Genomic DNA, 72,089 nt, shown 5'->3' with positions numbered 1-72,089 from the left:
ACGCAACCTTACCTAACCTATCCTAGTATATCTAAACCTAGATTTGGTTAAAGTCGGCGAAATTTAAGTTATCCCATATAAATTCAACCTAATTTAAGGCAATTCCCACCAAATATCCCCAAATGTTGCGTATCACTGCACTGCCAAAGCCTATTTTCACCTACATTTTCTCCTATTCCATCCTACCCTACGCAACCTTACCTAACCTATCCTAGCATATCCAAACCTAGATTTGGTTAAAGTCGGGGAAATTTAAGTTGTCCCATATAAATTTGACCTAATTTAAGACAATTTCCACCAAATATACCCAAAAATGTTTTTGGAACATAGCACGGCCAAAGCTCATTTTAGCTGAGTTTTCACCTGTTCCAACCTGCCCTAGACAACCCTATCCAGCCTCTCCTGGCATATCCAAAGTCAGATTTGCTTATAGTTGGCAAAATTTATGCCTTTCCCACCTAAATTTAACCTAATTTAAGCCAATTTCCACCGTATATACCCAAATGTTTTGTATCTTAGCATAGCCAAAGTTCATTTCACCCAAGTTTTCACCTATTCCATCTTACCTTACACAGCCTTACCTAACCTAACCTAGCATATCCCAAGCTAGATTTGATTAGAGTTCGTGAAATTTATGCTTACTCACCTAAATTCAGCCTAATTTAAGACAATTTCTACCCAATATACCCAAAATGTTTTGTTACATAGCTCAGCCAAAGACCATTTTAGCCGAGTTTTCACATATTCCAACCTACCCTACATAGCCTTACCTATCCCTGACCTAGCAGATTTGATTAAAGTTGGGGAAATTTAAGCTATCGCCATCAAATTGGAGACAATTTCCACCAAATATGCCTAAATGTTGTGTATCATAGCACAGCCAAAACCCATTTTACCCACATTTTCACCCATTCCATCTAAACCTGGACCTAGCCTCTGATACTACATATACTCAGAGAAGTGATGTTTTTGGATATGAACCTAAATGCCCGTGCCTAACCTGCAAGAGTCTTGGAGCTTTGTTGAATATTTCTTCAAAAACTGAAGTTTTGGATATGAACCTATCCGCACTGTGCCTAACCTGCTAGGATCTTTGTTGAACATTGTACCCATATTCATAGAAAAGTGATGTTTTGGATATGGACCTAACAGCCCCTCTCCTTTAAAACTTGGAACTGTGTTCAATATTGTAGATATAGTGTTGGGTATGTGTTTTGTTTTTACACATCAACCCAACCGTCCTGGACCTAACCTCCCTTCATCTAACTTCAAATTTATCGTAAATATGGAAGGACGTGTTGTTTGTTGGTTCAACATTGCATCATACTCGTAGCATATTTTTTTTTCACATAATTCAACCATCCTCAACCTAACCTCTATTACCTGGGGGAGGGAGGTTAATGGAAAATATGATAATAATGGGAATTTTCTCTACATCAGTTCAACTTAACCATCCTTAACCTAACCTTAGTTAGAAAGGGATATAACTCACCAAAACTATTTAATTACCATTTACCTTATTTTCCTTATCCTAACCCATAACCAGAGGGTTTAGACCCCCCTTTACCTCGAAATTAGAGTACAGGGTTAAATTAGGGAATGTTAGGTTTATGTGTGAAAATATATTCCTACCTTAAATATATAGTATAATTTTGAAGTTAAGGTGGGTCTAAACCCTCTGGTTATGGGTTAGGATAAGGAAAATAAGGTAAATGGTAATTAAATAGTTTTGGTGAGTTATATCCCTTTCTAACTAAGGTTAGGTTAAGGATGGTTAAGTTGAACTGATGTAGAGAAAACTCCCATTATTATCATATTTTCCATTAACCTCCCTCCCCCAGGTAATAGAGGTTAGGTTGAGGATGGTTGAATTATGTGAAAAAAAATATGCTACGAGTATGATGCAATGTTGAACCAACAAACAACACGTCCTTCCATATTTACGATAAATTTCAAGTTAGATGAAGGGAGGTTAGGTCCAGGTCGGTTGGGTTGATGTGTAAAAACAAAACACACCCAACACTATATCTACAATATTGAACACAGTTCCAAGTTTTAAAGGAGAGGGGCTGTTAGGTCCATATCCAAAACATCACTTTTCTATGAATATGGTTACAATGTTCAACAAAGATCCTAGCAGGTTAGGCACAGTGCGGATAGGTTCATATCCAAAACTTCAGTTTTTGAAGAAATATTCAACAAAGCTCCAAGACTCTTGCAGGTTAGGCACGGGCATTTAGGTTCATATCCAAAAACATCACTTCTCTGAGTATATGTAGTATCAGAGGCTAGGTCCAGGTTTAGATGGAATGGGTGAAAATGTGGGTAAAATGGTCTTTGGCTGAGCTATGTAACAAAACATTTTGGGTATATTGGGTAGAAATTGTCTTAAATTAGGCTGAATTTAGGTGAGTAAGCATAAATTTCACGAACTCTAATCAAATCTAGCTTGGGATATGCTAGGTTAGGTTAGGTAAGGCTGTGTAAGGTAAGATGGAATAGGTGAAAACTTGGGTGAAATGAACTTTGGCTATGCTAAGATACAAAACATTTGGGTATATACGGTGGAAATTGGCTTAAATTAGGTTAAATTTAGGTGGGAAAGGCAAAAATTTTGCCAACTATAAGCAAATCTGACTTTGGATATGCCAGGAGAGGCTGGGTAGGGTTGTCTAGGGCAGGTTGGAACAGGTGAAAACTCAGCTAAAATGAGCTTTGGCTGTGCTATGTTCCAAAAACATTTTTGGGTATATTTGGTGGAAATTGTCTTAAATTAGGTCAAATTTATATGGGATAACTTAAATTTCCCCGACTTTAACCAAATCTAGGTTTGGATATGCTAGGATAGGTTAGGTAAGGTTGCGTAGGGTAGGATGGAATAGGAGAAAATGTAGGTGAAAATAGACTTTGGCAGTGCTGTGATACGCAACATTTGGGGATATTTGGTGGGAATTGCCTTAAATTAGGTTGAATTTATATGGGATAACTTAAATTTCGCCGACTTTAACCAAATCTAGGTTTAGATATACTAGGATAGGTTAGGTAAGGTTGCGTAGGGTAGGATGGAATAGGAGAAAATGTAGGTAAAAATGGGCTTTGGCAGTGCTGTGATACGCAACATTTGGGGATATTTGGCGGGAATTGTCTTAAATTAGGTCGAATTTATGTGGAATAGCTTAAATTTCGCAGACTTTAACCAAATCCAGGTTTGGATATGCTAGGATATGTTAGATGAGGTTGTGTAGGGTAGGATGGAATAGGAGAAAATGTAGGTAAAATGGGCTTTGGTGATGGTATGATACACAACATTTGGGTATATTTGGTGGAAATTGCCTTAAATTAGGTCATATTTAGGTGGCATAGCATAAATTTCGCCAACTTTAACTAAATCCAGGTTTGGATATGCTAGGTCAGGTTAGATGAGGTCGTGTAGGGAAGGACATATACATATAATATCTTAGGGGTCATGACCTAGCATGTTTATGAAATACTGTAAATTTTCCTATTTGGGGTTCGAGCTATATGACCAACTCGTGTAATGTATGGACAGAGGTGTTATAGGCTTGTATGTGAGGATATGGGATGCTCATATTTTGTTAGTTTAGATTTTACTAGGTTGAATTTAGGTAAATTTGTGAAGTATAAGTATATTTTTTTTTTATAGATTTTGATGAATTTAGGTTTTGATCACATGCATTTTTGATAAGATTTAGCAAATTTTCTTAAAATTATCATATACAATACTGACTTCACCAAACCTAACATAACTAAGGCTAGAATAAATAAGACTGTTAGATGGTTTGCATAAATGTATATGGGTGGCCTGATTGGAGAGGATGTAACAAGGAATGTATTACAAACAATGGACATGTGTTAGATGAATAGTTTAGCACTGATAATGTTGAAATATTAATGGAAAATGAATGTGTTAATAATAGCGCTCATCGGAAGTCATATGTACCTTTTTAATATGTGAAATTCTGATTTTTGGGGAGTTGGTTAAACTCAGCATATTGTAATTAATGTCCTAAATATACATAGAAAAATATCTTGCAAATTGTGTATTGTTTGACCCAGTTGGTTGTGTTTGTATTTGTACATATATAGCACAATTAATATACTTGTGTATTGATTGTGTAGATTATATATTTTGCATAAGTCGTATGATTATTGCAATTATGTATTGATTATATTTCTATAAATTGTGTATTGTTTTGTGCAAGTTGTATGTATTAATTGTATATGTATTTGTGGAAATTTTCTAGTTGTGTATTTAATGAATATGTGCTAGTTATGTATTGTTCAGTTGTGTATTGATTTTATTTTTGAGCAAGTTGTGTAAATGTCGCAATTGTATTTGTGTAAATCGTGTTTTATGCCAGTTGTGTATTTTCATATTTGGGGTAGTTATGTATTGTACGTATTTGAGCTAGATATGTATTTGTGAAAGTTGTGTAATAATTATGAAAGATGTGTAATATTTGTGAAAGTTGTTTATTAATTGCGCATGTTGTGTAATTGCATATGGACGAATTGTTTATTTATACCTTTGTGTAATTATTGTCATTGTGCAAGTCGAGAAATTATATAGCAAGTTTTCTTGTATTAATTGTGCAAAGATGTACAATAATTACACAAATTGTGCAATAATTGTATGTGTTTTATAATAATTTTGTACTAATACTGCATTTATGCAAGTTGTGTTTTTAATTTCGTGACGTGGAACTGGTGCAACTGTATTTTTGTGTGCAAATTGTGTATTTTGTGTAAGCTCTGTAATCTGATAAAATAGATCTTCATGGTGTAAGTGTATTTTGGTTTATGAGACAATGTGTCGGTATTTTGTGAAATTATGTTTGTGAAATTGTGTAATTTTAGTGAAAGCGCATTTTTGATTGTCTAAATGCATAAGCATTTTGATATATTTGTGCACAATACTGTACTTTGTGTAAATGTCATACTCTAGAGTGTCCATGCAATATTGTGTAAATGCTACATTTTCATGTCCAACTGACATATTTTTGCATGTAAATGTTATATTTTTGTCTATAAATGACATATTTTGGTGTGATGGCATATTTTGAGTGTAAATAATATATTTTGTGCATAAATGGCATATTTGGTGTGTAGATGCTGTATTTTCTGTGTGCATGGCATAAATTACATCTGATTAATGGGGAAATGGTGGCAAAAAACTAGGCTATTCCCTATGAATGTATAGGTTGTGGAGTATGAGTAGGTTTGTATGCTTGTACTTGCGACTGATGGTTTAGAAACAAGTTACCTGATTTGCGTAGCAAGACTAGGATTTTTTGAGGTGTAGAAATGATTAGCTTATGAATATAGTGGCTAGCATCCAGCTGAGTTGCTAGATGGATGAATTGAGGTGCGACATTTGGATAGCTATTTGATGGATGTGAGGACAGTTGACTAGCCTATGAACACAGCTACTAATCCGCTGTGCTGTCAGATGTGTGGTGGCTACTTGTGGATTATAGTAGAATATCTAGCTATAGGGTTTCATAATTGCTGTTGTGTATAAAACTAGAATGACAGCTATTTATTAAAACTATTATTGTACACTAATACTTTAAGTGGGTTCCCTTGGTTGCTTTAAGCATAGGGTGGACATGAATATGAATGAGATTGGGTGGAAATATATAGGAGCTGCCTCGTATGGGCCAATAGGACTTTTGCAGTTACCTTTATTCTTATGTTCAGCTCACCTGCTATGCTGCCAGATGTACGATTCTGCTTAAATTGCAGTACGACATTTGGGCTTCTGTTATACTTTTGAACGTATCACTGAATAATGATTACAGTTGTGGATGACTAAAATGTATATTCTTAGTCCTCTGATTAGGTTAGGTGGGGATGGTTAGTCTAGTCATTTTTGAATAATAACATTAAATACACATGCCAGTAGGACGCCAAAGGTCGCATTGGTTGTCTGGTGACGTCATACATAGTTGACCAGTAAGGTACTGTAATACCTTCACACCTATATGCTAATGACCATCAATACCTTATCCCTATACCTGAGGTCGCTTTTCACGATGTCACTAAACAACAACAATAACTGGTCTGTAGAATGTATTTGTTTGTTATATATAATAAGTTAGGATAGGTTAGGTTAGGATGGTTTGATCGGGTTTATGAATAACAGAAAATATAAGCAATGACCGAAAATACGAGCTATTGTAGCTGAACATCAACTTTGATGAAGCACAGAGTATAGGTGAGGTATTAAGCTAGATTAAGAGTTCACACTTATGTGTGAACCTCCTGGGATCCACATTTAGCGCGCCTCGCGCCGCAGAAGGCCTTATTTTAAAACATGAGAGGCTTGCTTTACTGAATGAGATTTTTTTATTTGTTATATGCAACAGCAAGGTGTGGGAGGTATGTTTTGAGCGAATGTGAGACGTGTATGTGGTTAAGGTCAATATTGGTTTACTACTGAACACGCATTGAAATCGCCAATGCCCAGGGCTCTGTTTTTCATATAAACGACTGATAGCAGTTTTTTCATATTATTTTTTGCCCTATACATAAACGATCCTTCAAGAAAGATTGTCAAAGCTTAAATTACATTCTCTAGAACGATGACGAAGAAGAAATAGGGGTGACATGATCGAGCTGTGAATGAATGGACATGATAAAGGGGGAATATTAATAGACTATTAAAATTATCAACACTAGACAGAACATGAAACAATGGACATAAATTGGAATAAGTTTTAGATTTAGATTTAGGAAAAAGACCTGGGTAAATACTGGTTCTGTAAACAGGGTTTGAAGTCATTTCTTATGTTATTATTATGTAATCTTAGCTATAAAATGATCTTAGACAATGGGAAACAGTATGGCAATACCTTATTGAGAAAAACAAGCTTATAATGGTTAATGCCATGGCACATTAGGCTTGACAGAAGGTAGCATTTGAATCCCCCTTTGCTATAAATATTGAAAATGGGAATAATTACACTGTAACAGAAAACGGACTTATACAGGGAAAATGAAGACGGGGGTGACGTCATTGACCATTAGAGATGCCTGTGCATGGGTTGCTCAGGTAACGAAATATGATGGGGCCAGGAGCCAGCCTTTTAATCCCCAGGTAAGTTGATGACGTCATTGACCATTGGCTATGCCTGTGCATGGGACCGGCCATGAAATAAAATTTGAGAAAACCCAGGGGCCATAGACCGTGCTTGGGAAAATATTCAAGAAAACCCAGGGGCCATAGACAGTGCGTGGGAAAATATTTGAGAAAACCCAGGGGCCATAGACCGTGCCATAGAGGGACCTTTTAATCCCATTGGGCGAAAATTTCAGGAGAGTAGAAGCAATCACTCGCCGGGGCAACGAAAATTAACCGGGCCTACGAGGGGCCAAAGCCTAATGTAACGAAAAACACCCGAGCCATAGAGGGGCCAAAGCCTAATGTAACGAAAAACACCCGGGCCTACGAGGGGCCAAAGCCTAATGTAACGAAAAACACCCGGGCCTACGAGGGGCCAAAGCCTAATGTAACGAAAAACACCCGGGCCTACGAGGGGCCAAAGCCTAATGTTACGAAAAACACCCGGGCCTACGAGGGGCCAAAGCCTAATGTAACGAAAAACACCCGGGCCTACGAGGGGCCAAAGCCTAATGTAACGAAAAACACCCGGGCCTACGAGGGGCCAAAGCCTAATGTAACGAAAAACACCCGGGCCTACGAGGGGCCGTCGAAAAAAGCAAAACGGCCCCTCGTAGGCCCAGTTTACACTACTCACAACGGGTACACACACACAGGACCACAACGGGTACACACACACAGGACCACCACGGGTACACACAGGACCACCACGGGTACACACAGGACCACCACGGGTACACACACACAGGACCACCACGGGTACACACACACAGGACCCACCACGGGTACACACACACAGGACCACCACGGGTACACACACACAGGACCACCACGGGTACACACACACAGGACCACCACGGGTACACACACACAGGACCCACCACGGGTACACACACACAGGACCACCACGGGTACACACACACAGGACCACCACGGGTACACACACACAGGACCACCACGGGTACACACACACAGGACCACCACGGGTACACACAAACAGGACCACCACGGGTACACACAAACAGGACCACCACGGGTACACACACACAGGACCACCACGGGTAACAACACAGGACCACACGGGTACACACACACAGGACCACCACGGGTACACACACACAGGACCACCACGGGTACACACACACAGGACCACCACGGGTACACACACACAGGACCACCACGGGTACACACACACAGACCACCACGGGTTACACACACACAGGACCACCACGGGTACACACACACAGGACCACCACGGGTACACACACACAGGACCACCACGGGTACACACACACAGGACCACACGGGTACACACACACAGGACCACCACGGGTACACACACACAGGACCACCACGGGTACACACACACAGGACCACCACGGGTACACACACACAGGACCACCACGGGTACACACACACAGGACCACCACGGGTACACACACACAGGACCACCACGGGTACACACACACAGGACCACCACGGGTACACACACACAGGACCACCACGGGTACACACACAGGACCACCACGGGTACACACACACACAGGACCACCACGGGTACACACACACAGGACCACCACGGGTACACACACACAGGACCACCACGGGTACACACACACAGGACCACCACGGGTACACACACACAGGACCACCACGGGTACACACAGGACCACAACGGGTACACACACACAGGACCACCACGGGTACACACACACAGGACCACCACGGGTACACACAGGACCACCACGGGTACACACACACAGGACCACAACGGGTACACACAGGACCACAACGGGTACACACAGGACCACCACGGGTACACACACAGGACCACCACGGGTACACACACACAGGACCACCACGGGTACACACACACAGGACCACCACGGGTACACACACACAGGACCACCACGGGTACACACACAGGACCACCACGGGTACACACACAGGACCACCACGGGTACACACACACAGGACCACCACGGGTACACACACACAGGACCACCACGGGTACACACACACAGGACCACCACGGGTACACACACACAGGACCACCACGGGTACACACACACAGGACCACCACGGGTACACACACACAGGACCACCACGGGTACACACACACAGGACCACCACGGGTACACACACACAGGACCACCACGGGTACACACACACAGGACCACCACGGGTACACACACACAGGACCACCACGGGTACACACACACAGGACCACCACGGGTACACACACACAGGACCACCACGGGTACACACACACAGGACCACCACGGGTACACACACACAGGACCACCACGGGTACACACACACAGGACCACCACGGGTACACACACACAGGACCACCACGGGTACACACACACAGGACCACCACGGGTACACACACACAGGACCACCACGGGTACACACACACAGGACCACAACGGGTACACACACACAGGACCACAACGGGTACACACAGGACCACCACGGGTACACACACAGGACCACCACGGGTACACACACAGGACCACCACGGGTACACACAGGACCACCACGGGTACACACACACAGGACCACCACGGGTACACACAGGACCACCACGGGTACACACACACAGGGCCACCACGGGTACACACACACAGGACCACCACGGGTACACACAGGACCACCACGGGTACACACACACAGGACCACCACGGGTACACACACACAGGACCACCACGGGTACACACAGGACCACCACGGGTACACACACACAGGACCACCACGGGTACACACACACAGGACCACCACGGGTACACACACACAGGACCACCACGGGTACACACACACAGGACCACCACGGGTACACACACACAGGACCACCACGGGTACACACACAGGACCACCACGGGTACACACACAGGACCACCACGGGTACACACACACAGGACCACCACGGGTACACACAGGACCACCACGGGTACACACACACAGGACCACCACGGGTACACACACAGGACCACCACGGGTACACAACCCACGGTACACACACAGGACCACCACGGGTACACACACACAGGACCACCACGGGTACACACACAGGACCAGGACCACCACGGGTACACACACACAGGACCACCACGGGTACACACACACAGGACCACCACGGGTACACACACACAGGACCACCACGGGTACACACACACAGGACCACCACGGGTACACACACACAGGACCACCACGGGTACACACACACAGGACCACCACGGGTACACACACACAGGACCACCACGGGTACACACACAGGACCACCACGGGTACACACACACAGGACCACCACGGGTACACACACAACACAGGACCACCACGGGTACACACACACAGGACCACCACGGGTACACACACACAGGACCACCACGGGTACACACACACAGGACCACCACGGGTACACACACACAGGACCACCACGGGTACACACAGGACCACAACGGGTACACACACACAGGACCACCACGGGTACACACACACAGGACCACCACGGGTACACACAGGACCACCACGGGTACACACACACAGGACCACAACGGGTACACACAGGACCACAACGGGTACACACAGGACCACCACGGGTACACACACAGGACCACCACGGGTACACACACAGGACCACCACGGGTACACACACAGGACCACCACGGGTACACACACAGGACCACCACGGGTACACACACAGGACCACCACGGGTACACACAAGACCACCACGGGTACACACACACAGGACCACAACGGGTACACACACACAGGACCACAACGGGTACACACAGGACCACCACGGGTACACACACAGGACCACCACGGGTACACACACAGGACCACCACGGGTACACACAGGACCACCACGGGTACACACACACAGGACCACCACGGGTACACACAGGACCACCACGGGTACACACACACAGGGCCACCACGGGTACACACACACAGGACCACCACGGGTACACACAGGACCACCACGGGTACACACACACAGGACCACCACGGGTACACACACATAGGACCACCACGGGTACACACAGGACCACCACGGGTACACACACAGGACCACCACGGGTACACACACACAGGACCACCACGGGTACACACACACAGGACCACCACGGGTACACACACACAGGACCATCACGGGTACACACACACAAGACCACCACGGGTACACACAGGACCACCACGGGTACACACACAGGACCACCACGGGTACACACACACAGGACCACCACGGGTACACACAGGGCCACCACGGGTACACACACACAGGACCACCACGGGTACACACAGGACCACCACGGGTACACACACACAGGACCACCACGGGTACACACACACAGGACCACCACGGGTACACACACACAGGACCACCACGGGTACACACACACAGGACCACCACGGGTACACACACACAGGACCACCACGGGTACACACACACAGGACCACCACGGGTACACACACACAGGACCACCACGGGTACACACACACAAGACCACCACGGGTACACACACACAGGACCACCACGGGTACACACACACACAGGACCACCACGGGTACACACACACAGGACCACCACGGGTACACACAGGACCATCACGGGTACACACACACACAAGACCACCACGGGTACACACAGGACCACCACGGGTACACACACAGGACCACCACGGGTACACACACAGGACCACCACGGGTACACACACACAGGAGCACCACGGGTACACACACACAGGAGCACCACGGGTACACACACACAGGAGCACCACGGGTACACACACACAGGACCACCACGGGTACACACACACAGGACCACCACGGGTACACACACACAGGACCACCACGGGTACACACACACAGGACCATCACGGGTACACACACACAGGACCACCACGGGTACACACACACAGGACCACCACGGGTACACACACACAGGACCACCACGGGTACACACACACACAGGACCACCACGGGTACACACACACAGGACCACCACGGGTACACACACACAGGACCACCACGGGTACACACACACAGGACCACCACGGGTACACACACACAGGACCACCACGGGTACACACACACAGGACCACCACGGGTACACACACACAGGACCACCACGGGTACACACACACAGGACCACCACGGGTACACACACACAGGATCACCACGGGTACACACACAGGACCACCACGGGTACACACACAGGACCACCACGGGTACACACACACAGGATCACCACGGGTACACACACAGGACCACCACGGGTACACACAGGACCACCACGGGTACACACACACAGGACCACCACGGGTACACACAGGACCACCACGGGTACACACAGGACCACCACGGGTACACACACACAGGACCACCACGGGTACACACACACAGGACCACCACGGGTACACACACAGGACCACCACGGGTACACACAGGACCACCACGGGTACACACAGGACCACCACGGGTACACACAGGACCACCACGGGTACACACAGGACCACCACGGGTACACACAGGACCACTACGGGTACACACACACAAGACCACCACGGGTACACACACAGGACCACCACGGGTACACACACAGGACCACCACGGGTACACACACACAGGACCACCACGGGTACACACACACAGGACCACCACGGGTACACACACACAGGACCACCACGGGTACACACACAGGACCACCACGGGTACACACACACAGGACCACCACGGGTACACACACAGGACCACCACGGGTACACACAAGTAGTGTAAACCGGGCCAATGACCGGCAATTTTAATTTTTTCCCATGCCGGTCATTGGCCCCGGGCCAATGACCGGCAATTTTGATTTTTTCCCATGCCGGTCATTGGCCCCGGGCCAATGACCGGCAATTTTGATTTTTTCCCATGCCGGTCATTGGCCCCGGGCCAATGACCGGCAATTTTGATTTTTTCCCATACCGGTCATTGGCCCCTGGGTTTTTCGAACTTTTTTTCCCATGCCGGTCATTGGCCCCTAGGTTTTACGAACTTTTTTTCTCCATGCCAGTCATTGGCCCCTGGGTTTTTCGAACTTTTTTTCCCATGCCGGTCATTGGCCCCTGGGTTTTTCGAACTGTTTTCACCATGCCCCTGGGTTTTACGAACTTTTTTTCTCCATGCCGGTCATTGGCCCCTGGGTTTTACGAACTGTTTTCACCATGCCGGTCATTGGCCCCTGGGTTTTACGAACTGTTTTCACCATGCCGGTCATTGGCCCCTGGGTTTTACGAACTGTTTTCACCATGCCGGTCATTGGCCCCTGGGTTTTACGAACTGTTTTCACCATGCCGGTCATTGGCCCCTGGGTTTTACGAACTGTGTTCACCATGCCGGTCTATGGCCCCTGGGTTTTACGAACTTTTTTTCTCCATGCCGGTCATTGGCCCCTGTCATTTTCGCTCAAGGGGATTAAACGGCCGCCTTCAGTCATCCCCAAATTTCGTTAGCTTAGTGACCCTGCACAGGCATGTTAAAGGGGATTAAAAAGCCGGTCATTGGCCCCAGGGTTTTCTCGAATTTTCTTTCATGGCCTAACCCATGCACAGGCATAGCCAATGGTCAATGACGTCATCAACTTACCTCGGGATTAAAAGGCCGGCTCCTGGCCCCATCATATTTCGTTACCTGAGCAACCCTGCACAGGCATCGCTAATGGATAATGACGTCACCCCCGTCTTCATTTTCCCTGTATAAGCCCGTTTTCTGTTACAGTGTAATTATTCCCATTTTCGATATTTATAGCAAAGGGGGATTCAAATGCTGCCTTCTGTCAAGCCTAATGTGCAATGGCGTTAATCATTATAAGCTCGTTTTTCTCAATAAGGTATTGCCGTACTGTTTCCCATTGTCTAAGATTACATAATAATAACATAAGAAATGACTTCAAACCCTGTTTACACAACCAGTATTTACCCAGGTCTTTTTCCTAAATCTAAAACTTATTCCAATTTATGTCCATTGTTTCATGTTCTGTCTAGTGTTGATAATTTTAATAGTCTATTAATATTCCCCCTTTATCATGTCCATTCATTCACAGCTCTATCATGTCACCACTATTTCTTTTCCTTTCTAGAGAATGTAATTTAAGCTTTGTCAATCTTTCTTCAGAAATTGCTTATTGAGCATAGGGCAAAATAAAAATGAAAACTTACTATCTTTCATTTGTATGAAAACAATCCCCTGCCGGGCGTAGTAACTTCAATGCCATTTCAGTACTAATCCAATATTACTGTATAAACTAACAGTACCCTGCCAGGCATGGTGACTTCAATGCGATTTCAGTACTAATCCAACATTACTGTATAAACTAACAGTCCCCTGCCAGGCATTGTAACTTCAATGAAAAGCAAGCCTCTCATGTTTTGAAATAAAGCCTTCGTTTCTGACGTCATCATCCCTAATGTGGCGCGAGGCGCGCTAAATGCGGATCCCAGGAGGTTCACACATAAGTGTGAACTCTTAATCAGGCTCAATACCTCACCTATACTCTATGCTTCATCAGAGTTGATATTCAGCTACAATAGCTCTTATTTTCGCTCATTACTTATATTTTCTGTTATTCATAAACCCGATCAAACCTTCCTAACCTAACCTAACCTAACATATTATTTATAACAAACAAATACATTCTACAGAACAGTTATTGTTGTTGTTTAGTGACATCGTGAAAAGCGAGCTCAGGTATAGGGACAATGTATTGATGGTCATTAGCATATAGGTGTGAAGGTATTACAGTACCTTACTGGTCAACTATGTATGACGTCACCAGACAACCAATGCGACCTTTGGCGTCCTACTAGCATGTGTATTTGATGTTATTAATCAAAAATGACTAGACTATCCATCCCCACCTAACCTAATCAGAGGTATAAGAATATACATTTTAGTCGTCCACAACTGTAATCATTATTCAGTGATAAGTTCTAAAGTATAACAGAAGCCCAAATGTCATACTGCAATTTAAGCAGAATCGTACATCTGGCAGCATAGCAGGTGAGCTGAACATAAGAATAAAGGTAACTGCAGAGGTCCTATTGGCCCATACGAGGCAGCTCCTATATATTTCCACCCAATCTCATTCATGTCCACCCTATGCTTAAAACAACCAAGGGATCCCACTTAAAGTATTAGTTTACAATAATAGTTTTAATAAATAGCTCTTATTCTAGTTTTATACACAACAGCAATTATGAAAACCCTATATCTAGATATTCTACTATAATCCACAAGTAGTTACCACACATCTGGCAGTACAGCGGATTAGTGGCTGTGTTCATAGGCTAGTCAACTGTCCTCACATCCATCAAATAGATATCCAAATGTCGCACCTCAATTCATCCATCTAGCAACTCAGCTGGATGTTAGCCACTATATTCATAGGCTAATCATTTCTACACCTCAAAAAATCCTAGTCTTGCTACGCAAATCAGCTTACTTGTTTCTAAACCAACACTCGCAAATACAATCATGCATACCTACACATACTTCAAAACCTATGCATTCATAGAGAATAGCCTAGTTTTTGCCACCATTTCCCCATTAATCAGATGTAATTTATGCCATACACACAGAAAATCCAGCATTTACACACCAAATATGCCATTTATGCACAAAATATACTATTTACACTCAAAATATACCATCACATAAAAAAATATGAGATTTTCATACAAAATATGTCAGTTGCAAACAAAAATATACCATTTACACAATATTGCATGTACACTCAGAGTATGACATTTACACAAAGTACGGTATTTTGCACAAATATATCAAAATGCTTATACATTTAGACAATCAAAAATGCGCTTTAACTAAAATTACACAATTTCACAAACGTAATTTTCACAAAATACCCACACATTGTCTCATAAACCAAAATACAGTTACACCATAAAGATCTATTTTATCAAATTACAGAGCTTACACAAATACACAATTTTCACACACAAATACAGTTGCACCAGTTCCACTTCAACAAATTAAAAACACAACGTGCATAAATGCACTATTATCACAAAAATTATTACACAGTTTGTGTAATTATTTTACATCTTTGCACAATTAATACAAGAAAACTTGCTATATAATTACTCAGCTTGCACATTGACAATCAATACCCAAAGGTAAAAATAAACAATTCGTCCATATGCAATTACACAACATGCGCAATTAATACACAACTTATACAATATTACACATCTTTCTTATTTATTACACACAACTTGCACAAATGCATATCTAGCACAAATACGTACAATACATAACTACCCCAAATATGAAAATACACAACTAGCATAAATACACGATTTACACAAATACAATTGCGACATTTACAAAACTAGCTCAAAAATATAATCAATACACAACTTACCAAAATATGAACAATACATAACTAGCACATATTCATTAAATACACAACTATGCAATTTCCGCAAATACACATACAAAAACATATACAATTAATACAGACAACTTGCACAAAACAATACACAATTTATAGAAATATAATCAATACATAATTTCAATAATCATACAACATATGCAAAATACATAATCTGCACAATTAATACACAAGTATATTAATTGTGCTATATATGTACAAACACAACCAACTGGGTCAAACAATACACAATTTGCATGATATTTTTCTGGGTATATTTAGGACATTAATTATAATATGCTGAGTTTAACCAACTCCCCAAAAGTCAGAATTTCACATATAAAAATGTTTCTTATAACTTCCAATGAGCTCAATATATAACACATTCTTTTTCCATTAAGATATCAACATTATTAGTGCTAAACTATTCATCTAACATATGTCCACTGTTTTTATGTCTTATTAATACCTTCCTTGTTGCATTCTCTCCAATCAGACCACCATATTTATGTATTTATTCAAACCATCTAACAGACTTATTTGTTCTAGCCTTAGTTATGTTAGGGCAGGTGGGGTTAGGTGGAGTCAGTATTTTCTATGATAATTTTAGACAAATTTGCTATATCTTATCAAAATGCATCCTGTTAAAACTTAAATTCATCTAAATCTATCAAAAATATACTTATACTACGCAATTTGACTAAATTCTACCTAGCTAAACTTACTAAATATGAGCATCCCATATCCTCACATACAAGCCTATGTCGCCTCTGTCCATACATTATATGAGTCTGTCATATAGCACGAACCCCAAATAGGAAAATTTACACTATTTCATAAACATACTAGTTCATTACCCTAAGATATTATATATGTCCTTCCCTACACGACCTCACCAAACCTGACCTAGCATATCCAACCCTGGATTTGGTAAAAGTTGGCGAAATGTATGCTATGCCACCTAAATTTCACCAAATTTAAGGCAATTTCCACCAAATATACCCAAATGTTGTGTATCATAGCATCGCCAAAGCCCATTTTCACCTATTCCATACTATCCTACACAACCTCACCTAACCTGACCTAGCATATCCAAACCTGGATTTTGTTAAAGTCGACGAAATTCATGCTATGTCACCTAAATTTGACCAAATATACCCAAATGTTTCATATCACAGCACTGCCAAAGCCCATTTTTACCTACATTTTCTCCTATTCCATCCTACCCTACGCAACCTTACCTAACCTATCCTAGCATATCCAAACCCAGATTTTGTTAAAGTCGGCGAAATTTAAGCTATCCCACCTAAATTCTAACTAATTTAAGGCAATTCCCACCAAATATATCCAAATGTTCTGTATCACAGCACTGCCAAAGCCCATTTTTACCTACATTTTCTCCTATACCATCCTACCCTACGCAACCTCACCTAACCTATCCTAGCATATCCAAACCTAGATTTGGTTAAAGTAGGCGAAATTTAAGTTATCCCATATAAATTTGACCTAATTTAAGACAATTTCCACCAAATATACCCAAAAATGTTTTGGAACATAGCACGGCCAAAGCTCATTTAGCTGAGTTTTCACCTATTCCAACCTGCCCTAGACAACCCTACCCATCCTCTCCTGGCATATCCAAAGTCAGATTTGATTATAGTTGGCGAAATTTATGCCTTTCCAACCTAAATTTTACCTAATTTAAGCCAATTTCCACCGAATATACCCAAATGTTTTGTATCTAGCATAGTCAAAGTTTATTTTAGCTGAGTTTTCGCCTATTCCAACCTGCCCTAGACATCCCCACCCGGCCTCTCCTGGCATATCCAAAGTCAGATTTGATTATAGTTGACAAAATTTATGCCTTTCCCACCTAAATTTTACCTAATTTATGCCAATTTCCACCAAATATACCCAAATGTTTTGTATCTTAGCATGGTCAAAGTTCATTTCACCCAAGTTTTTCACCTATTCCATCTTACCTTACACAGCCTTACCTAACCTGACCTAGCATATCCTAAGCTAGATTTGATTAGAGTTCGTGAAATTTATGCTTACTCACCTAAATTCAACCTAATTTAAGACAATTTCTACCAATATACCCAAAATGATTTGTTACATAGCTCAGCCAAAGACCATTTTACCCGAGTTTTCACATATTCCAACCTACCCTACATAGCCTTACCTATCCCTGACCTAGCAGATTTGATTAAAGTTGGGGAAATGTAAGCTTTCGCCATCAAATTGGAGACAATTTCCACCAAATATGCCTAAATGTTGTGTATCATAGCACAGCCAAAAACCCATTTTACCCACATTTTCATCCTTTCCATCTGAACCTGGACCTAGCCTCTGATACTACATATACTCAGAGAAGTGATGTTTTTTGGATATGTACCTAAATGCCCGTGCCTAACCTGCAAGAGTCTTGGAGCTTTGTTGAATATTTTATCTATTTTTCTTCAAAAACTGAAGTTTTGGATATGAACCTATCCGCACTGTGCCTAACCTGCTAGGATCTTTGTTGAACATTGTAACCATATTCACAGAAAAGTGATGTTTTGGATATGGACCTAACAGACCCTCTCCTTTAAAACTTGGAACTGTGTTCAATATTGTAGATATAGTGTTGGGTATGTGTTTTGTTTTTACACATCAACCCAACCGTCCTGGACCTAACCTCCCTTCATCTAACTTCAAATTTATCGTAAATATGGAAGGACGTGTTGTTTGTGCATCAACCCAACCGTCCTTGACCTAACCTCCATTTATCAAACTTCAAATTTATCATAAATATGGGAGGACCGTGTTATTTGTGCATCAACCCAGCCGTCCTGGGCCTATCCTCCCTTTATCTAACTTCAAATTTATTGTATTTATGGGAAGAAGGTGTTGTTTATGCATCAACCCAACCTCCCTGGACCTAACCTCTGATACACGAATCTTGGTTCAACATTGCATCATACTCGTAGCATATTTTTTTCACATAATTCAACCATCCTCAACCTAACCTCTATTACCTGGGGGGAGGGAGGATAATGGAAAATATGATAATAATGGGAATTTTCTCTACATCAGTTCAACTTAACCATCCTTAACCTAACCTTAGTTAGAAAGGGATATAACTCACCAAAACTATTTAATTACCATTTACCTTATTTTCCTTATCCTAACCCATAACCAGAGGGTTTAGACCCCCCTTTACCTCGAAATTAGAGTACAGGGTTAAATTAGGGAATGATAGGTTTATGTGCGAAAATATATTCCTACCTTAAATATATAGTATAATTTCGAGGTAAAGGGGGGTCTAAACCCTCTGGTTATGGGTTAGGATAAGGAAAATAAGGTAAATGGTAATTAAATAGTTTTGGTGAGTTATATCCCTTTCTAACTAAGGTTAGGTTAAGGATGGTTAAGTTGAACTGATGTAGAGAAAATTCCCATTATTATCATATTTTCCATTATCCTCCCTCCCCCCAGGTAATAGAGGTTAGGTTGAGGATGGTTGAATTATGTGAAAAAAATATGCTACGAGTATGATGCAATGTTGAACCAAGATTCGTGTATCAGAGGTTAGGTCCAGGGAGGTTGGGTTGATGCATAAACAACACCTTCTTCCCATAAATACAATAAATTTGAAGTTAGATAAAGGGAGGATAGGCCCAGGACGGCTGGGTTGATGCACAAATAACACGGTCCTCCCATATTTATGATAAATTTGAAGTTTGATAAATGGAGGTTAGGTCAAGGACGGTTGGGTTGATGCACAAACAACACGTCCTTCCATATTTACGATAAATTTGAAGTTAGATGAAGGGAGGTTAGGTCCAGGACGGTTGGGTTGATGTGTAAAAACAAAACACATACCCAACACTATATCTACAATATTGAACACAGTTCCAAGTTTTAAAGGAGAGGGTCTGTTAGGTCCATATCCAAAACATCACTTTTCTGTGAATATGGTTACAATGTTCAACAAAGATCCTAGCAGGTTAGGCACAGTGCGGATAGGTTCATATCCAAAACTTCAGTTTTTGAAGAAAAATAGATAAAATATTCAACAAAGCTCCAAGACTCTTGCAGGTTAGGCACGGGCATTTAGGTACATATCCAAAAAACATCACTTCTCTGAGTATATGTAGTATCAGAGGCTAGGTCCAGGTTCAGATGGAAAGGATGAAAATGTGGGTAAAATGGGTTTTTGGCTGTGCTATGATACACAACATTTAGGCATATTTGGTGGAAATTGTCTCCAATTTGATGGCGAAAGCTTACATTTCCCCAACTTTAATCAAATCTGCTAGGTCAGGGATAGGTAAGGCTATGTAGGGTAGGTTGGAATATGTGAAAACTCGGGTAAAATGGTCTTTGGCTGAGCTATGTAACAAATCATTTTGGGTATATTGGTAGAAATTGTCTTAAATTAGGTTGAATTTAGGTGAGTAAGCATAAATTTCACGAACTCTAATCAAATCTAGCTTAGGATATGCTAGGTCAGGTTAGGTAAGGCTGTGTAAGGTAAGATGGAATAGGTGAAAACTTGGGTGAAATGAACTTTGGCTATGCTAAGATACAAAACATTTGGGTATATTTGGTGGAAATTGGCATAAATTAGGTAAAATTTAGGTGGGAAAGGCATAAATTTTGTCAACTATAATCAAATCTGACTTTGGATATGCCAGGAGAGGCCGGGTGGGGATGTCTAGGGCAGGTTGGAATAGGCGAAAACTCAGCTAAAATAAACTTTGACTATGCTAGATACAAAACATTTGGGTATATTCGGTGGAAATTGGCTTAAATTAGGTAAAATTTAGGTTGGAAAGGCATAAATTTCGCCAACTATAATCAAATCTGACTTTGGATATGCCAGGAGAGGATGGGTAGGGTTGTCTAGGGCAGGTTGGAATAGGTGAAAACTCAGCTAAATGAGCTTTGGCCGTGCTATGTTCCAAAACATTTTTGGGTATATTTGGTGGAAATTGTCTTAAATTAGGTCAAATTTATATGGGATAACTTAAATTTCGCCTACTTTAACCAAATCTAGGTTTGGATATGCTAGGATAGGTTAGGTGAGGTTGCGTAGGGTAGGATTTTATAGGAGAAAATGTAGGTAAAAATGGGCTTTGGCAGTGCTGTGATACAGAACATTTGGATATATTTGGTGGGAATTGCCTTAAATTAGTTAGAATTTAGGTGGGATAGCTTAAATTTCGCCGACTTTAACAAAATCTGGGTTTGGATATGCTAGGATAGGTTAGGTAAGGTTGCGTAGGGTAGGATGGAATAGGAGAAAATGTAGGTAAAAATGGGCTTTGGCAGTGCTGTGATATGAAACATTTGGGTATATTTGGTCAAATTTAGGTGGCATAGCATGAATTTCGTCGACTTTAACAAAATCCAGGTTTGGATATGCTAGGTCAGGTTAGGTGAGGTTGTGTAGGATAGTATGGAATAGGTGAAAATGGGCTTTGGCGATGCTATGATACACAACATTTGGGTATATTTGGTGGAAATTGCCTTAAATTTGGTGAAATTTAGGTGGCATAGCATACATTTCGCCAACTTTTACCAAATCCAGGGTTGGATATGCTAGGTCAGGTTTGGTGAGGTCGTGTAGGGAAGGACATATATAATATCTTAGGGTAATGAACTAGTATGTTTATGAAATAGTGTAAATTTTCCTATTTGGGGTTCGTGCTATATGACAGACTCATATAATGTATGGACAGAGGCGACATAGGCTTGTATGTGAGGATATGGGATGCTCATATTTAGTAAGTTTAGCTAGGTAGAATTTAGTCAAATTGCGTAGTATACGTATATTTTTGATAGATTTAGATGAATTTAAGTTTTAACAGGATGCATTTTGATAAGATATAGCAAATTTGTCTAAAATTATCATAGAAAATACTGACTCCACCTAACCCCACCTGCCCTAACATAACTAAGGCTAGAACAAATAAGTCTGTTAGATGGTTTGAATAAATACATAAATATGGTGGTCTGATTGGAGAGAATGCAACAAGGAAGGTATTAATAAGACATAAAAACAGTGGACATATGTTAGATGAATAGTTTAGCACTAATAATGTTGATATCTTAATGGAAAAAGAATGTGTTATATATTGAGCTCATTGGAAGTTATAAGAAACATTTTTATATGTGAAATTCTGACTTTTGGGGAGTTGGTTAAACTCAGCATATTATAATTAATGTCCTAAATATACCCAGAAAAATATCATGCAAATTGTGTATTGTTTGACCCAGTTGGTTGTGTTTGTACATATATAGCACAATTAATATACTTGTGTATTAATTGTGCAGATTATGTATTTTGCATATGTTGTATGATTATTGAAATTATGTATTGATTATATTTCTATAAATTGTGTATTGTTTTGTGCAAGTTGTCTGTATTAATTGTATATGTTATTGTATGTGTATTTGCGGAAATTGCATAGTTGTGTATTTAATGAATATGTGCTAGTTATGTATTGTTCATATTTTGGTAAGTTGTGTATTGATTATATTTTTGAGCTAGTTTTGTAAATGTCGCAATTGTATTTGTGTAAATCGTGTATTTATGCTAGTTGTGTATTTTCATATTTGGGGTAGTTATGTATTGTACGTATTTGTGCTAGATATGCATTTGTGCAAGTTGTGTGTAATAAATAAGAAAGATGTGTAATATTGTATAAGTTGTGTATTAATTGCGCATGTTGTGTAATTGCATATGGACGAATTGTTTATTTTTACCTTTGGGTATTGATTGTCATTGTGCAAGCTGAGTAATTATATAGCAAGTTTTCTTGTATTAATTGTGCAAAGATGTAAAATAATTACACAAACTGTGTAATAATTTTTGTGATAATAGTGCATTTATGCACGTTGTGTTTTTAATTTGTTGAAGTGGAACTGGTGCAACTGTATTTGTGTGTGAAAATTGTGTATTTGTGTAAGCTCTGTAATTTGATAAAATAGATCTTTATGGTGTAACTGTATTTTGGTTTATGAGACAATGTGTGGGTATTTTGTGAAAATTACGTTTGTGAAATTGTGTAATTTTAGTTAAAGCGCATTTTTGATTGTCTAAATGTATAAGCATTTTGATATATTTGTGCAAAATACCGTACTTTGTGTAAATGTCATACTCTGAGTGTACATGCAATATTGTGTAAATGGTATATTTTTGTTTGCAACTGACATATTTTGTATGAAAATCTCATATTTTTTTATGTGATGGTATATTTTGAGTGTAAATAGTATATTTTGTGCATAAATGGCATATTTGGTGTGTAAATGCTGGATTTTCTGTGTGTATGGCATAAATTACATCTGATTAATGGGGAAATGGTGGCAAAAACTAGGCTATTCTCTATGAATGCATAGGTTTTGAAGTATGTGTAGGTATGCATGATTGTATTTGCGAGTGTTGGTTTAGAAACAAGTAAGCTGATTTGCGTAGCAAGACTAGGATTTTTTGAGGTGTAGAAATGATTAGCCTATGAATATAGTGGCTAACATCCAGCTGAGTTGCTAGATGGATGAATTGAGGTGCGACATTTGGATATCTATTTGATGGATGTGAGGACAGTTGACTAGCCTATGAACACAGCCACTAATCCGCTGTACTGCCAGATGTGTGGTAACTACTTGTGGATTATAGTAGAATATCTAGATATAGGGTTTTCATAATTGCTGTTGTGTATAAAACTAGAATAAGAGCTATTTATTAAAACTATTATTGTAAACTAATACTTTAAGTGGGATCCCTTGGTTGTTTTAAGCATAGGGTGACATGAATGAGATTGGGTGGAAATATATAGGAGCTGCCTCGTATGGGCCAATAGGACCTCTGAAGTTACCTTTATTCTTATGTTCAGCTCACCTGCTATGCTGCCAGATGTACGATTCTGCTTAAATTGCAGTATGACATTTGGGCTTCTGTTATACTTTAGAACTTATCACTGAATAATGATTACAGTTGTGGACGACTAAAATGTATATTCTTAGTCCTCTGATTAGGTTAGGTGGGGATGGATAGTCTAGTCATTTTTGATTAATAACATCAAATACACATGCTAGTAGGACGCCAAAGGTCGCATTGGTTGTCTGGTGACGTCATACATAGTTGACCAGTAAGGTACTGTAATACCTTCACACCTATATGCTAATGACCATCAATACATTGTCCCTATACCTGAGCTCGCTTTTCACGATGTCACTAAACAACAACAATAACTGTTCTGTAGAATGTATTTGTTTGTTATAAATAATATGTTAGGTTAGGTTAGGTTAGGAAGGTTTGATCGGGTTTATGAATAACAGAAAATATGAGCAATGAGCGAAAATAAGAGCTATTGTAGCTGAATATCAACTCTGATGAAGCATAGAGTATAGGTGAGGTATTAAGCCTGATTAAGAGTTCACACTTATGTGTGAACCTCCTGGGATCCGCATTTAGCGCGCCTCGCGCCACATTAGGGATGATGACGTCAGAAACGAAGGCTTTATTTCAAAACATGAGAGGCTTGCTTTTCATTGAAGTTACAATGCCTGGCAGGGGACTGTTAGTTTATACAGTAATGTTGGATTAGTACTGAAATCGCATTGAAGTCACCATGCCTGGCAGGGTACTGTTAGTTTATACAGTAATATTGGATTAGTACTGAAATGGCATTGAAGTTACTACGCCCGGCAGGGGATTGTTTTCATACAAATGAAAGATAGTAAGTTTTCATTTTTATTTTGCCCTATGCTCAATAAGCAATTTCTGAAGAAAGATTGACAAAGCTTAAATTACATTCTCTAGAAAGGAAAAGAAATAGTGGTGACATGATAGAGCTGTGAATGAATGGACATGATAAAGGGGGAATATTAATAGACTATTAAAATTATCAACACTAGACAGAACATGAAACAATGGACATAAATTGGAATAAGTTTTAGATTTAGGAAAAAGACATGGGTAAATACTGGTTGTGTAAACAGGGTTTGAAGTCATTTCTTATGTTATTATTATGTAATCTTAGACAATGGGAAACAGTACGGCAATACCTTATTGAGAAAAACGAGCTTATAATGATTAACGCCATTGCACATTAGGCTTGACAGAAGGCAGCATTTGAATCCCCCTTTGCTATAAATATCGAAAATGGGAATAATTACACTGTAACAGAAAACGGGCTTATACAGGGAAAATGAAGACGGGGGTGACGTCATTATCCATTAGCGATGCCTGTGCAGGGTTGCTCAGGTAACGAAATATGATGGGGCCAGGAGCCGGCCTTTTAATCCCGAGGTAAGTTGATGACGTCATTGACCATTGGCTATGCCTGTGCATGGGTTAGGCCATGAAAGAAAATTCGAGAAAACCCTGGGGCCAATGACCGGCTTTTTAATCCCCTTTAACATGCCTGTGCAGGGTCACTAAGCTAACGAAATTTGGGGATGACTGAAGGCGGCCGTTTAATCCCCTTGAGCGAAAATGACAGGGGCCAATGACCGGCATGGAGAAAAAAAGTTCGTAAAACCCAGGGGCCATAGACCGGCATGGTGAACACAGTTCGTAAAACCCAGGGGCCAATGACCGGCATGGTGAAAACAGTTCGTAAAACCCAGGGGCCAATGACCGGCATGGTGAAAACAGTTCGTAAAACCCAGGGGCCAATGACCGGCATGGTGAAAACAGTTCGTAAAACCCAGGGGCCAATGACCGGCATGGTGAAAACAGTTCGTAAAACCCAGGGGCCAATGACCGGCATGGAGAAAAAAAGTTCGTAAAACCCAGGGGCATGGTGAAAACAGTTCGAAAAACCCAGGGGCCAATGACCGGCATGGGAAAAAAAGTTCGAAAAACCCAGGGGCCAATGACTGGCATGGAGAAAAAAAGTTCGTAAAACCTAGGGGCCAATGACCGGCATGGGAAAAAAAGTTCGAAAAACCCAGGGGCCAATGACCGGTATGGGAAAAAATCAAAATTGCCGGTCATTGGCCCGGGGCCAATGACCGGCATGGGAAAAAATCAAAATTGCCGGTCATTGGCCCGGGGCCAATGACCGGCATGGGAAAAAATCAAAATTGCCGGTCATTGGCCCGGTTTACACTACTCACACACACAGGACCACCACGGGTACACACACAGGACCACCACGGGTACACACACAGGACCACCACGGGTACACACACACAGGACCACCACGGGTACACACACACAGGACCACCACGGGTACACACACAGGACCACCACGGGTACACACACAGGACCACCACGGGTACACACACACAGGACCACCACGGGTACACACACAGGACCACCACGGGTGCACACAGGACCACCACGGGTACACACACACAGGACCACCACGGGTACACACACAAGACCACCACGGGTACACACAGGACCACCACGGGTACACACACAGGACCACCACGGGTACACACACAAGACCACCACGGGTACACACACAGGACCACCACGGGTACACACACAGGACCACCACGGGTACACACACAAGACCACCACGGGTACACACACAAGACCACCACGGGTACACACACAGGACCACCACGGGTACACACACAGGACCACCACGGGTACACACACACAGGACCACCACGGGTACACACACAAGACCACCACGGGTACACACAGGACCACCACGGGTACACACACAGGACCACCACGGGTACACACACACAGGACCACCACGGGTACACACACACAGGACCACCACGGGTACACACACAGGACCACCACGGGTACACACACAGGACCACCACGGGTACACACACACAGGACCACCACGGGTACACACACACAGGACCACCACGGGTACACACACACAGGACCACCACGGGTACACACACACAGGACCACCACGGGTACACACACAGGACCACCACGGGTACACACACACAGGACCACCACGGGTACACACACACAGGACCACCACGGGTACACACACACAGGACCACCACGGGTACACACACACAGGACCACCACGGGTACACACACACAGGACCACCACGGGTACACACACACAGGACCACCACGGAGTACACACACACAGGACCACCACGGGTATACACACACAGGACCACCACGGGTACACACACACAGGACCACCACGGGTACACACAGGACCACCACGGGTACACACACACAGGACCACCACGGGTGCACACAGGACCACTACGGGTACACACAGGACCACCACGGGTACACACACACAGGACCACCACGGAGTACACACACACAGGACCACCACGGGTACACACACACAGGACCACCACGGGTACACACAGGACCACCACGGGTACACACAGGACCACCACGGGTACACAGGACCACCACGGGTACACAGGACCACCACGGGTACACAGGACCACCACGGGTACACACACACAGGACCACCACGGGTACACACACACAGGACCACCACGGGTACACACACACAGGACCACCACGGGTACACACAGGACCACCACGGGTACACACAGGACCACCACGGGTACACACAGGACCACAACGGGTACACACACACAGGACCACAACGGGTACACACAGGACCACCACGGGTACACACAGGACCACCACGGGTACACACAGGACCACCACGGGTACACACACACAGGACCACCACGGGTACACACACAAGACCACCACGGGTACACACAGGACCACCACGGGTACACACAGGACCACCACGGGTACACACAGGACCACCACGGGTACACACACACAGGACCACCACGGGTACACACAGGACCACCACGGGTACACACAGGACCACAACGGGTACACACACACAGGACCACAACGGGTACACACAGGACCACCACGGGTACACACAGGACCACCACGGGTACACACACACAGGACCACCACGGGTACACACACAAGACCACCACGGGTACACACAGGACCACCACGGGTACACACAGGACCACCACGGGTACACACAGGACCACCACGGGTACACACAGGACCACCACGGGTACACACAGGACCACCACGGGTACACACAGGACCACCACGGGTACACACACACAGGACCACCACGGGTACACACACACAGGACCACCACGGGTACACACACACAGGACCACCACGGGTACACACACACAGGACCACCACGGGTACACACACACAGGACCACCACGGGTACACACACACAGGACCACCACGGGTACACACACACAGGACCACCACGGGTACACACACACAGGACCACCACGGGTACACACACACAGGACCACCACGGGTACACACACACAGGACCACCACGGGTACACACACACAGGACCACCACGGGTACACACACACAGGACCACCACGGGTACACACACACAGGACCACCACGGGTACACACACAGGACCACCACGGGTACACACAGGACCACCACGGGTACACACAGACAGGACCACAACGGGTACACACACACAGGACCACCACGGGTACACACACACAAGACCACCACGGGTACACACACACAGGACCACCACGGGTACACACAGGACCACCACGGGTACACACAGGACCACCACGGGTACACACAGGACCACCACGGGTACACACGCCCGCCCACACGTACTACACACACCCGCACGTACTACACACACCCGCACGTACTACACACACCCGCACGTACTACACACACCCGCAAGTACTACACACACCCGCAAGTACTACACACACCCGGAAGTACTACACACACCCGCAAGTACTACACACACCCGCAAGTACTACACACACCCGCACGTACTACACACACCCGCAAGTACTACACACACCCGCAAGTACTACACACACCTGCAAGTACTACACACACCCGCACGTACTACACACACCCGCACGTACTACACACACCCGCACGTACTACACACACCCGCAAGTACTACACACACCCGCAAGTACTGCACACACCCGCAAGTACTACACACACCTGCAAGTACTACACACACCCGCACGTACTACACGCACCCGCAAGTACTACACACACCCGCACGTACTACACCCACCAGGGTTTGGGGCCAATCTTGTCAATCACATCACAATGGAGCGCACGAGAGCGACCAGACGTGATGTGACTCACACTCTACCATCACTAGTCATATGTGAATCCCAGCCCCTGTGACGCCAGGTGTGGCAGCCCCTGTGACGCCAGGTGTGGCAGCCCCTGTGACGCCAGGTGTGGCAGCCCCTGTGACGCCAGGTGTGGCAGCCCCTGTGACGCCAGGTGTGGCAGCCCCTGTGACGCCAGGTGTGGCAGCCCCTGTGACGCCAGGTGTGGCAGCCCCTGTGACGCCAGGTGTGGCAGCCCCTGTGACGCCAGGTGTGGCAGCCCCTGTGACGCCAGGTGTGGCAGCCCCTGTGACGCCAGGTGTGGCAGCCCCTGTGACGCCAGGTGTGGCAGCCCCTGTGACGCCAGGTGTGGCAGCCCCTGTGACGCCAGGTGTGGCAGCCCCTGTGATGCCAGGTGTGGCAGCCCCTGTGACGCCAGGTGTGGCAGCCCCTGTGACGCCAGGTGTGGCAGCCCCTGTGACGCCAGGTGTGGCAGCCCCTGTGACGCCAGGTGTGGCAGCCCCTGTGACGCCAGGTGTGGCAGCCCCTGTGACGCCAGGTGTGGCAGCCCCTGTGACGCCAGGTGTGGCAGCCCCTGTGACGCCAGGTGTGGCAGCCCCTGTGATGCCAGGTGTGGCAGCCCCTGTGACGCCAGGTGTGGCAGCCCCTGTGACGCCAGGTGTGGCAGCCCCTGTGACGCCAGGTGTGGCAGCCCCTGTGACGCCAGGTGTGGCAGCCCCTGTGACGCCAGGTGTGGCAGCCCCTGTGACGCCAGGTGTGGCAGCTGTCGGAAATCCGACACACATAATAATATAGTATCCCCTTAAAGAATAGAGAATGGGTGATTCTGTGACGTCATCGACGACGCCGTATTTACATTACCATAATACTGTTTATATAACAGTCTACTGTCTAAATTGAATAAAAAAATGTTCAAAAAGACTGAATATAATTACTAACACCAAAATATAGCTTGACTCACTTGTTAATGTAAAATTAGATCCAGAGGTAGAACCATAACACCAGAACACGTGGGGAGCAACCCGTTCTCGCACTTGCTTACTGTCAATATTGGCTTATTTAATAAGTGCATTTGTGACATACTAATTGTGAGTATTTTAGTTTACCTTGAAAAGGTTCATAGAAAACACCGACCTCACCTAACCTTCTTAGTATGTTAAGATAAGCATCTTATGGCTTCTTAATTACAATTATTACTTAACCTATACCGTTGATAGGTTAAGTAATAATTGTAAATAAGAAGCAATAAGATGCTTATCTTAACATACTAAGAAGGTTAGGTGAGGTCGGTGTTTTCTATGAAGCTTTTCAAGGTAAACTAAAATATTCACAATCAATTAGTATGTCACATATGCACTTATTAAATAAGCCAATATTGACTTTAAGCAAGTGCGAGAACGGGTTGCGGGGAGGTAGCGTCACTTACTCTGTACAATAACAACACGCTGTAGAGAGCTCCATACAAGCTGAATATAACTTGCTAGACACCCAGATTACGTGTCAACAACCATAGCAGCGACAGTATCCGTCTTACCAAGTATTTTTGTTTAATTTGTGCACAGTTTATTCATAAATAGGTAGATGGTTATGATGTATGGAGAAAACACACAAGAAGTACGTTTACACAATTTAACACCCTCATATTCCATGTCATACCTGTAATTATATGTTTAGGGAACTTTTATTAATTCCTTACATCCCAAACAGGTAATTGTGATTTGGAGTAGCAAGAAGTTGAGCAGCCAGTTGGGCCTTACACATAATTTACCTAGCTGTATGCCAGGGCTTGTAGCCTCCATAGCCGCCATTACGTGGCACTCAGAGGCACAGGGCCACACCCATCTTTGATGCTACAATTACACAGCCTTAGCAGGTCCCTACTACAGGAACAGCTAAGACCTCCTTTTGTATACTGTAAATATACTGTAGAAGTAGTATTCATAATTATTAATTATTACCATAATAATAGTAGATTAGACCACCATATGTGGTATGATATAATTATATTGATAAGGTAAACACTTTGTGGTTTAAGAAGGAGCCATCTCAAAGTGGTTTAAGCTACAAATTGTCCCCCCCAATTATGTGAGATAAATTTAAAAAAATTTAAATTTTGCCCCGAGGGGCGAGTTTATTGGGCAGCGCCACTCATCTTGTGAGTGGACACACCGCCATAGCAGTATGTACAACACTCCCCAATAGGAAGAAAACCCGCTGGGTTGTTCATCCTGTCACTTGTATCCAGACACAGCTGGGACTTGCTTAACTGTCTCAAGTGAACAGCTCCTCAAACAAGAAGATTAACATCTATCAACCCTTAAAAGCTTACGTTATCTTGCGGGTGCAAAATGGGGAAATCTTTTAAGAACAGTATCAATATTTGACAAATAGTGTTTTCCTAACTCAAACAATGTGGAGTTTATTATTCTACACATATTCCTAATGTCTCTCAGGTGTTCACATTCACGTAGATAGTGGTCAAGGCGGTGTCCATCACTCTCACCACAGATTCTGCAACTTCGCTGATCAACTGTTGTTTCCATTCCAAATCTCCATGGATATTTGTATCCAAGATGGATTCTCGCTATTACTGATTCTCTCCCTCGTCCTCCTCCTCTTCGGCCATAATGATTGGGATTGCCAGCTGCAACCATGTTGTACCATCGTACAGATTCACTGGTTTGTGCTTCTATCCTCCTTTGCTCAGTTACCTTGTCACGGTGATGTTGCCTGATAATACCTCTAATTTGTAGTTGAGTTTTGGGTATGAAGTATTCAATATGGTCTCCTTCAGCGCCTTCAGCAGCCAGCACATCTGCTCGTTCATTCCCACATATTCCAACATGGGAGGGGATCCACAGAAACTTGATGACTCTTCCCTGATTGGTAAGTACTCTCACAGCTCTCTTAATTTCAGCGACTATTGCAAGATTTTCTGCCTGATTTTTACTTAGGCTTTGCAGTGCTGCTTTTGAATCGGTGCAAATCACTGCACCATTAGTGTTCCGTTCAAGAAACCTTAACGCCATAACAATGGCAGTTAGCTCTGCTTGCGTTGAAGAGGCATAGTTCTCAATACGCGCTTTTTCTTCATTTCTGCGTTGGAAAGTATTATCCTTGATTACCGTGTATGCTGCACCAGCCCTTCCATTGACAGGATTAGATGACCCGTCGGTGTAGATTTGATCTAGTTCATCTCTGGCTTCTTTATAAATTTCCTCGAGATACTTGTGCCTCATTTCTTGTGGTATCATGTTGGATTTTTTCGTTGCCATTTCATTGATGATGATCTTGCATGAGTCATCCTCCCAGGGAGGTAACCTCTCTACAGGCAGGAGCTCACGGGCTTGCTCAAGCAGGTGAAGCTCTTCAAGGTAGCAGACTGATCTGTGATGCCATTTTTTGCTTCTCCTGTTTCCCCCTGAAAGTAGCACAGAGCTCAGTTTTCTCTTAGCAATATCATTGTAATGGGGATCTCTGGCTATCCTAATTGCAAGCTTAGCATTCAGCTCCTGAATTCTGCTTTTAACACTTGGGATGGACAACTCCTCTCGTAGATTAGACGTTTTGGCAGTTCTTGGAACTCCAAGAATGATTGTCATTGCTTCATTTTGAATGCTTTCAAGCCTTTTCATATCGCTTTGGGAGTAGGCGCACAGAACTGGTGCGGCATAGTCTATGACGGAGCGCACATAGGCTGTGTACATCATTTGAAACACGGCAATAGAGATAGAGGCTCAATGTCCATTCCAGGTCATAGCTTTCAGTGCCCTGAGTCGACTTTTGCATGTTCCTATGAGTTGATTGAGCTCCTCTTTCTTTCCCTTGTTAGAGCCGACAGTGACGCCAAGGTACCGATAGTGGTCAACCCATTCAAGTGTTACACCATTAATTTGCAGTTCTTCATTTGCTCTCCGCTTGTGATGGGAGTATGCCTTCGTCTTGTTTGTGGAGAGTGAAACCGAGCTCAATATATTTCCTTCCAAGGAGTTTAATGGACTGTTCAATTATTCCCAAGGTGGGAGCTTGTATTAGGACATCATCTGCATATCCCACTTGTTGTGTTCCTTCCGGAAAATCAATATTTGCAATGGCGTTCATAAGTACATTGAATAGTGTGGGGCTTAAGACTCTGCCTTGGGGGGTCCCGAGTTCCATATTCATTCTTCTGGAGACTGCTCCATTGAAGCAGACCTTGACTTTCCTCCCTGTGAGGTAGTCTTCAACCCATTTCATGAGTCTCCCCTTGACACCCATGCATGCAAGCTCGTCCAGGATCGCAATCCCCTGTGCTTTGTTGAAGGCTCCTTTGATGTCAACAAATACAGAGTACCTAGCCGTGTCATTAGCCAAGTAATTATCTATACAATTTGCTGTGCTCCGTCCTTTAACAAATCTATTGACCCCCTCCCCTAACCTGCTGTGGGAACCGACCTGTGAGATTTATATTTATTTAATTTATATGAATTTATATTTACGTTAATTTATATACTTCGATAGCAATTTGTATAATGATAAGTGGACTGTATTTCTGCAATAATCTCATAATCTCACAAATCGATCCTCTACACATTAGGGGGGGTTTATATTTATATATATGCAGCCAATCAAACTACAGAATTAACTACATACATTGAAAAGGTTCCTTATCTTATTTGTACAGCAGGTATAACCAGGATGTAGACCACATTTTCCCTCTTTGAGGTAGCTTCCACGTGCTGGTAACTGACGCACAAACCTGCTTCCTCGTCTTGACCTGTTAAAAGGGCGCTAGCTGTGAAGCCAGAAACCTAGTATATGACAGGTATTTCAGAGAAACATTGTACATGGAACAATAAAGACCTGGCTTAATTACCTTTAGTATGAGGCGATTTCGCGTTCTAACCGGCTAACCCTACCCAATGACATTAATGGCCACTAATGATAGATAATGGGTTTCGGAAAGAACACTTAACTTGAATTTGTAGACAGCGTGTTGATAATGGTACACTTTTAGTTTCCATAACACTACGTCCAAGTAAATTTAACAGGAGCCGAATTTGCTCCCGTGTGAGCCTCTGGTCTAGTATAAACAATGGCTGCATCTAACACTCCATACTATTGACGCCTGGCCGACATTGTCCAGATATGATAGGAGCCAAATTTGCTCCACACGTCTCGGAGGTGACACAACAATGGCTGCCCTCCTTCCTCACTCTGCCGCCTGGCTTACATTGTCCACATGTCAGAAAGTGATAGAAGGGTCACATTTACTCTACTTTAATATTGATAATTAAGTTAATTTATATAAGATGTTTTATGATGGTAAAGTCCAAAGACTAATGTATTTAAGAACAATTCCCAGCAGAATAGCTGGTGAATTATAATAGTATGTGGTGATGATATCCCGTTTTCTATAGACGGTAATTCCACTACAAGTTACGTTTTCTATGGGTAACTTGTTTATACAACACAGCTCTTATCTGTCTGTATGATATTATTGTTAAATGGTGTCGGATTTTCTGACACCTGCCTATTTTGTGCAACAGTCGGTTTAGGATGATCCTTTCAAGCATCTTGCAAGTGCATGACACGAGACTGATAGGTCTGTAATTACCAGGGTCATTAGGCTTCGGTATGGGAACAATTATTGCGTGTTTCCATTGTGTGGGCAACACTCCACTTAGGAATGACTTGTTAAACAGGTGGTAGTGGATTCCCAGACAATTCACACAGTGCATTGAGTATGTTGTAGGTGACGCCATCTTCACCAGGTGCTGTACTTTTACCCTTTTTCATAGCGCCCCGTACTTCTTGGGCTGTGATTGGTTCCCCATATTCGTCATCACTAGACAGTGCTCCTGTTATCCTAATTCTTCTGTCATCATGTCGCAGGAGCTGTTCCCTGCTGATTTCTGCAGGGAGGGAGGAGGAGGATGCTGCATCACTCCACTTGTGAATTAGTTCTTCAGCCTTGCCCTGGGGGTCTTTGTGAGCCGCAGGCCGGGTTCCTCAGCCTTACCCTGGGGGTCTTTGTGAGCCGCAGGCCGGGCTCTGCCCCCCTTAGCTATCTGAATTTTTGCCCACACTTGTCTTGCAGATGTTTCCTGTCCAATAGAGCTAGTGAACTCTAGCCATTGTCTTTCCCGCTCTTTAATCTTCTCTTCCCTGGCTGCTTGACACACAGTTTTAAACAACTCTTGGTTACTTTCAGTGGGATGTCTCCGGTACTCTCTACTCATGTCTTGCACATTTGCGTTAAGCATCTTTATGTAATCATTCTCATACCATTTTATTTTCTTCCTCTGAGGGTTACTTCGCCCAGACGTACGGCGCGGAACTGAGACAGCTCTCAATTTGGTGATTAAGGTCACCAACAAATGTATCAATGTCTTCTGGGATTTGGTATTCCGTGAACCAGTCACTCATCCTGTTTATGAAGTGCGGCCTCATATCTGGTCCGAGTGATAACCTTTTTCCTTTATTTGTCTCTTTCCTTATCTTGCTCATGTCAAGATAAAATTCAGGCAGTTGAATCAGTACATACACTTACTTATTCACTTCCTCACTTAGAACTTTAAAATATTATTAAAGTCAATTTAAAAAAGAGAATAGCTGCCAGAGTTTTCCCACAGCAGCCCCTGTGACGCCAGGTGTGGCAGCCCCTGTGACGCCAGGTGTGGCAGCCCCTGTGACGCCAGGTGTGGCAGCCCCTGTGACGCCAGGTGTGGCAGCCCCTGTGACGCCAGGTGTGGCAGCCCCTGTGACGCCAGGTGTGGCAGCCCCTGTGACGCCAGGTGTGGCAGCCCCTGTGACGCCAGGTGTGGCAGCCCCTGTGACGCCAGGTGTGGCAGCCCCTGTGACGCCAGGTGTGGCAGCCCCTGTGACGCCAGGTGTGGCAGCCCCTGTGACGCCAGGTGTGGCAGCCCCTGTGACGCCTGGTGTGGCAGCCCCTGTGACGCCAGGTGTGGCAGCCCCTGTGACGCCAGGTGTGGCAGCCTCTGTGACGCCAGGTGTGGCAGCCCCTGTGACGCCAGGTGTGGCAGCCCCTGTGACGCCAGGTGTGGCAGCCCCTGTGACGCCAGGTGTGGCAGCCCCTGTGACGCCAGGTGTGGCAGCCCCTGTGACGCCAGGTGTGGCAGCCCCTGTGACGCCAGGTGTGGCAGCCCCTGTGACGCCGGGTGTGGCAGCCCCTGTGACGCCAGGTGTGGCAGCCCCTGTGACGCCAGGTGTGGCAGCCCCTGTGACGCCAGGTGTGGCAGCCCCTGTGACGCCAGGTGTGGCAGCCCCTGTGACGCCAGGTAGTGTGTGTACCAGTGTGACAGGGCCGGGTAGTGTGTGTACCAGTGTGACAGGGCCGGGTAGTGTGTGTACCAGTGTGACAGGGCCGGGTAGTGTGTGTACCAGTGTGACAGGGCCGGGTAGTGTACCAGTGTGACAGGGCCGGGTAGTGTGTGTACCAGTGTGACAGGGCCGGGTAGTGTGTGTACCAGTGTGACAGGTCCCGGTAGTGTGTGTACCAGTGTGACAGGGCCGGGTAGTGTACCAGTGTGACAGGACCGGGTAGTGTACCAGTGTGACAGGACCGGGTAGTGTACCAGTGTGACAGGTCCCCTGTAGTGTACCAGTGTGACAGGGCCGGGTAGTGTACCAGTGTGACAGGACCGGGTAGTGTACCAGTGTGACAGGGCCGGGTAGTGTACCAGTGTGACAGGACCGGGTAGTGTACTAGTGTGACAGGTCCCCTGTAGTGTACCAGTGTGACAGGTCCCGGTAGTGCGTGTACCAGTGTGACAGGTCTCCTGTAGTGTACCAGTGTGACAGGTCCCGGTAGTGTGTGTACCAGTGTGACACGTCCCGGTAGTGTGTACGAGTGTGACAGGGCCGGGTAGTGTACCAATGTGACAGGGCCGGGTAGTGTGTGTACCAGTGTGACAGGGCCGGGTAGTGTTTACCAGTGTGACAGGGCCGGGTAGTGTACCAGTGTGACAGGACCCAGCTAGTAGTGTGTGTACCAGTGTGACAGGACCGGGTAGTGTGCGTACCAGTGTGACAGGGCCGGGTAGTGTGTGTACCAGTGTGACAGGGCCGGGTAGTGTGTGTACCAGTGTGACAGGACCGGGTAGTGTGTGTACCAGTGTGACAGGGCCGGGTAGTGTACCAGTGTGACAGGACCGGGTAGTGTACCAGTGTGACAGGGCCGGGTAGTGTACGTACCAGTGTGACAGGGCCGGGTAGTGTGAGTACCAGTGTGACAGGGCCGGGTAGTGTACCAGTGTGACAGGGCCGGGTAGTGTACCAGTGTGACAGGACCGGGTAGTGTGTGTACCAGTGTGACAGGACCGGGTAGTGTGTGTACCAGTGTGACAGGGCCGGGTAGTGTACCAGTGTGACAGGGCCCGGTAGTGTACCAGTGTGACAGGACCGGGTAGTGTGTGTACCAGTGTGACAGGGCCGGGTAGTGTACCAGTGTGACAGGACCGGGTAGTGTACCAGTGTGACAGGACCGGGTAGTGTGTGTACCAGTGTGACAGGGCCGGGTAGTGTACCAGTGTGACAGGACCGGGTAGTGTGTGTACCAGTGTGACAGGGCCGGGTAGTGTGTGTACCAGTGTGACAGGGCCGGGTAGTGTGTGTACCAGTGTGACAGGTCCCGGTAGTGTGTGTACCAGTGTGACAGGGCCGGGTAGTGTGTGTACCAGTGTGACAGGTCCCCTGTAGTGTACCAGTGTGACAGGTCCCCTGTAGTGTACCAGTGTGACAGGTCCCGGTAGTGTGTGTACCAGTGTGAAAGGGTCGGGTAGTGTACCAGTGTGACAGGACCGGGTAGTGTACCAGTGTGACAGGTCCCCTGTAGTGTACCAGTGTGACAGGTCCCGGTAGTGCGTGTACCAGTGTGACAGGACCGGGTAGTGTACCAGTGTGACAGGTCCCCTGTAGTGTACCAGTGTGACAGGTCCCGGTAGTGTGTACGAGTGTGACAGGACCGGGTAGTGTGTGTACCAGTGTGACACGTCCCGGTAGTGTGTACGAGTGTGACAGGGCCGGGTAGTGTACCAGTGTGACAGGGCCGGGTAGTGTACCAGTGTGACAGGGCCGGGTAGTGTGTGTACCAGTGTGACAGGGCCGGGTAGTATGTGTACCAGTGTGACAGGGCCGGGTAGTGTACCAGTGTGACAGGACCGGGTAGTGTGCGTACCAGTGTGACAGGGCCGGGTAGTGTGTACCAGTGTGACAGGACCCAGTAGTGTGTGTACCAGTGTGACAGGACCGGGTAGTGTGCGTACCAGTGTGACAGGGCCGGGTAGTGTGTGTACCAGTGTGACAGGGCCGGGTAGTGTGTGTACCAGTGTGACAGGTCCCGGTAGTGTGTGTACCAGTGTGACAGGGCCGGGTAGTGTACCAGTGTGACAGGTCCCGGTAGTGTGTGTACCAGTGTGACAGGGCCGGGTAGTGTACCAGTGTGACAGGACCGGGTAGTGTACCAGTGTGACAGGACCGGGTAGTGTACCAGTGTGACAGGTCCCCTGTAGTGTACCAGTGTGACAGGGCCGGGTAGTGTACCAGTGTGACAGGACCGGGTAGTGTACCAGTGTGACAGGGCCGGGTAGTGTACCAGTGTGACAGGACCGGGTAGTGTACTAGTGTGACAGGTCCCCTGTAGTGTACCAGTGTGACAGGTCCCGGTAGTGCGTGTACCAGTGTGACAGGTCTCCTGTAGTGTACCAGTGTGACAGGTCCCGGTAGTGTGTGTACCAGTGTGACACGTCCCGGTAGTGTGTACGAGTGTGACAGGGCCGGGTAGTGTACCAATGTGACAGGGCCGGGTAGTGTGTGTACCAGTGTGACAGGGCCGGGTAGTGTTTACCAGTGTGACAGGGCCGGGTAGTGTACCAGTGTGACAGGACCCAGTAGTGTGTGTACCAGTGTGATAGGACCGGGTAGTGTGCGTACCAGTGTGACAGGGCCGGGTAGTGTGTGTACCAGTGTGACAGGGCCGGGTAGTGTGTGTACCAGTGTGACAGGACCGGGTAGTGTGTGTACCAGTGTGACAGGGCCGGGTAGTGTACCAGTGTGACAGGACCGGGTAGTGTACCAGTGTGACAGGGCCGGGTAGTGTACGTACCAGTGTGACAGGGCCGGGTAGTGTGAGTACCAGTGTGACAGGGCCGGGTAGTGTACCAGTGTGACAGGGCCGGGTAGTGTACCAGTGTGACAGGGCCGGGTAGTGTACCAGTGTGACAGGACCGGGTAGTGTGTGTACCAGTGTGACAGGACCGGGTAGTGTGTGTACCAGTGTGACAGGGCCGGGTAGTGTACCAGTGTGACAGGGCCCGGTAGTGTACCAGTGTGACAGGACCGGGTAGTGTGTGTACCAGTGTGACAGGGCCGGGTAGTGTACCAGTGTGACAGGACCGGGTAGTGTACCAGTGTGACAGGACCGGGTAGTGTGTGTACCAGTGTGACAGGGCCGGGTAGTGTACCAGTGTGACAGGACCGGGTAGTGTGTGTACCAGTGTGACAGGGCCAGGTAGTGTGTGTACCAGTGTGACAGGGCCGGGTAGTGTGTGTACCAGTGTGACAGGTCCCGGTAGTGTGTGTACCAGTGTGACAGGGCCGGGTAGTGTGTGTACCAGTGTGACAGGTCCCCTGTAGTGTACCAGTGTGACAGGTCCCGGTAGTGTGTGTACCAGTGTGACAGGTCCCCTGTAGTGTACCAGTGTGACAGGTCCCGGTAGTGTGTGTACCAGTGTGAAAGGGTCGGGTAGTGTACCAGTGTGACAGGACCGGGTAGTGTACCAGTGTGACAGGTCCCCTGTAGTGTACCAGTGTGACAGGTCCCGGTAGTGCGTGTACCAGTGTGACAGGACCGGGTAGTGTACCAGTGTGACAGGTCCCCTGTAGTGTACCAGTGTGACAGGTCCCGGTAGTGTGTACGAGTGTGACAGGACCGGGTAGTGTGTGTACCAGTGTGACACGTCCCGGTAGTGTGTACGAGTGTGACAGGGCCGGGTAGTGTACCAGTGTGACAGGGCCGGGTAGTGTACCAGTGTGACAGGGCCGGGTAGTGTGTGTACCAGTGTGACAGGGCCGGGTAGTATGTGTACCAGTGTGACAGGGCCGGGTAGTGTACCAGTGTGACAGGACCGGGTAGTGTGCGTACCAGTGTGACAGGGCCGGGTAGTGTGTACCAGTGTGACAGGACCCAGTAGTGTGTGTACCAGTGTGACAGGACCGGGTAGTGTGCGTACCAGTGTGACAGGGCCGGGTAGTGTGTGTACCAGTGTGACAGGGCCGGGTAGTGTGTGTACCAGTGTGACAGGGCCGGGTAGTGTGTGTACCATTGTGACAGGACCGGGTAGTGTACCAGTGTGACAGGGCCGGGTAGTGTGAGTACCAGTGTGACAGGGCCAGGTAGTGTACCAGTGTGACAGGGCCGGGTAGTTTTTGTACCAGTGTGACAGGGCCGGGTAGTGTGTGTACCAGTGTGACAGGGCCGGGTAGTGTGTGTACCAGTGTGACAGGTCCCGGTAGTGTGTGTACCAGTGTGACAGGGCCGGGTAGTGTACCAGTGTGACAGGTCCCGGTAGTGTGTGTACCAGTGTGACAGGGCCGGGTAGTGTACCAGTGTGACAGGACCGGGTAGTGTACCAGTGTGACAGGACCGGGTAGTGTACCAGTGTGACAGGTCCCCTGTAGTGTACCAGTGTGACAGGGCCGGGTAGTGTACCAGTGTGACAGGACCGGGTAGTGTACCAGTGTGACAGGGCCGGGTAGTGTACCAGTGTGACAGGACCGGGTAGTGTACTAGTGTGACAGGTCCCCTGTAGTGTACCAGTGTGACAGGTCCCGGTAGTGCGTGTACCAGTGTGACAGGTCTCCTGTAGTGTACCAGTGTGACAGGTCCCGGTAGTGTGTGTACCAGTGTGACACGTCCCGGTAGTGTGTACGAGTGTGACAGGGCCGGGTAGTGTACCAATGTGACAGGGCCGGGTAGTGTGTGTACCAGTGTGACAGGGCCGGGTAGTGTTTACCAGTGTGACAGGGCCGGGTAGTGTACCAGTGTGACAGGACCCAGTAGTGTGTGTACCAGTGTGATAGGACCGGGTAGTGTGCGTACCAGTGTGACAGGGCCGGGTAGTGTGTGTACCAGTGTGACAGGGCCGGGTAGTGTGTGTACCAGTGTGACAGGACCGGGTAGTGTGTGTACCAGTGTGACAGGGCCGGGTAGTGTACCAGTGTGACAGGACCGGGTAGTGTACCAGTGTGACAGGGCCGGGTAGTGTACGTACCAGTGTGACAGGGCCGGGTAGTGTGAGTACCAGTGTGACAGGGCCGGGTAGTGTACCAGTGTGACAGGGCCGGGTAGTGTACCAGTGTGACAGGGCCGGGTAGTGTACCAGTGTGACAGGACCGGGTAGTGTGTGTACCAGTGTGACAGGACCGGGTAGTGTGTGTACCAGTGTGACAGGGCCGGGTAGTGTACCAGTGTGACAGGGCCCGGTAGTGTACCAGTGTGACAGGACCGGGTAGTGTGTGTACCAGTGTGACAGGGCCGGGTAGTGTACCAGTGTGACAGGACCGGGTAGTGTACCAGTGTGACAGGACCGGGTAGTGTGTGTACCAGTGTGACAGGGCCGGGTAGTGTACCAGTGTGACAGGACCGGGTAGTGTGTGTACCAGTGTGACAGGGCCAGGTAGTGTGTGTACCAGTGTGACAGGGCCGGGTAGTGTGTGTACCAGTGTGACAGGTCCCGGTAGTGTGTGTACCAGTGTGACAGGGCCGGGTAGTGTGTGTACCAGTGTGACAGGTCCCCTGTAGTGTACCAGTGTGACAGGTCCCGGTAGTGTGTGTACCAGTGTGACAGGTCCCCTGTAGTGTACCAGTGTGACAGGTCCCGGTAGTGTGTGTACCAGTGTGAAAGGGTCGGGTAGTGTACCAGTGTGACAGGACCGGGTAGTGTACCAGTGTGACAGGTCCCCTGTAGTGTACCAGTGTGACAGGTCCCGGTAGTGCGTGTACCAGTGTGACAGGACCGGGTAGTGTACCAGTGTGACAGGTCCCCTGTAGTGTACCAGTGTGACAGGTCCCGGTAGTGTGTACGAGTGTGACAGGACCGGGTAGTGTGTGTACCAGTGTGACACGTCCCGGTAGTGTGTACGAGTGTGACAGGGCCGGGTAGTGTACCAGTGTGACAGGGCCGGGTAGTGTACCAGTGTGACAGGGCCGGGTAGTGTGTGTACCAGTGTGACAGGGCCGGGTAGTATGTGTACCAGTGTGACAGGGCCGGGTAGTGTACCAGTGTGACAGGACCGGGTAGTGTGCGTACCAGTGTGACAGGGCCGGGTAGTGTGTACCAGTGTGACAGGACCCAGTAGTGTGTGTACCAGTGTGACAGGACCGGGTAGTGTGCGTACCAGTGTGACAGGGCCGGGTAGTGTGTGTACCAGTGTGACAGGGCCGGGTAGTGTGTGTACCAGTGTGACAGGGCCGGGTAGTGTGTGTACCATTGTGACAGGACCGGGTAGTGTACCAGTGTGACAGGGCCGGGTAGTGTGAGTACCAGTGTGACAGGGCCAGGTAGTGTACCAGTGTGACAGGGCCGGGTAGTTTGTGTACCAGTGTGACAGGGCCGGGTAGTGTGTGTACCAGTGTGACAGGGCCGGGTAGTGTGCGTACCAGTGTGACAGGGCCGGGTAGTGTGAGTACCAGTGTGACAGGGCCAGGTAGTGTACCAGTGTGAAAGGGCCGGGTAGTGTACCAGTGTGACAGGACCGGGTAGTGTGTGTACCAGTGTGACAGGGCCGGGTAGTGTACCAGTGTGACAGGGCCGGGTAGTGTGTGTACCAGTGTGACAGGGCCGGGTAGTGTGTGTACCAGTGTGACAGGACCGGGTAGTGTGTGTACCAGTGTGACAGGGCCGGGTAGTGTACCAGTGTGACAGGTCTGGGTAGTGTGTGTACCAGTGTGACAGGTCCCGGTAGTGTGTACCAGTGTGACAGGGCCGGGTAGTGTACCAGTGTGACAGGGCCGGGTAGTGTGTGTACCAGTGTGACAGGTCCCGGTAGTGTGTACCAGTGTGACAGGGCCGGGTAGTGTACCAGTGTGAGAGGGCCGGGTAGTGAGGTCACACTCGGGGCCTCACCAGTGACTATCAATACTCACACTGCCCCACACAACGTTCAGGGCGAGAGTGTGGGTGTACCGTCTCCCTTCACTATACTGCCTCGTGGGCCACTACAACCCCCCCCCCCCCCCCCACAAACACACACTCTCGCCCGCTCTACCACACTCAGCAAGCAAGCAAGCAAGCAGGCAAGTAAGCGAGCAAGCAAGCGGAGAAGCTTGCAAGCAAGCAAGCAAACAAGTAAGCAAACAAACAAGCATCAAATCCACACCACACACCCCCAACACGCTTCCTTTTGGTATGAAAATAGCCTTGAGTGACACCCCCCCTCGGGCGCCTCTAAGGTCACGTGTGTCACAGAGTGCGGAATGTTGGCACGGGGGAGCGGGGTGAGTGAGGGGTGAGGGGGGGGGGGTGCGGGGGAGAGTGAGGGGTGAGGGGGGGGGCAGGAGGGGGGGGGGGAACAGGCAGATAATGAAGTATAATGAAGGAACATGTAAGTGTGACACATTTGGTGGGAGTGTAGAAGGTGTGTTTACCCTGTGTTGTGGACACTGTGTACTACACTCACCTGGTGCTGGGCCCTGTACTACACTCACCTGGTGCTGGACCCTGTACTACACTCACCTGGTGCTGGGCCCTGTACTACACTCACCTGGTGCTGGGCCCTGTACTACACTCACCTGGTGCTGGGCCCTGTACTACACTCACCTGGTGCTGGGCCCTGTACTACACTCGCCTGGTGCTGGGCCCTGTACTACACTCACCTGGTGCTGGGCCCTGTACTACACTCACCTGCTGCTGGGCCCTGTACTACACTCACCTGCTGCTGGGCTCTGTACTACACTCACCTGGTGCTGGGCCCTGTACTACACTCACCTGGTGCTGGGCCCTGTACTACACTCACCTGCTGCTGGGCCCTGTACTACACTCACCTGCTGCTGGGCCCTGTACTACACTCACCTGGTGCTGGGCCCTGTACTACACTCACCTGGTGCTGGGCCCTGTACTACACTCACCTGCTGCTGGGCTCTGTACTACACTCACCTGCTGCTGGGCCCTGTACTACACTCACCTGGTGCTGGGCCCTGTACTACACTCACCTGCTGCTGGGCCCTGTACTACACTCACCTGCTGCTGGGCCCTGTACTACACTCACCTGCTGCTGGGCCCTGTACTACACTCACCTGCTGCTGGGCCCTGTACTACACTCACCTGCTGCTGGGCTCTGTACTACACTCACCTGCTGCTGGGCCCGGGCTTCCTTCCTCGTGCTCCAGCCCGTGTCACTGGCTGGAGCACAAGCCATCATACGTACACCAGAGACCTGCTGACGGCTAAGAGGTTCATTAATCACTCACATGCAGTAATTATTACTTGGTCGCTATTGTAGGTTTACATTTGTACCATAGAAATCACAGGTGATGATCACAACTAGAGTGCATGGTACTGTACCTGGAGCGAGTATATGGAGGAATGAACAAAATTTAAGTGTTCAGTAACCATGTAGAGCCACGAGCTGAACCCAGCAAGCATGGCTCTCAAGAATCTTACAGCCCAAAGATGCATGTTGACCAGACCACACACTACAAGTTGAAGGGACGACGACGTTTCGGTCCGTCCTGGACCATTCTCAAGTCGATTGTCTCGATGCATTTTGTTATTTCTCGATATCTGTGGTTCCCAAATTTTATATGACGCACAAGTTTGCTCCCATCACCAGCCCGGCCTCATGAACAAAGGTTGAAAGTGATTCCATGTACCCGTCAAACCCCGCTATTTATGAATGAAAAACACCAGTGAAAAACATCTCACATCCAGATAACGTTCGAACCTTTCTCAGACAAGTGCTTCGCTGACGACTTTTGATCGAACCACAACGCTGTAAATGCTTCACCCATGTACTACAAATACAAGTAATTACTAAACACCTAACCTAACCAGTGCCTAAATATGCTCAATATGCTAATATATTGATTTATATTGGAGAAAATTCCAATTTTGAATGAACAGCATGTTAAAATTGATGAATAGGTCTGTGGGGTCGACCACTGGATGGAAGGGACATAGACTGAGGAGGGTTGCACATCATTTATCCGATGATGATGACCATACAAGACTATATCTGTCTTGGTGCCCACAACACTGTTATGTATAATGTCATTAATGTTATTAAGGTTATCAACCTGTCCAAACTTCGTAGCCATCCAGAAGTTGGGTAAGAACAATTGACTCAGTCACCAACAGCCTGACGGTGGCTGGTGGCTCTAGGACACCAGGGACACTCCAAGGCCGCCTACAGTATGAGCGTGAAGGCTCTAGGACACCAGGGATCACTCCAAGGCCGCCTACAATATGAGCGTGAAGGCTCTAGGACACCAGGGACACTCCAAGGCCGCCTACAATATGAGCGTGAAGGCTCTAGGACACCAGGGACACTCCAAGGCCGCCTACAATATGAGCGGGAAGGCTCTAGGACACCGGGATCACTCCAAGGCCGCCTACAATATGAGCGGGAAGGCTCTAGGACACCAGGGACACTCCAAGGCCGCCTACAGTATGAGCGTGAAGGCTCTAGGACACCAGGGACACTCCAAGGCCGCCTACAATATGAGCGGGAAGGCTCTAGGACACCGGGGACACTCCAAGGCCGCCTACAGTATGAGCGGGAAGGCTCTAGGACACCAGGGACACTCCAAGGCCGCCTACAGTATGAGCGGGAAGGCTCTAGGACACCAGGGACACTCCAAGGCCGCCTACAATATGAGCGGGAAGGCTCTAGGACACCGGGGACACTCCAAGGCCGCCTACAGTATGAGCGGGAAGGCTCTAGGACACCAGGGACACTCCAAGGCCGCCTACAGTATGAGCGGGAAGGCTCTAGGACACCAGGGACACTCCAAGGCCGCCTACAATATGAGCGGGAAGGCTCTAGGACACCGGGGACACTCCAAGGCCGCCTACAGTATGAGCGGGAAGGCTCTAGGACACCAGGGACACTCCAAGGCCGCCTACAATATGAGCGGGAAGGCTCTAGGACACCAGGGACACTCCAAGGCCGCCTACAGTATGAGCGGGAAGGCTCTAGGACACCAGGGACACTCCAAGGCCGCCTACAATATGAGCGGGAAGGCTCTAGGACACCAGGGACACTCCAAGGCCGCCTACAGTATGAGCGGGAAGGCTCTAGGACACCAGGGACACTCCAAGGCCGCCTACAGTATGAGCGGGAAGGCTCTAGGACACCGGGATCACTCCAAGGCCGCCTACAGTATGAGCGGGAAGGCTCTAGGACACCAGGGACACTCCAAGGCCGCCTACAATATGAGCGGGAAGGCTCTAATACACAGTTGGCTCAAGCTTCATCTTCCACATAACAAGATTATTACTTGGTAAATAAAGTTTATTACTAACTAGCTGTACCCAGCCACACGTTGTGGCGGCTCAGCAGTGCTTGCATGTTGCTGAACAATAGTACCCCTCCCCTGTGCCCCCCATCCTCCTGACCATTATCCCCTCCCCCGTCCCCTAATCCTCCCCACTCCCCTGTCCCCTCATCCTCCCCACCATTAACCCCCTCGTCCTCCCCACCATCCTCCACTCCCATCCCCTCGTCCTCCCCACCATCCTCCACTCCCATCCCCTCGTCCTCCCCTCCATCCTCCACTTCCTCTTCAAATGTGTTCCCAAATGATTCGATGATCCCATCACCGAAAAAAAAAATAAAAAAATACAAAAAATATACTATACTCATGAAATGAACGGTATGGTAAACAACACAGCTCAATTCCAACGCGATGTCACACAAAGTAATTCAATCAAAATGAAAGTGAATCAAAATTTATGAAAATTAAATTTATGAATGCAATCGGAAATTGGAAATAGAATCTTAACATATTTACGTGCAACAGTTAGCATTGATAAAAAAAATCATGTTTTTACCTCTCACAGGTGAGGCATCTATATAGTCTATACTAATATAAATGTAAATGTTCGTGTGTGCATAACCGCTAATCTCCGAAAGTTCTTCACCGATTGCTTTGAAATTTTCACACAACGTTCCATTCGCATCCGGCCAGGTTTTTATATACATACAATATAAACGTCACATCTGTGACGGGAAAAACATTTCTTTTAACTGTGTTTTTCATGTGTTTTTCATTTTCATTTACCATTTTTTCATGTATTCGAATGAAAAGTTGTGTCAAAATTTCAAAGCCATCGTTAAGAACTTTCGGAGATTACAGTGTGTGTTGCTCTTACGTCAACACATGGCGCTGTTAAACAAAAAAATACCTGTCACAGGTGAGGCATGTATGTGGCAGGTATATAAAAACACGCACTTATTCGAATGCAACGTTGTGTCAAAATTTCAAAGCAATTGGTAAAGAGGTTTCGGAGATTTTCCTCACATGACAAACACTGTGTCAAAAACGCATGATTTAATCTGTCACGTACGTGACGTCTGTATATTATATATACAAAAACTCGCTCGTATACGAATGCAACGTTGTGTCAAAATTCCGAAGCGAAAATTCAGAGACAAGCGAACAAGCGATTTTGAACGAACGAACATTTATAATTTTATATTGACCGGTTGTACCCGGTCACGCGTTGCTGTGGCTCAACAGCTGCTGGTGACGCTCCTGTTAGACCTTCTGTTGTTGGTGGTGACGCTCCTGTTAGACCTTCTGTTGTTGGTGGTGACGCTCCTGTTAGACCTTCTGTTGTTGGTGGTGACGCTCCTGTTAGACCTTCTGTTGTTGGTGGTGACGCTCCTGTTAGACCTTCTGTTGTTGGTGGTGACGCTCCTGTTAGACCTTCTGTTGTTGGTGGTGACGCTCCTGTTAGACCTTCTGTTGTTGGTGGTGACGCTCCTGTTAGACCTTCTGTTGTTGGTGGTGACGCTCCTGTTAGACCTTCTGTTGTTGGTGGTGACGCTCCTGTTAGACCTTCTGTTGTTGGTGGTGACGCTCCTGTTAGACCTTCTGTTGTTGGTGGTGACGCTCCTGTTAGACCTTCTGTTGTTGGTGGTGACGCTCCTGTTAGACCTTCTGTTGTTGGTGGTGACGCTCCTGTTAGACCTTCTGTTGTTGGTGGTGACGCTCCTGTTAGACCTTCTGTTGTTGGTGGTGACGCTCCTGTTAGACCTTCTGTTGTTGGTGACTCTGCAGCAAGACAAGCACCATGAACACAAGCACCATGAACACAAGCACCATGAACACAAGCACCATGAACACAAGCAGTACAAGCACCATGAACACAAGCACCATGAACACAAGCACCATGAACACAAGAAGAACAAGCACCATGAACACAAGCAGTACAAGCACCATGAACACAAGCACCATGAACACAAGAAGAACAAGCACCATGAACACAAGCAGTACAAGCACCATGAACACAAGCAGTACAAGCACCATGAACACAAGCAGCAGCACAAGCACCATGAACACAAGCAGTACAAGCACCATGAACACAAGCAGTACAAGCACCATGAACACAAGCAGTACAAGCACCATGAACACAAGCAGTACAAGCACCATGAACACAAGCAGTACAAGCACCATGAACACAAGCAGCAGCACAAGCACCATGAACACAAGCAGCAGCACAAGCACCATGAACACAAGCAGCAGCACAAGCACCATGAACACAAGCAGTACAAGCACCATGAACACAAGCAGTACAAGCACCATGAACACAAGCAGCAGCACAAGCACCATGAACACAAGCAGCAGCACAAGCACCATGAACACAAGCAGCAGCACAAGCACCATGAACACAAGCAGCAGCACAAGCACCATGAACACAAGCAGCAGCACAAGCACCATGAACACAAGCAGCAGCACAAGCACCATGAACACAAGCAGCAGCACAAGCACCATGAACACAAGCAGCAGCACAAGCACCATGAACACAAGCAGTACAAGCACCATGAACACAAGCAGTACAAGCACCATGAACACAAGCAGTACAAGCACCATGAACACAAGCAGCAAGAACACAAGTCACTGGAGGGAGTGAGGGGGGGGACGCATCACTGGAGGGGGTGAGGGGGGGGGGACGCGTCACTGGAAGGGGTGAGGGGGGGACGCGTCACTGGAGGGGGTGAGGGGGGGGGGACGAATCACTGGAGGGGGTGAGGGGGGTGGAAAAGCATCACTGGAGGGGGTGAGGGGGGAGGGACGCGTCACTGGAGGGAGTGAGGGGGGGGGGACGCATCACTGGAGGGGGTGAGGGGGGGGACGCGTCATTGGAAGGGGTGAGGGGGGGGACGCGTCACTGGAGGGGGTGAGGGGGGGGGACGCGTCATTGGAAGGGGTGAGGGGGGGGACGCGTCACTGGAGGGGGTGAGGGGGGGACGAATCACTGGAGGGGGTGAGGGGGGGGGGAAGCATCACTGGAGGGGGTGAGGGGGGGGAAGCATCACTGGAGGGGGTGAGGGGGGAGGGACGCGTCACTGGAGGGGGTGAGGGGGGAGGGACGCGTCACTGGAGGGGGTGAGGGGGGAGGGACGCGTCACTGGAGGGGGTGAGGGGGGACGCGTCACTGGAGGGGGTGAGGGCTGGACGCGTCACTGGAGGGGGTGAGGGGGGGACGCGTCACTGGAGGGGGTGAGGGGGGGGACGAATCACTGGAGGGGGTGAGGGGGGGGCGCATCACTGGAGGGGGTGAGGGGGGACGCGTCACTGGAGGGGGTGAGGGGGGGGACGCGTCACTGGAGGGGGTGAGGGGGGAGACGCGTCACTGGAGGGGGTGAGGGGGGGACGAATCACTGGAGGGGGTGAGGGGGGGAAGCATCACTGGAGGGGGGTGAGGGGGGGACGCATCACTGGACGGGGTGAGGGGGGGGGACGCGTCACTGGAGGGGGTGAGGGGGGGGCGCATCACTGGAGGGGGTGAGAGGGGGGGACGCGTCACTGGAGGGGTGAGGGGGGGGGACGCGTCACTGGACGGGGTGAGGGGGGGGAAGCGTCACTGGAGGGGGTGAGGGGGGGGAAGCGTCACTGGAGGGGGTGAGGGGGGGACGCGTCACTGGAGGGGGTGAGGGGGGGGGGACGCGTCACTGGACGGGGTGAGGGGGGGACGCGTCACTGGACGGGGTGAGGGGGGGGACGCGTCACTGGAGGGGGTGAGGGGGGGGACGCGTCACTGGACGGGGTGAGGGGGGGGGGACGCATCACAAGAGGGGGTGAGGGGGGGGACGCGTCACTGGAGGGAGTGAGGGGGGGACGCATCACTGGAGGGGGTGAGGGGGGAAGCATCACTGGAGGGGGTGAGGGGGGAGGGACGCGTCACTGGAGGGAGTGAGGGGGGGGACGCATCACTGGAGGGGGTGAGGGGGGGACGCGTCATTGGAAGGGGTGAGGGGGGGGACGCGTCACTGGAGGGGGTGAGGGGGGGGACGAATCACTGGAGGGGGTGAGGGGGGGGGAAGCATCACTGGAGGGGGTGAGGGGGGAGGGACGCGTCACTGGAGGGGGGTGAGGTGGGGGGGACGCGTCACTGGAGGGGGTGAGGGGGGGACGCGTCACTGGAGGGGGTGAGGGGGGGACGAATCACTGGAGGGGGTGAGGGGGGGACGCATCACTGGAGGGGGTGAGGGGGGGGACGCGTCACTGGAGGGGGTGAGGGGGGGGACGAATCACTGGAGGGGGTGAGGGGGGGGAAGCATCACTGGAGGGGGTGAGGGGGGGGACGCATCACTGGACGGGGTGAGGGGGGGGACGCGTCACTGGAGGGGGTGAGGGGGGGGGGACGCGTCACTGGAGGGGGTGAGAGAGGGGGACGCGTCACTGGAGGGGGTGAGGGGGGGGACGCGTCACTGGACGGGGTGAGGGGGGGGAAGCGTCACTGGAGGGGGTGAGGGGGGGGACGCATCACTGGAGGGGGTGAGGCGTCACTGGACGGGGTGAGGGGGGGACGCGTCACTGGACGGGGTGAGGGGGGGGGACGCGTCACTGGAGGGGGTGAGGGGGGGGACGCATCACTAGAGGGGGTGAGGGGGGGGACGCATCACTAGAGGGGGTGAGGGGGGGGACGCGTCACTGGACGGGGTGAGGGGGGGACGCATCACTGGACGGGGTGAGGGGGGGACGCGTCACTGGACGGGGTGAGGGGGGGACGCGTCACTGGACGGGGTGAGGGGGGGACGCGTCACTGGAGGGGGTGAGGGGGGACGCATCACTGGACGGGGTGAAGGGGGGGGGACGCATCACTGGACGGGGTGAGGTGGGGGACGCGTCACTGGAGGGGGTGAGGGGGGGGACGCGTCACTGGAGGGGGTGAGGGAGGACGCGTCACTGGAGGGGGTGAGGGGGGGGACGCGTCACTGGAGGGGGTGAGGGGGGGGGGACGCGTCACTGGAGGGGGTGAGGGGACGCGTCACTGGAAAGGGTGAGGGAGGGACGCGTCACTGGAGGGGGTGAGGGGGGGGACGCGTCACTGGAGGGGGTAAAGGCGGGGGACCCGTCACTGGAGGGGATGAGGTGGGGGGGACGCGTCACTGGAGGGGGTGAGGGGGGGGACGCGTCACTGGAGGGGGTGAGGGGAGGGGGACGCGTCACTGGAGGGGTGAGGGGAGGGGGACGCGTCACTGGAGGGGGTGAGGGGGGGGACGCGTCACTGGAGGGGGTAAAGGCGGGGGACGCGTCACTGGAGGGGGTGAGTGGGGGGGGACGCGTCACTGGAGGGGGTGAGGGTGGGGGGACGCGTCACTGGAGGGGGTGAGGGGGGGGGCGTCATTGGACGGGGTGAGGGGGGGGACGCGTCACTGGAGGGGGTGAGGGGGGGGACGCGTCACTGGAGGGGGTGAGGGGACGCGTCACTGGAAGGGGTGAGGGGGGACGCGTCACTGGAGGGGGTGAGGGGGGGGGACGCGTCACTGGAGGGGGTAAAGGCGGGGGACCCGTCACTGGAGGGGATGAGGTGGGGGGGACGCGTCACTGGAGGGGGTGAGGGGGGGGACGCGTCACTGGAGGGGGTGAGGGGAGGGGGACGCATCACTGGAGGGGGTGAGGGGAGGGGGACGCGTCACTGGAGGGGGTGAGGGGGGGGGACGCGTCACTGGAGGGGGTAAAGGCGGGGGACGCGTCACTGGAGGGGGTGAGTGGGGGGGGACGCGTCACTGGAGGGGGTGAGGGAGGGGGGACGCGTCACTGGAGGGGGTGAGGGGGGGGGGCGTCATTGGACGGGGTGAGGGGGGGGATGCGTCACTGGAGGGGGTGAGGGGGGGGACGCGTCACTGGAGGGGGTGAGGGGTGTCGTGACGCTGAACCCCGGTTTATTCCGAACACAGCGAATACACAACACATAACACCTTGCCTCAGCAACCGTTACTACCACCGTGTACTCCTACACACACCAGACCCTTGAGGCGTACCACTCGGTTTGTACTGGAACACAATGAATGAACATATGGAAGGTATTTAAAGGCCGTCGGGTTTTGTCATTTAATTACAAAGAATAGACTCTGACAAATAAATACATATTAACATACTCTATTAGGTCAATACACTTCCAATACCCATATTCCACCTGACCTCCACGATCACCACCCACACTCGTAACTTCCGCCTAAGTCCCTAATACGGAATGATTACTAAAACGCTCCACACCCGGTTAGTCTTTCATTCAATACTCACATACTGCAGACTTAACTTCGTCACTAAGATCACATCAGGTTCTCGCATAGCTGTCTGCTACACTTCGCTGCTGCAGCAAACGAGGATCCAGAGGACTTGCCAGTTCAACTCCCACAATCATACTGACTCCAGTCAGCCATGGCCTCAAACATTTCACCCCGCCTCTCAAGGAAGGTATAATCTGATTAACCTTATCCCTAGAGTGGTAACCTTGATCCTAGAAGCCTGACGAAGAATAATTCCTCTTTCCAGGAATGATTAATTTGGCTAAACAGCTTCGGTCTTAATCCATTGACCTTTCTTAGATATGTGATCCATAGTCTGTCTACTTACATGTACTTCCAATCATCATTCGTTAAGTGTTGTAGTAATGATCCTCTATGCAGGCTTAATGATCCTCTAGCTAATAATTCCTACTAACTTGTGGATTACAACACCACTCCCCTCCTTAAACACGCATATGTCCCCATATGCATCATTGCAATGGTTCCATTAGTGCAAGGACCTGGAGGATGCACCCACCATATGTGTACAACTAAGAAATCATCCAATAAGTTCATTATACACACGATGAAATAAATTAAAATTTTCCCCGACATGACTCACAACACTTCTCCAACATATACATTATATTCACATCATATCACAGGTTAAATAGTCTGTAATAATTTTTCCCATCTCCAACAATGCACATATACCTAAACTGCTGACATATAATTACATACAAACATAAACATAAAATTACATTGACCAGAATGTTGGCACTTAAACAGAAATGACACTAGTCATTAATATATACACAACACATATATATCTAAGGTTCTTCATCCTTAGTAACAAGTTAATTATAATTTAACATCTTGCCCTGTACTGTTGACATAAGGGCTTACAATGATCACACAATGTTTCACTGGCCTCCTCCACAATTGGCAGCATCACTTCTCTTATCTTCGTGTCCCATGGTTGCTAGGTCATAGATCCTCCATGACCCAGACAAAACCCAGGCTGTCCAGCCTGGTGAATGTTGTCAATGTCCCATCGTTGCTCACAGCTAACGTGATCCTGGCCTCCAGAGCAACGGAGATTCCTACCCCAGGGTCATGTTCCCTCGGGTCTGAGCTGACGTCTCGTTCCAGGGCACCAATCCCAGAACGCTGTAGATCCCTCACAGCTCTCTGGTCTAGGCCCATCCGCCCGGAGTGTGTCCACCTGTATTCACACCTTCCCGACCGCTGTACCTGCAAAATATTCCTTCGGAGCCCCCTGGCTCGATCCCATTATTACATAACCCCCTCGGCTCCTTACTCTCTCCCCGTATAGAGCCTGAGCGCAGCTGCAAAACCATTGCAGCTGGCCCTTATCCCTGCTTTGATGTCAGGGGGGCGAATTTCGCCTATAACGTCACGTTGGCTTCACTTCCTCCCCCTTTTTTCTAGAATAACTGAGTGTAGCCTCATAGCTTCCCTTCTACTCTACCTGAAGCTCTGTGACATGATCCCGGGGGACCTTCTCAAGCCTAACACTCAGTAATGGTGCCGATGAGGTAATATACAGTATATACATACACATACAGTATACACATACAGTATATACATACACATACATTATCACAATAAATACCTCATTAAAATAATTTCACAACTAATGTCACTAAAGCATCATACTGCCACTGGCTCGCTTCTAGCGAGATTCCTGTAACAACTTAATTAATGAGAAATTAGTATATCTACTTGGCTCGCCCACTGCAACCACCAACACCTGAAATTTTGAAATTCTACATTGTAATCTTATCCATAAGACTTACCCACTCCGACACACCATCACCTCTGGTCAACCCAACCACTGATGACCTCATTATAACACCACGTCTCTCAACAGCCAGGCTCTGCGTCCGGACGCACCTGACCTCATTACACCGATACTCACCGTACCCACCACCACCTGGCCTCCTGTGCCGCTATGTTCTCCACAACACCACACTCCATACCAGGCGTCCAAACGCCACAACACTACACCACCCACTACACATGCTACTCTACTCAACACTCTACACACTACCCCACACTCTACAAAACTACCATGCCCATGCACCACTCAACACCACACTCTACACACTACCCCACACTCTACAAAAACTACCATGGCCATGCACTACTCTACAGTACATACTATGCTCCTTCTGTGTTCATGACCCCACGAGAGCGGGTCGGATAGCAATGTGTCACCGTCGCCTGTGGACCTTGTCCCCGGTCCTGCGAAGGCTGTTCTGTGTTATCTACCCTTGATTGCCAACTCCTCGTACCCCTACCTATGTTCTCAGCCGCTGGTGTGCTCTCCCCTGGCACACTCTCCGTAGGGTATGGCTCCTCACTTGCCTGACCGGTCAGTGTATAGACGCGGTCTGGGTGACAGGAGAACACATGCCCTGTGTTTAGCACCTTAACCTTAACTTCTGCATTCTTTTTGCTAATTACCCGACATGGCCCCACAAACTTGGGTGCCAACTTACCTTCTGCCTGAGCGTGCATCTGCTTCACGAATACCCTATCACCTTCATTGATCACCTTTGCTTGGACCTTGTTCCGCGCATTATAATATGCCTCTGCTACCTCTGTCGACTTTCTTAAATGTAGTTTCACCAAGTCAAATGCCTTGGTTGCTCGCCTACAGAAAACACTTTTGAAGTCTAACGCATAGCATGACGGTTGCTTGTTTGTGAACGTCGTGAACGGAAGTCGGGGATCGAACCCATGCAACAAAAAATGCGGGGTTTCTCCCACCGACCTATTGAACGCCGTGTTGAGCGCCGACTCCACCATCGACAAACTCTGATCCCATGCAAGCACATCATCTGCAGCCAAATGCCGCAGAATACTGATTACTTCAGAATTGTGTCTTTCAACCAAACCATTCGCCGATGGTCGATATGCCAGCACTGGAGTATGTTTGAATTGATACACACTCGCGATGCTTTGAAATACTTGATTGATAAACTCTGACCCTTGGTCTGACACAACTTGTTGAGGAGCCCCAAACCTGGTTAACACACTTTCCACCATGGCCTGCGTCACATCCTCTGCCGACTTAGAACGGAGTGCACTCACCACAGTGAACCGTGTGAGTGCATCCACTGCTACAAATATGTACCTCGCCCCTGAATGAGCTTGTGGTAGCGGCCCAATGAGATCTGTGTGTACTCTCTCGAAGGGAGTACTCACCTCCGGCCACCTACGCAAAGGTTCCGCCCCCAACCTATGTGCCTTGTACCTCAGACAACTGACACAAGAGGCTACATAGACCTTGATATCTTTACCCATGGATGGCCAATAGAACCTTTGACGTGCCCTCTGCAACGTCTTGGACTCCCTTCCATGGCCTGCTGCTGGGATGTTATGACACAGATATATTGTAGTCCTCTGGAACTCCGGTGTCAAGACTGCCTGGTATACTGGTTCAGACCGTACCCCGAAACCCTACCAAGATGATACAACACCTCATCTTCAACCACAAACTCATCCACTGGGGCTGGAAGTGACTTCAACAACTCCGCACGCTGACCCCTCAAAAACTTACCTCCCCCCACAGGGGGTGACCTTCCTGACTCCGTATCAACTCCCTCACATTCCACGACACATCTTCCTCCCCCCTTTCACTCACCACTGCTACATTTGTGACACCTTGACAACGCGTCAGCGACCACATTGCTTTTCCCTGGTACATGTTCAAAGTTTGTAATGTTAAACTCTGAGAGCGAGGTAACCCACCGTGCCAGCCGCTGACAAGGCTCCTTGGACTCAAACACATACTTAAGGGGTTTGTGATCGCTTCTGAGCCAAATTTCATGTCCAAGCAAGATGTACCGGTTCCGTTGTAATATGAATGTGATCGCAAGCGCTTCCCTCTCAATCGTACTATAGTTCCTCCCTGCAGGACATAGTACTCGGGAACAAAATGCAATGGGACGATCCCGTCCTCGCTCATCCACCTGGGCTACCACACCACCTATCGCTGCGCCAGAAGCATCAGCATACACCAGAAACGGTTTGCTAAAGTCTGGGTGCGCCAAGATACTGCGAGAGCTGACAGCAGCCCTCAGTACCTGGAACGCCTGCTGTTCTTCCTTCCCCCACACGAACTCTGCAAGTCCACTGATCTGATGTAATGGTCTTGCAATTTTTGAAAAATCTTTAATAAATCGCCGATAATAGCTAACCAACCCCAGGAAAGATTTGCACTCTTTCTTGTTCTGTGGAACTGGGAACTCTTGAATATCCCTGGTTTTATCTGGCAATGGACTGATACCCATCCGGCCCACTGTATGACCCACCAATGTTACCGATTCTCAAAAAAACTGCATTTTTCGAAATTCACTTTGAGGTTGTGTGACCTCAACCTTAGCAAGAGTTTCCTCAAATTATGCATGTGCTCCTCTAATGACTTTCCCAGCACAATTACGTCATCGAGGTACAGCAACGCTGTGGGACCTATCAACCCCGATAACACACTCATCATTAGCCTACTGAACACAGCAGGTGCTGACTTCAATCCGAAAGGAAGTGGTTTATATTGCCAGAGCTCGTTGGAAGTGGTTTATATTGCCAGAGCTCGTTGTTGCACGCACTAAACAAGGAAGTGGTTTATATTGCCAGAGCTCGTTGTTGCACGCACTAAACAAGGAAGTGGTTTATATTGCCAGAGCTCGTTGTTGCACGCACTAAACAAGGAAGTGGTTTATATTGCCAGAGCTCGTTGTTGCACGCACTAAACAAGGAAGTCGTTTATATTGCCAGAGCTCGTTGTTGCACGCACTAAACAAGGAAGTCGTTTATATTGCCAGAGCTCGTTGGAAGTGGTTTATATTGCCAGAGCTCGTTGGAAGTGGTTTATATTGCCAGAGCTCGTTGGAAGTGGTTTATATTGCCAGAGCTCGTTGTTGCACGCACTAAACAAGGAAGTGGTTTATATTGCCAGAGCTCGTTGTTGCACGCACTAAACAAGGAAGTGGTTTATATTGCCAGAGCTCGTTGTTGCACGCACTAAACAAGGAAGTGGTTTATATTGCCAGAGCTCGTTGTTGCACGCACTAAACAAGGAAGTCGTTTATATTGCCAGAGCTCGTTGTTGCACGCACTAAACAAGGAAGTCGTTTATATTGCCAGAGCTCGTTGGAAGTGGTTTATATTGCCAGAGCTCGTTGGAAGTGGTTTATATTGCCAGAGCTCGTTGGAAGTGGTTTATATTGCCAGAGCTCGTTGTTGCACGCACTAAACAAGGAAGTGGTTTATATTGCCAGAGCTCGTTGTTGCACGCACTAAACAAGGAAGTCGTTTATATTGCCAGAGCTCGTTGTTGCACGCACTAAACAAGGAAGTCGTTTATATTGCCAGAGCTCGTTGGAAGTGGTTTATATTGCCAGAGCTCGTTGGAAGTGGTTTATATTGCCAGAGCTCGTTGTTGCACGCACTAAACGCTGTGACTTCCCTCGACTCTTCCTCCAGCGGTATCTGGTGATACCCACTGAGTAGGTCTAATGTGGTAAAATATTGTGTACCCTTCAAGTGTGTCAATGTGTCCTGTATGTTAGGTAATGGGTATGCTTCGTCTTTCGTCAGCTTGTTTATTCTGCGGAAATCTACGCATAACCTCACTCCCCCATTCTTTTTCCTGACTACTACGAGAGGGCTGTGCCACGGTGAACTGGATGGTTCAATGATATCATGCTCCCTTAGCTGGCTTATCTCCTCTTTCACCTCCCTCTGGTGTGCCACTGGTATGCTATATGCTCTCGTATATACTGGATGTGCACCCTCTGCAGCAAGACAAGTTCCATGAACACAAGCAGCAGCAGCAAGACAAGCACCATGAACACAAGCAGCAGCAGCAAGACAATCACCATGAACACAAGCAGCAGCAGCAAGACAATCACCATGAACACAAGCAGCAGCAGCAAGACAATCACCATGAACACAAGTCACTGGAAGGGGTGAGGGGGGGGGACGCGTCACTGGAGGGGGTGAGGGGGGGGGGACGCGTCACTGGAGGGGGTGAGGGGGGAGGGACGCGTCACTGGAGGGGGTGAGGGGGGGGACGCGTCACTGGAGGGGGTGAGGTGGGGGGACGCGTCACTGGAGGGGGTGAGGGAGGAGGGACGCGTCACTGGAGGGGGTGAGGGGGAGGGACGCGTCACTGGAGGGGGTGAGGGGGGAGGGACGCGTCACTGGAGGGGGTGAGGTGGGGGGACGCGTCACCGGAGGGGGTGAGGGGGGAGGGACGCGTCACTGGAGGGGGTGAGGGGGGGGACGCGTCACTGGAGGGGGTGAGGGGGGAGGGACGCGTCACTGGAGGGGGTGAGGGACGCGTCACTGGAGAGGGTGAGGTGGGGGGACGCGTCACTGGAGGGGGTGAGGGGGGGACGCGTCACTGGAGGGGGTGAGGGGGAGGGACGCGTCACTGGAGGGGGTGAGGTGGGGGGACGCGTCACTGAAGGGGGTGAGGGGGGGACGCGTCACTGGAGGGGGTGAGGGGGGGACGCGTCACTGGAGGGGGTGAGGGGGGGGACGCGTCACTGGAGGGGGTGAGGGGGGGGGACGCGTCACTGGAGGGGGTGAGGGGGGGGGACGCGTCACTGGAGGGGGTGAGGGGGGGACGCGTCACTGGAGGGGGTGAGGGGGGGGACGCATCACTGGAGGGGGTGAGGGGGGGGACGCATCACTGGAGGGGGTGAGGGGGGGGACGCGTCACTGGAGGGGGTGAGGGGGGGGGACGCGTCACTGGAGGGGGTGAGGGGAGGGGGACGCGTCACTGGAGGGGGTGAGGGGGGAGGGACGCGCCACTGGAGGGGATGAGGTGGGGGGACGCGTCACTGGAGGGGGTGAGGGGGGGGACGCGTCACTGGAGGGGGTGAGGGGGGGACGCGTCACTGGAGGGGGTGAGGGGGGGACGCGTCACTGGAGGGGGTGAGGGGGGGGCGTCACTGGAGGGGGTGAGTGGGGGGGACGCGTCACTGGAGGGGGTGAGGGGGGGGGACGCGTCACTGGAGGGGGGTGAGGTGGGGGGACGCGTCACTGGAGGGGGTGAGGGGGGGGACGCGTCACTGGAGGGGGTGAGGGGGGGACGCGTCACTGGAGGGGGTGAGGGGGGGGGACGCGTCACTGGAGGGGGTGAGGGGGGGGACGAGTCACTGGAGGGGGTGAGGGTGGGGGACGCGTCACTGGAGGGGGTGTGGTAGGGGGTGCACGGGGGGATATTGATGGAAGGCGGGGTAGGGGTGCGGGGATCTGGGTGCTAGGGGTGGGTTGGGGAAGTGGTGCGGGGGAGGGGTAAGGAGGGGGCCAGGACAAAAAGCGTGCCCCGTGTTCCCTGCAGCAGCAGGGAAGAGAGATGTCTGGGAGATAGTGAGGGCTTCACTGTCCTCTCCAGTACTTCTCTCTGGCTTATGTAAACACCTTGGGTTATTATGGCCCCCTGCTGCTGCTTGTGGTGCTTGTGCTGCTTGTGGTGCTGCTGCTTGTGGTGCTTGTGTTGCTTGTGCTGCTTGTGCAGCTTGTGGTGCTTGTGGTGCTTGTGGTGCTGCTGCTTGTGGTGCTGCTGCTTGTGGTGCTGCTGCTAGTGGTGCTTGTGGTGCTTGTGGTGCTGGTGCTTGTGTTGCTTGTGCTGCTTGTGGTGCTTGTGGTGCTGCTGCTTGTGGGGCTTGTGTTGCTTGTGCTGCTTGTGGTGCTGCTGCTTGTGGTGCTTGTGGTGCTGCTGCTTGTGGTGCTGCTGCTTGTGGTGCTGCTGCTTGTGCTTCTTGTATTGCTGCTTGTGGTGCTGCTGCTTGTGGTGCTGCTGCTTGTGGTGCTGCTGCTTGTGGTGCTGCTGCTTGTGGGGCTGCTGCTTCTGGTGCTTGTGTTGCTTGTGTTGCTTGTGCTGCTTGTGTTGCTTATGGTGCTTGTGGTGCTGCTGCTTGTGGTGCTGCTGCTTGTGGTGCTTGTGCTGCTTGTTGTGCTTGTGGTGCTGCTGCTTGTGCTGCTGCTGCTTGTGCTGCTGCTGCTTGTGGTGCTTGTGGTGCTGCTGCTTGTGCTGCTGCTGCTTGTGCTGCTGCTGCTTGTGGTGCTGCTGCTTGTGGTGCTGCTTGTGGTGCTTGTGTTGCTTGTGCTGCTTGTGTTGCTTGTGGTGCTTGTGGTGCTGCTGCTTGTGGGGCTTGTGTTGCTTGTGCTGCTTGTGTTGCTTGTGGTGCTTGTGGTGCTGCTGCTTGTTGTGCTGCTGCTTGTGGTGCTGCTGCTTTTGGTCCTGCTGCTTGTGTTGCTTGTGCTGCTTGTGGTGCTTGTGGTGCTGCTGCTTGTGGTGCTGTTGCTTGTGGTGCTGCTGCTTGTGGTGCTGCTGCTTGTGGTGCTTGTGTTGCTTGTGCTGCTTGTGGTGCTGCTGCTTGTGGTGCTGCTGCTTGTGGTGCTTGTGCTGCTTGTGGTGCTGCTGCTTGTGGTGCTTGTGGTGCTGCTGCTTGTGCTGCTTGTGGTGCTTGTGGTGCTGCTGCTTGTGGTGCTGCTGCTTGTGCTGCTGCTGCTTGTGGTGCTGCTGCTTGTGGTGCTGCTGCTTGTGCTGCTGCTGCTTGTGGTGCTGCTGCTTGTGGTGCTGCTGCTTGTGGTGCTGCTGCTTGTGGTGCTGCTGCTTGTGGTGCTGCTGCTTGTGCTGCTGCTGCTTGTGGTGCTGCTGCTTGTGCTGCTTGTGCTGCTGCTTGTGGTGCTGCTGCTTGTGGTGCTGCTGCTTGTGGTGCTTGTGGTGCTGCTGCTTGTGGTGCTGCTGCTTGTGGTGCTTGTGGTGCTGCTGCTTGTGGTGCTGCTGCTTGTGCTGCTGCTGCTTGTGCTGCTGCTGCTTGTGGTGCTGCTGCTTGTGGTGCTTGTGGTGCTGCTGCTTGTGCTGCTGCTGCTTGTGCTGCTGCTGCTTGTGGTGCTGCTGCTTGTGGTGCTGTTGCTTGTGGTGCTTGTGGTGCTGCTGCTTGTGGTGCTTGTGGTGCTGCTGCTTGTGGTGCTGCTGCTTGTGGGGCTGCTGCTTGTGGGGCTTGTGGTGCTTGTGGTGCTGCTGCTTGTGCTGCTTGTGGTGCTTGTGGTGCTGCTGCTTGTGCTGCTTGTGGTGCTTGTGGTGCTGCTGCTTGTGCTGCTGCTGCTTGTGCTGCTGCTGCTTGTGCTGCTGCTGCTTGTGCTGCTGCTGCTTGTGGTGCTGCTGCTTGTGGTGCTGCTGCTTGTGGTGCTGCTGCTTGTGCTGCTTGTGGTGCTTGTGGTGCTGCTGCTTGTGGTGCTGCTGCTTGTGCTGCTGCTGCTTGTGGTGCTGCTGCTTGTGGTGGTGCTGCTGCTTGTGGTGCTTGTGGTGCTGCTGCTTGTGGTGCTGCTGCTTGTGGTGCTGCTGCTTGTGGGGCTGCTGCTTGTGGGGCTGCTGCTTGTGGTGCTGCTGCTTGTGGTGCTGCTGCTTGTGGGGCTGCTGCTGCTTGTGGTGCTGCTGCTTGTGGTGCTGCTGCTTGTGGTGCTGCTGCTTGTGGTGCTGCTGCTTGTGGTGCTGCTGCTTGTGGTGCTGCTGCTTGTGGGGCTGCTGCTTGTGGTGCTGCTGCTTGTGATGCTGCTTGTGGTGCTGCTGCTTGTGGTGCTGCTGCTTGTGGTGCTGCTGCTGTTGGTGCTGCTGCTTGTGCTTCTTGTATTGCTGCTTGTGGTGCTGCTGCTTGTGGTGCTGCTGCTTGTGGTGCTGCTGCTTGTGGTGCTGCTGCTTGTGGTGCTGCTGCTTGTGGTGCTGCTGCTTGTGGGGCTGCTGCTTGTGGGGCTGCTGCTTGTGGTGCTGCTGCTTGTGGTGCTGCTGCTTGTGGGGCTGCTGCTTGTGGGGCTGCTGCTTGTGGTGCTGCTGCTTGTGGGGCTGCTGCTTGTGGTGCTGCTGCTTGTGGGGCTGCTGCTTGTGGGGCTGCTGCTTGTGGTGCTGCTGCTTGTGGTGCTGCTGCTTGTGGGGCTGCTGCTTGTGGTGCTGCTGCTTGTGGTGCTGCTGCTTGTGGTGCTGCTGCTTGTGGGGCTGCTGCTTGTGGGGCTGCTGCTTGTGGTGCTGCTGCTTGTGGGGCTGCTGCTTGTGGGGCTTGTGGTGCTTGTGGTGCTGCTGCTTGTGCTGCTTGTGGTGCTTGTGGTGCTGCTGCTTGTGCTGCTTGTGGTGCTTGTGGTGCTGCTGCTTGTGCTGCTGCTGCTTGTGCTGCTGCTGCTTGTGCTGCTGCTGCTTGTGCTGCTGCTGCTTGTGGTGCTGCTGCTTGTGGTGCTGCTGCTTGTGCTGCTTGTGGTGCTTGTGGTGCTGCTGCTTGTGGTGCTGCTGCTTGTGCTGCTGCTGCTTGTGGTGCTGCTGCTTGTGGTGGTGCTGCTGCTTGTGGTGCTTGTGGTGCTGCTGCTTGTGGTGCTGCTGCTTGTGGTGCTGCTGCTTGTGGGGCTGCTGCTTGTGGGGCTGCTGCTTGTGGTGCTGCTGCTTGTGGTGCTGCTGCTTGTGGGGCTGCTGCTGCTTGTGGTGCTGCTGCTTGTGGTGCTGCTGCTTGTGGTGCTGCTGCTTGTGGTTCTGCTGCTTGTGGTGCTGCTGCTTGAGGTGCTGCTGCTTGTGGTGCTGCTGCTTGTGGGGCTGCTGCTTGTGGTGCTGCTGCTTGTGATGCTGCTTGTGGTGCTGCTGCTTGTGGTGCTGCTGCTTGTGGTGCTGCTGCTGTTGGTGCTGCTGCTTGTGCTTCTTGTATTGCTGCTGCTTGTGGTGCTGCTGCTTGTGGTGCTGCTGCTTGTGGTGCTGCTGCTTGTGGTGCTGCTGCTTGTGGTGCTGCTGCTTGTGGGGCTGCTGCTTGTGGGGCTGCTGCTTGTGGTGCTGCTGCTTGTGGTGCTGCTGCTTGTGGGGCTGCTGCTTGTGGGGCTGCTGCTTGTGGTGCTGCTGCTTGTGGGGCTGCTGCTTGTGGTGCTGCTGCTTGTGGGGCTGCTGCTTGTGGGGCTGCTGCTTGTGGTGCTGCTGCTTGTGGTGCTGCTGCTTGTGGTGCTGCTGCTTGTGGTGCTGCTGCTTGTGGTGCTGCTGCTTGTGGGGCTGCTGCTTGTGGGGCTGCTGCTTGTGGTGCTGCTGCTTGTGGTGCTGCTGCTTGTGGTGCTGCTGCTTGTGGGGCTGCTGCTTGTGGTGCTGCTGCTTGTGCTTCTTGTATTGCTGCTTGTGTTGCTGCTGATGCTTGGCGCTAATCCTTTTGATGTGGGCCTCTGGGGACAGGTTCGGTGTGATATCGACCCCCAGATCTTTCTCTCTATTTGACTCTTGCAGGATTTCACCTCCCAGATGGTGCCTTGTGTTCAGCCTCCTGCTCCCTTCGCCTAATGTCATTACTTTACACTTTCCCGAGTTGAACTTTAGCAGCCATTTTCTAGACCTATCCTCCAGTTTTTTCAGGTCGTCCTGTAGTCTCTGTCTATTCATCTGTCTTGATTCTTTTCATAATTTTTGCATAATCAGCAAACATTGAGAGGAATGAGTCTATATCATCTGGAAGATCGTTTACATATATTAGAAACAGGACAGGTCTAAGTACAGAGCCCTGTGGGACTCCGTTGGTTACATCTCGCCACACTGATGTCTCCCTCACAGTTACTTTTTGTTTCCTGTTGCTTAGATATTCTCTTATTCACAGGAGCACCTTACCTGTTACTCCTGCCGGTTGCTCCAACTTTTTTAACAGGCTTTTACGTTTTTACACTTTACGGGGTACTGTGTCAAAAGCTTTCCGACAGTCCACCCTCTTACTTACCAAATTTTTGTTGCGTGGTCATACAATTCTATTATGCCTGTGAGGCACGATTTACCATCCCTGAACCCATGCTGCTGGCGTGTTACAAAACTATTTCCCTCTAGATGCTCTCCGAGCCTTTTCCTCACGATCTTCTCCATCACCTTGCATGGTATACAAGTTAGGGAAACTGGCCTGTAGTTCACTGCCTCTTGCCTGTCACCCTTTTTGTATATTGGGACTACATAAGCTGTCTTCCAGCTTTCCGGAAGGTCTCCTGTTTCCAGGAGACCTGTTATATACCATACAGAGTGGCACACTTAGTGCCTCTGCATTCTCTTTTAGTAATTACGGTGAGATTCTGTCAGGCCCAACAGCCTTTGTTACATTCAGCTCCAACAGATTACTTTTGACACATTTATTTTTTTTTTGTTAGTGTATAATTACTCTGATAACTATAGTTTAGAGATAAACCTGGTGTTATCCGAATGTAGTCTTCTGACTTAGTGAGGTGTCGTCGTCCTCAGCCTGACCTGTTGTCAGGTGCGACACACGGATATAACCGAGCCCTGACTAAGGACAAAATATATAGGTAAAATTTTATCATGGATATTTATCTACATTACCCAAAAACGTGGGTATCTTATATGTCGAGTTATATATACAAATTACTGGACACTGTACATTAGATGTACAGTTTATATATATTGAGTACAATAACAAAGAGCAGCGTTACTCAGCTGTGATAATGGTTCTCTTCCGAACCCTTTTACTTCTCTTGCCAGTATCCACTATGTAATAGCAAGACAGTTCTTGAGACCCTCAGCCAACTACACTGACACGACGGTATATACATACAGTTAACGCAATTGTCTGCAGAACTTTTCTACCTTCTCGTGGCTCAATATTATTATCCTGATTCGACGGTAGATGTCTAACCCTCCCTACGGCGTTGACACTCACCATCTTCCACGGGTCGTATTTCAGAAGAGAGTGGATCCTCATCACTATTTCACCATACGGCTGGTCACACAACTGGGCCAGGTCGAGAGGGAGGAATAGAGTACTGCCCTGCCCAGGTTCTGACCTGTACTCATGCCTCGCCCGGTGATTCTGATTGGTCAACAGAATTCCCGCCACCGGACGAGCCACGCCGTGTGGGTCGTTAACAACCTGCATGGTTCTTAAAGTCGTTCCCCCTCTAACATTTAGTAGGAAAGCATTACTCTTAAGTACCACTACTTATACTCTGATGCGACGCAATAACACGATAAAAGAAACTTCCTGTAGCACTCCTCCCCCGTTAAATGAGTGGTATTTCTGAGCATCCAATCAAATTTTCTTCAGCGATTGTAGCATTATTCATTTTGCGTCCATCATACTATGATTAATCTTGTTGTAGTCATGACACGCCTCATCAGACATACCTTATTTTGTAGAGATGTCTTCCCACTGACCATAATTCTGCGGCGTACAGAATCTTCTTAGCGTCTCCACCGCCGCACACCATCTGTCCTAAAACAACTTTTTTATATACAACTATATACCAAATAATACACAGGTAAGTATCCTGAAAACACCGGTTTTGAAAAGGGGTGGCCGATGCGAAAGGCTTTTACTTAGTTTTTCTCTTCCACCATTCCTCATCACTTCACTATCTTCTTTCCTTGTCCAAAACGTCTTACTTCACACTTCCATCTACTGCCATTATACTTCCGTCTCTTGTCATCATACTTCACTCCCTCATCTTCACCGACGATCCTCCCTTTCGTCTCCTCATTTATCCGAGACTTCCTCTTCGACTTCCATCGAATCCTCGGTTTTCTTCCATTCCTCCATGCTTGTATCATCATCTCACACTTCTCACCTCTATACAACTCCCTTTCTTCTCCTTCAACTTGTGAGATTTTTTTCTACGCCTACCTCCCTTAGGAGGTGGACTACAAGTTTAAAGGCTGCTCACGGCAGTTAAGCATGAGTCCAATAGAAAAAGGAAAAGCGGGAGCAAACCGCCAGGCCTCCACCACCAGGGGTGAAAACCTGTCCACAATAGGCCGCTGGCTCCTCCTAGTTAAACAGGACGTTAAAACTAATAAAGGGTAACCGACGGGTTCTCGCAATCAAATATTTATATTTGATGTGGCGCTATGAATTGGAATTCGAATTCCCAAGAACAGCCGTCATATCAAGATCACATCAACATTTAATAATATGCAGAAATATGGTGGAATAATATGGTTGAAGGGTTGACATCAAAGACCGTTTTCTATAACATAACAATTTATTAATAACAACAGACTAACTACTACATTACCGAGTTTACGTTACGGTAATGTCCATCCAGTGGCACGATAACAAACGGCTAAATAGCAACCCTTGCTGTGAGGCTGCATACTGAACTAACCTGAACACAGGTGTGCCCACTGATGACGCAATATTGCAAATCAAAGAAAAATATCACAGTCTAAGTTACACCACAGCGAATGGTTACGTTATTGTCCATCAAGTGGCATTTGCAACACAGCTATTCAACAGCCCCTCGAGAAGTGACAGCAGGCTCCATTTAGCTGACACTTCGGGCTGACAACATGAACTAACTGAACAAATGAAGGATATCCACTGAAGACACAAGCAGGCAATCAATAGTGTCTCGGTTTCCCTGACAGCTATTATAATCACAAACTTAGGGGTCCTCCCGCCCCCCAGGAGAGACCCACGTAACTAGGCGGGTAGTCCAACAGTGAACCCCCCCTATCACAACCCAGTGTGAACACTCTTTGCAACTCCCTACAAGAAGTTGCACTGTAAACAGTAACAAAGACATGCAAGGCAGGATTCTGGGACACAGCTCCACAGATCCCTAGATTACTCTACTCTCGTCACCAGACGACAACCAAAAGAAATTGCCTTAAGTGATTAATTACGTTAATTGACTGATCGCAGCAGTCAGCAACAAAGTACTACGGTAATCACAAACAATTGTCTCCCACTAGACAACATCATGATGATACTCTACGTTAATCTTTAACACTTGTCTCTCTTGTTAACAATAACTCAAACATATATTACATCACACTTGACTCCTTGCAAGCATTCAGTGAGTAATTCTCAATTAAGGTCAAACGGACCACTAATTACATCCCCATTGAGTTACGTTAACTAAGCCTACCCTAACTTGGTAGCTTCTCAACAGTCTGTGTCAAAAAAATTACTAGTGAGTGTTAATTACCCTAATTAATTCCCTAATTAATTCTGAGCAATTAATTAACTGTCACCAGGACCGATAATTAATCATCCATAAATACGTCTCACTCCGCACTGCCTAAGCAGGTCTCATCAAACACTGTGAATTCATGGGAAAGGAGTTAATTACCCATAATTAACAAGATGTGCCAATAATCCACTGTCCTCAGACAGGATATGATTAATACAACGATTTATGCTAGTTCCATGACCTCGCTTTACCGAGTCACCGGAGCTCTCCAATGTTAATTACTCCACTAATTAACCTGAGCCACTAATTGCTATACCCCTGAAAGGTAATTAGTCTCGAGCAAATTACGTTAACACAAATACTGACAGATCCTCTCCCACTACGTGAATTCATGATGAGAAGGCTAATTACATAATTAGCTAGAGTGGTCAATTAGTTGTCACACGGACAATTAATTGCTCCAGAGACGTATCTCACTCAAGCTCAACACTGTTCTCTCTCATAACAGCCCTCACTCACTCCACAATACTAAGTGTGCACCCCTTATCCAGTTAATTACCCCTTACTTAATTAACTCACTGAATCCTTAAGTCCTCAACACAACTTAAAGAAACAAAGTAACCCCAACGTTACATAGGTCACACTACAATGGCATGCAACATCATAAAAGCACTGCCCACATATGGTTGCGGCTACTGCAACTCGTTAATTACTGTGCCCACACAATAATGACACACGGTTGTGCAACACACAAGAGTATACTAATATTACTGCCCCCTTATCTTGCAACCATTGCAAAGGACTACTGTGAGCACACACACTTACCTCAGCAAGGCAATTAACCCATCAATTGCCTGCTCTCATTAAGTACGGTGGATTCCCCTGAATAATCCTAGAGGTCCCTTAAACCCTCAACACATAGTTCCTGGGGCAATAATATCTTATAAATTGATAACAACACTGCACAAACCTGCAACATAATGATGCCGTCAGCATACCCCACATGCTAATGACATCATTAGGCAATCCGTCAGCAATCACATCTACTGACTCACCACACAACACAGTACATAAAACATGCAAATGAACATATAGAAATGGCATTCACATAATCAATGAAAATTATATCATCAAGTAAATGTAACTAACTACACAGTCCTCAGAGGTCCCCACTGACATCCCTGCAACCGGGCCTGCCTACCTCTAATGATTATAATTTACGGTACACTATGGCATTAATCCAGTCTGAACGATTATAAAGAATCGACAGGCTGGATCACTTATTTGGTAAATCTCTACACTGACCGGTTACATACTCTAGTCAGTCTACTATATATACATTATGATACTACAGAGTGGTCCTGTGTATAACATCTATCTCCAGGTACCGCCCTCCCAATCACCTGGACCCTACTGACAGCTATCACTCAGCTGCTTCTCTAGCCTGGCGAGGCTCTGAGACAATTCTTACCGTGAATTTCCACCGGTACCCATCACACTGTACCCAATGATAATAGTACTCACGTCTTATTTTTTTCCCATTTCCCAGGTCACTACCACTCTAGCTGTCAACACTTAGCTTGCTTGCTCCTCATGCGTCGACAAGATGTGGCCCTAGGCTGTCCCGGGAAAGTGGCCAAGGCATGTGGCCACCGCGTGGCCCACAGCGCCCCTTCCGAGCTGAGAGGGGGGGGTAGGGTGGTGGTAGCCAGCGCGCGGGCCGAGCCGGGCCGGGCCGAGCGGCTGGGTGGCCTGGGGTTGGCCACAGGTAGCGCATGACGTCATAGCACCCCACCCGGCTGAGCTGGTGCGCGGGGTGGGGTGGGGTTTGGCCACGCGGGTGGCCTGGGTGGGTGGCCCCCCCGAGCAGCTGGCCAAGGTGGGCGGCGCGGGTAGCCGCGGGCGGCCTGGGTGCCTCGGGCTGGCAGGCTGCCGCCCACAGGAGTACACACGCGGATGGGGAATCACTAACAACCCCATCAAACCAGAGCCTGCCTTGCTCTACACTGGGGTGACAATGGCCGGCGGCGTCCCCCACACTGACGCAGCCTGGCGGAATCCAAAAATCCAACAGGGGCCTGTAATATCACACTCACTTACACTGCCCAACACCAATTGTCCATTGCCACTAGACAGGATGCTCAGACCCGAGGGATGAGGCATCAATCTGATACACCATGAGGCTCTGCCATCTACCTCATGGGTTAACACTGCAACTGTCTCTTAGTTTGTCACATCGGCCCCAATTTCACGCAAATTTCGGCCTAGACACAACCCGGGATGGCAGGAGTGCCATGCTCAATGAGTAATTTGGACGACAGAAGCGATTAACACGGGATGGAGGTGGCCGGCCCGCCACCTTCACCAGACACTTCTTCCTCTGCTTGCCGCCCAATTCAAACTGACTCTATGGCGGGCAGGGAAACTCAAATGCCCATACCTCCTCCCTACTTTGTCTTGACCAATCAGCCTGGAGCCGGCATGGCTCCTCGTGCCACTCCCAATCACCTCTCTTTGCGCCAAAACTCGGCTTGGAGCACACATGCCTAAACCAATCACAGGCTCACTCACCCTCGAGCATCCCGTGACGTCACAAGGAGGGGGAGGCCTAAAAGAGAGTGGCGTGATGTCTCCCATGTTGGGGGGGGGGCAACGTTCACTCCACTCTCCCCCCCCCCACCTCTAACGGTTTTAGTCAAGTACCCTCTCCTACCACTTCACTCTTATTTCACAGAATCATGCAAAATCTCTGTAATTCTCTCTACAGAGCAATCACAGGCTTCTAACCAGTCCCAACCGACAGTCCTTAACATAAGCTTTCATTCAACACCCAACAAGTATATGTTATTTTGAAAGCTTCAGTTTCTAGAGTGACTAGCCTAATCTAGAAACTTGGAAAACTAGCTGAGGGATCTAGATCCCTCACACAACTCTTCTTCGTTCCCTAAAAGTTTTTTCGAGCACTGTACTACCCCCAACAGCACTCTACCGTACATGTCGCTTTACCTCTCCTAGAGTGCTCGTAAGCATCTCTCCACACATACTGTCTCTTCCCCTTTCATTTTCTCGGCTATTACTCCTCTTCACTATCTCTCCTCCACGTTTTCTGTGAAATATGTCAACTCCTTACATCTCAAACAACTTAACTCCATTATCTCTGTGCTTCTGTGCTCTTGGACTACTTGACGCTTTACTCCCGTCCTCAGTCTGTCCACATCCTCCCTCACTTCTGCTCAGCACAGTTGCATTCGCCTTCCGACTCTTAATTTCAGCGGGCTGGGCTCTATTCAGGTCCGCTCTCTTCACAGTATTCTTCTTTGGCTGCGTCATCTTCACTTTTGAGCTCACCAAGACTTCATCTTCCTGAGCCGGACCTTCTTCAAATAACCACGCTATATCTACGTCGATATCTTCTACCGGTTGAATCAACACTGTCTCATCTCCTCCAGCGTCTTCCTCGTCGGCCACCTCTGCCTTCATCACTACCGAGACAGGGTACTCAATGGCTTGGCGGTCTCCTGACGCATCTCCTCGGATGTCAGTCAGGTTCACACTCTCAGGTGTCCCACCCGTGCCGTGGCCTGCTGGGCACTCCTCTGCCACAGTCTCCGCCATGACACTTGGCAACACCTCTGTCCCACACAAATCGTTGCCCAAGATGACGTGTACTCCAGGAATGGGTATGTCCGAGCACACTCCTAACATCACTTCATCTGT

At 49.0% G+C, this 72,089-nt stretch overlaps 1 protein-coding gene across 1 annotated transcript; it reads left to right on the top strand.

Moving 5' to 3' along the window:
• Nucleotides 1-47,577: 47,577 nt before the first annotated feature.
• Nucleotides 47,578-65,283, top strand: LOC138350093 (sex-determining region Y protein-like). Its single transcript, XM_069300382.1, has 4 exons — nt 47,578-47,589; nt 48,955-49,803; nt 59,243-59,410; nt 65,152-65,283. Exons 1-4 carry the CDS (start codon nt 47,578-47,580, stop codon nt 65,281-65,283), a joined length of 1,161 nt encoding a protein of 386 aa, XP_069156483.1.
• The last annotated feature ends 6,806 nt before the right edge of the window (nt 65,284-72,089 follow it).

Source organism: Procambarus clarkii, chromosome 44, assembly GCF_040958095.1.
Source record: "Procambarus clarkii isolate CNS0578487 chromosome 44, FALCON_Pclarkii_2.0, whole genome shotgun sequence".
In the NCBI taxonomy this organism is placed as follows: domain Eukaryota; kingdom Metazoa; phylum Arthropoda; class Malacostraca; order Decapoda; family Cambaridae; genus Procambarus; species Procambarus clarkii.
Note: the sequence above shows the minus strand (reverse complement) of the source record. Positions and strands in the feature narration are given on the sequence as shown.

Coding starts and splice junctions, on each gene's coding strand:
- LOC138350093 (XM_069300382.1), top strand. Junction 49,804..59,242: donor AACACAAGTCACTGGAGGGA/GTGAGGGGGGGG, acceptor CACCCTCTGCAG/CAAGACAAGTTCCATGAACA. Junction 59,411..65,151: donor AACACAAGTCACTGGAAGGG/GTGAGGGGGGGG, acceptor CTGTGTCAAAAG/CTTTCCGACAGTCCACCCTC.